Source organism: Camellia sinensis, chromosome 5 (assembly GCF_055761805.1).
Source record: "Camellia sinensis isolate YWXY chromosome 5, ASM5576180v1, whole genome shotgun sequence".
Classification (NCBI taxonomy): domain Eukaryota; kingdom Viridiplantae; phylum Streptophyta; class Magnoliopsida; order Ericales; family Theaceae; genus Camellia; species Camellia sinensis.
The window spans coordinates 178,736,233-178,808,321 of record NC_138965.1 but is presented as its reverse complement, the minus strand read 5'-3'; the positions used below and the strand labels follow the sequence as shown (position 1 = coordinate 178,808,321).

Genomic DNA, 72,089 nt, shown 5'->3' with positions numbered 1-72,089 from the left:
TTCACCTTCATCTAATGGCGTAGCTAAAAGAAAAAATAGAACATTAATTGACTTGACGAATGCTATTCTTATTGATTCAGGTGCTCCCTCAAATCATTAAGGCGAGGCTATTTTGACAACTTGCCATGTGATAAATAGAGTGCCACACAAAAAGACTAAAATTGTACCTTATGAGTGGTGGCGGGAGCATAAACCAAATCTAGGTTATTTGAGGATTTGGAGTTGTTTAGCTTTTGTGAGGCTTGCAGATCCTAAATGACCTAAATTGGGTGAACGAGTTACCACCTGTGCTTTTCTTGGGTATGCGTTGCATAGTACAGCTTATAGATTTTGTGATATGGAAAATAATATTATTTTTGAATCAGGTGATGCTATTTTTCATGAAAAAAATTTCCTTTCAAATCTAAAAATAGTTGGAGTCAAATAATTTCTGAAAATAATTTATCTATGCCTAGCTCTTCTGCTCCTTCTCAAGTTTTTCAAGAACAAGAAAATTCTCAAAACCAATAAAGGAGGAGTAAACGAGCTACAGTTGAAAAAGATTTTGGCCCTGACTATTATCTTTACAATGTAGAAGAAATTCCTCTTACGGTGCAAGAAACTTTATCATCACCTGATGCTATTTTCTGGAGAAAGGCTGTAAATGATGAGATAGATTCACTACTTTCAAATAAAACATGGAAGCTAGTGGATTTACCTCCAGGTTATAAAACTATTGGGTGTAAATGGGTCCTTTGTAAAAAACTTAAACTGGATGGAACTATAGATAAATATAAAGCGAGGCTTGTCGCTAAAGGTTTTAAGCAACAAGTTGATCTTGATTTCTTTGATACTTTTTCTCCACGTACTAGAGTTACATCCATTAGACTGTTGATTGCAGTGGCTGCAATTCATGATTTAAAAATACATCAAATGGATGTAAAAACAGCATTTTTAAATGGAGATCTAAATGAGGAGATTTACATGGAAAAACCAGAAGGCTTTGTGAAGCCTGGTCAAGAAAGCAAGGTGCGTAAGCTAACTAAATCCCTTTATGGTTTAAAACAAACTCCTACATAGTGGCATGAGAAATTTGATTCCTGCATGCTTAAGAATGGCTATAAGACAAATGAATGTGATAAGTCCATATATTACAAAACTTGTGAGAATACACATGTAATTATTAGCCTATATGTGGATGATCTACTTATCTTTGACTCTAATTTGCATATCATAAATGAGACTAAAAATATGCTTAATAGCCAATTTGATATGAAAGATCATGGTGAAGCCAATTTTATTTTGGGAATTCAAATTACCAAGAATAAGGATGTCATTTTTCTTGATCAGTCGCATTATGTTAAGAAAGTTTTAACGAAAAATATAACTTTCTAGACTGTAAACATGTTGCTACTCGTTTTGATGCAAGCATACATTTATCTTTGTAACAAATGAAAAAGAAGTGATTAATTAAAAGAATATGCTAGCATGATGGGTAGTTTGAGATATGCTACTGACTGTACTAAACCTAACATTGCATAGGCTATTGGATTACTTAGCAGGTTTACTAGTAAACCAAGTCAAGATCATTGGCTAGCCATGGGAAGAATTATGAGATATTTATCTGGGACCCAAAACTATGGTTTGTTTTATAACAAGTATTATGCAGTACTTAAGGGATATAGTGATGCCGATTGGAACACTTTGTCTGGTGATTCTCTCTCTACCTCGAGTCTTATTTTTACCTTGGGTGGCGGTGCTATATGTTAGAAGTCTAAAAAACTGACTATAATTGCTAATTCTACAATGGAAGCTGAGCTTATGGCGTTAGCTTTAGCATGCGAGGAAGCGAATTGGTTGAGAGATTTGTTACAAGAAATTCCTTTTTGGGAAAAACCAATTCCTCCTGTGTTAATTTGTTGTGATAGCACTACTGCTATTGGTAGAGTGAACAATCATTTTTATAATGGTAAATCCAGATCTATTCGAAGTAAACACAGTAATGTGAGATCCTATTTGAGTAATGGCATCATAACTATGAATTATGTAAAATCTTGTGATAATCTTGCGGATTCGTTAACCAAGGCCTTGGCGAGAGATAGGGTCTGGAATACATCGAGGGGGATGGGTTTGAAGCCTATAAAATCATAAACCATGTATGAGGATACCGAACCTAGGGACCAAAGATCCTGTAACTAGGTTCAATGGGAAGAACGAATCATATAGTGGTTGTACAAATGCACTCTTTAATATTTTGTTATCGATCCCTATGATGTAAGTGCATTTGTCCTGTAATGTTGGAGAGTTGAGTTTTTATACTCTTAATGAAATTTTGTAGCTCTTGTTGAGTGGGGTGTGTCAATTGTTGGAATGGTTATAAAATTCTGGATAAAATCAGAATTTTTTCCTAAGTTCGGTCTATTTTTTAGGTGGGCCCCGAGTGTCGATTTACTCGGGTCAAAGTGGTAACACGTTCTATGCCGCGTTGTGATTCACGTGGTATATTTGGTTGCTCAAAACCATTACCGAGTGAATGGGAAATTGAAGCCAAAGTGTGCTCCATGGAAATGGAGTTTTGGTGGAAATTTCTTAAGGTTGTAAATTGGCTTGTCCCACATTGATTTGGTGGGAGGTTTTGAAAAGGTTTATAAGGCTTAGGGTGAGATACTTGGGGTGTGCCCCAAAGGGTACCCAAGTGTTTTAAAGGGAGAGGTTATGGGCAAAATGGGCTAGACCCATTGGACCCAAAAATCACCACACACGCGCGCGCCGCCGCCGCCGTCCGTCCGGTCGGGCGGGTTGGGCTTCTAATCTTTTTGGGCCAAAAACATTTGAATTTAATTTTATTTTTTATTAAAATAAAATCCAGAATTCAAATTAAATTGGTTTGGATTTTTTGTACATCCAAACAGGGCCCTTCCCGTTTTCAAACAGAAATAAACTGTTTTGGAATTAGTGTACATCCAAACAGAGCCCTTCCCGTTTTCAAACAGAAATAAACTGTTTTGGAATTAATGCACACCCAAACAGGGCCCTTCCCGTTTTACTATCTGTTTGAATTGATTCAAATCTGTTTGAATTCAAAACCCAACAGGTATGATACCTGTTCAATTCAAAACAAAGAGTCGCCTTCACATCTATAAATAGGACCACCCTCATTTGGATTTTGGAACTCTAATTTTCGTTCTTCATAATTCTGCAAACTTCCTCTTCATTTTGCTGCATTATTTTCTTGTCAGAGAGAGTATAAACACTTAGTGTGTTCGTAAGGCAAACAATTTGTAGTGCTGCTATTGTTTGTAGTAGATCATTTTATCCTGGGAGATAGACGTCCAAATTCTGAAAGCACCGTGGAGAGGACGAATCTGTCTTAAGGACACAGTGTCAAACACTAGACTTGATCAGAATATAATTCGAAGAAATTAAATCAAGTAAGTTATTTAATTTATTTTCAGTGTTGTTTTTATTTATTTAAATCAGATTTTAATTTTGTTTTTGTAACAAAATAAAATCTGTTTTTATTTATTTATTTTTATTTCGAGTTTGATTTTTGTAATCAAACAATTTCTCTCCTTTTCTTTATTTCTTTAAATTCTATTTGTTGTTGTGTACACAATAGAATTAAATCTTTTTAAATACAGTGAAGATTGTCCAACATCAATTACAGGAACATCCTTGACAGATTTCACCTATGTGAGCATTAAAGTGGGGCCGCTTTCTCTGAGAACAAGGTTTATTCTCAAATATACTCATGAAAACTGGGATTAGCACAAGGCCGTAATGTGCTGGCTAATAAAGCTCATGTCAACACCTAGACTATTATTTGTGAGCAGTAATACTTTATTTCCCCTAAGCAGTCATAGTTCAAGTCTGAAACCACTACTGACTCTGGAGTAGAGGTTGCTATTTCACTAATAAAGGTTCAATGTAGAGCATACCTTCATGATTCATACTAGTCTATCTTTGTTTGATAATCTCTCTTGTCCTTGTTGATATTAAAATGAGTGGGGATTGTTGGTCCATTTTAATATCTTTTATTTATTTATTGATATATCTTGTTCATGAATGGAGTTTCATTATTTTGGTAAGCTCTTATCTTGTTCATGAATGGAGTTTCATTACTTTGGTAACCTCTTATCTTGTTCATGAATGGAGAGTAATTAGAATTCATGAACTTGGTGGTGAGTTAGTTTTTGGAGTTACTTCATTTTCTCTAGTTTAATGATCATCTTTATTTTTGGTATAACTTGTAAGGTCCTAGTGGCCTATAAATAGTCCCTCTCATCTACTCTTTTCTACACCAACACGCACCAACTATTTTCAATACAAGAGAGATTACTAGCAAAGAATGGCGTTTTTCTTGGTGGAGCTTTGGGTTCACAATCTTATGCAGAGTTGGCCTGAACCATATGACAAGTGGTCAAGCTGTTGTATCCTGGAGGGGACAAGTCATAATTTTGTGACTGCTGCATCGGTATTTGGGTTCTTCCTACTGCAGTGGGCTTGATCTCCTTAAAGAAAACGAGATATCCACGCCTTTGCCTGATCTATTTGTATCTTATTTTCTTTGCATCATTTATCAATAAAATATAATTTTTTCTGGTATTTTCACCAACAATTTTAATATCTTTATAAATTAATCATAAGGTACAATTTTAGTCTTTTTGTATGGCACTCTATTTATCACATGGCAAGTTGTCAAAATATCCTTGCTCCAAAGATTTGAGAGAGCACCTGAATCAATAAGCATAGCACTCGTCAAATCAATTAATGTTCTATTTTTTCTTTCAGCTACGCCATTAGTTGAAGGTGAATATGGTGGAGTAGTCTCATGAATAATTCCCAATGATTGAACAAAAGAGTTGAATCCCAGAGATTCATACTCCCGGCTTCTATCACTTCTAATTCTTTTAATCATTTTACCGAATTGATTTTCCACTTCAAGAAGGAATTCTTTAAATTTCTCAAAAGTATCACTTTTATTGATGATTTTTCAAAATACATAAACGTATATTTATTAAAAAATAAAAGTGATGCTTTTGAAAAATTTAAATAATTCTTTCTTGAAGTGAAAAATCAATTCGGTAAAAGAATTAGAAGTGATAGAGGTCGGGAGTATGAATCTCTAGGATTCAACTCTTTTGTTCAGTCATTGGGAATTATTCATGAGACTACTCCACCATATTCACCTTTATCTAATGGCGTAGCTGAAAGAAAAAAATAGAACGTTAATTGACTTGATGAATGCTATGCTTATTGATTCAGGTGCTCCCTTAAATCTTTGGCGTGAGGCTATTTGGACAGCTTGTCGTGTGATAAATAAAGTGCCACACAAAAAGACTAAAATTGTACCTTATGAGTTGTGGCGGGGGCATAAACCAAATCTAGGTTATTTGAGGGTTTGGGATTGTTTAGCTTTTGTGAGGCTTGCAGATCCTAAACGACCTAAATTGGGTGAACGAGCTACCACATGTGTTTTTCTTGGTTATGCGTTGCATAGTACAACTTATAGATTTTGTGATATGGAAAATAATATTATTTTTGAATCAGGTGATGCTATTTTTCATGTAAAAAAATTTCCTTTGAAATCTATAAATAATGGGGGTCAAATAATTTCTGAAAATATTTTATTTATGCCTACCTCTTGTACTCCTTCTTAAGTTTTTGAAGAACAAGAAAATTCTCAAATCCTACCAAGGAGGAGTAAACTAGCTAGAGTTGAAAAAGATTTTGGCCCTGACTATCATCTTTACAATGTAGAAGAAATTCCTATTATGGTACAAGAAGCTTTATCATCACCTGATGTTATTTTCTGGAGAGAGGCTGTAAATGATGAGATAGATTCCCTACTTTCAAATAAAACATGGAAGCTAGTGGATTTACCTCTAGGTTGTAAAACTATTGGGTGTAAATAGGTCCTTCGTAAAAAACTTACACCGGATGGAACTATAGATAAATATAAAGCGAGGCTTGTCGCTGAAGGTTTTAAGCAACAAGTTGATCTTGATTTCTTTGATACTTTTTCTCCGGTTACTAGAGTTACATCCATTAGATTGTTGATTGCAGTGGCTGCAATTCATGATTTAAAAATTATTCAAATGGATGTGAAAATAACATTTTCAAATGGAGATCTAGATGAGGAGATTTACATGGACCAACCCGAAAGCTTTGTGGAGCCTGGCCAAGAAAGCAAGGTGTGTAAGCTAACGAAATCCATTTATGGTTTAAAACAAGCTCCTAAACAATGGCATTGGAAATTTGATTCATGCATGCTTGAGAATGACTATAAGACGAGTGAATGTTATAAGTGCATATATTATAAAACTTGTGAGAATGCACATGTGATTATTAGCCTATATGTGGATGATCTACTTATCTTTGGCTCTAATTTGCATATCATAAATGAGACTGAAAATATGCTTAATAGCCAATTTGATATGAAAGATCTTGGTGAAGCCAATTTTATTTTGGGAATTAAAATTACCAAGACTAAGGATAGCATTTTTCTTGATTAGTTGCATTATGTTGAGAAAGTTTTAAAGAAATATAAATTTTTAGACTGTAAACATGTTGCTACTCCTTTTGATGCAAGCTTACATTTATCTATTGTAACAAATGAAAAAGAAGTGATTAATCAAAAGAATATGCTAGCATGATTGGTAGTTTGAGATATGCTATTGACTGTACTAGACTTGACATTGCATATGCTGTTAGAGTACTTAGTAGGTTTACTAGCAAACCAAGTCAAGATCATTGGCTAGCCATGGGAAAAATTATGAGATATTTATCTGGTACCAAAAATTATGGTTTGTTTTATAACAAGTATCCTGCAGTACTTGAGGGATATAGTGATGCCGATTGGAACATTTTCTCAAGTGATTCTCTCTCTACCTCGGGTTTTATTTTTACCTTGGATGGTGGTGCTATATGTTGGAAGTCTAAAAAACAGACTATAATTACTAATTCTACAATAGAAGCTGAGCTTATAGCGTTAGCTTCAGCATGTGAGGAAGCGAATTGGTTGAGAGATTTGTTACATGAAATTCCTTTTTGGGAAAAACCAATTCCTCGTGTGTTAATTCGTTGTGATAGCACTGCTGCTATTGGTAGAGTGAAAAACCATTTTTATAATGGTAAATCCAGACCTATTCGAAGGAAACACAGTAATGTGAGATCCTATTTGAGTAATTCCATCATAACTATAAATTATGTAAAATCTTGTAATAATCTTGTGGATCTGTTAACCAAGGCCTTGGCGAGAGATAGGGTCTGGAAAACATCGAGGGAGATGGGTTTAAAGCCTATAAAATCATAAACCATGTATGAGGATATCCAACCTAGGGACCAGAGATCCTGTAACTAGGTTCAATGGGAAGAACGAATCATATGGTGGTTGTAAAAATGCACTCTTTAATATTTTGTTATCCATCCCTATAATGTAAGTGCATTTGCCCTGTAATGTTGGAGGGTTGAGTTTTTATACTCTTAATGAAATTCTGTAGCTCTTGTTGAGTGGGGTGTGTCAATTACAGGAACATCCTTGACAAATTTCACCTATGTGAGCATGAAAGTGGGGCCGCTTTCTATGAGAACAAGACTTATTCTCAAATATGCTCATGAAAACAAGGATTAGCACAAGGCCGTAATGTGCTGGCTATTAAAGCTCATGTCAACACCTAGACTATTATGTGTGAGCAATAATACTTTATTTTCCCTAAGCAGTCATAGTTCAAGTCTGAGACCACTACTGACTCTGGAGTAGAGGTTGTTGTTTCACTAATGAAGGTTCAATGCAGAGCATACCTTCATGATGCATACTACTCTATCTTTGTTTGACTAGAGTCACCAAGCATAATTGTTTTCTCATCATCAAAAGGAGTACACACCTTGAACCAAGCTTGAAGAAATTTATTGATATATCTTATCACTTTTATTGATGATTTTTCAAAATACACAAATGTATATTTATTAAAAAAATAAAAGTGATGCTTTTGAGAAATTTAAAGAATTCTTTCTTGAAGTGGAAAATCAATTTGGTAAAAAGATTAAGAGAATTAGAAGTGATAGAGGCCGGAAGTATGAATCTCTTGGATTCAACTCTTTTGTTCAGTCTTTAGGAATTATTCATGAGACTACTCCACCATATTCACCTTCATCTAATGGCGTAGCTGAAAGAAAAAATTAGAACGTTAATTTACTTGACGAATGTTATGCTTATTGATTAAGGTGCTCTCTTAAATCTTTGGGGCAATGCTATTTTGACAGCTTGCCATGTGATAAATAGAGCGCCACACAAACAGACTAAAATTGTACCTTATGAGTTGTGGCGGGGGCATAAACCAAATCTAGGTTATTTAAGGGTTTGGGGTTGTTTAGCTTAGATCCTAAACGGCCTAAATTGGGTGAACGAGCTACCACCTATGCTTTTCTTGGGTATGCGTTGCATAGTACAGCTTATAGATTTTGTGATATGGAAAATAATATTATTTTTAAATCAGATGATGCTATTTTTCATGAAAAAAATTTCCTTTCAAATATAAAAATAGTGGGGGTCAAATAATTTCTGAAAATATTTTATTCGTGCCTAGCTCTTCTACTCCTTCTCAAGTTTTCAAGAACAAAAAAATTTTCAAATCCAACCAAGAAGAAGCAAACGAGCTAGAGTTGAAAAAGAATTTGGCCCGGACTATTATCTTTACAATGTAGAAGAAATTCTTCTTACGGTGCAAGAATCTTTATCATCACCTGACACTATTTTCTGGAGAGAGGCTGTAAATAATGAGATAGATTCACTACTTTCAAATAAAACATGGAAGCTAATGGATTTACCTCCAGGTTGTAAAACTATTGGGTGTAAACGGCTCATTCGTAAAAAACTTAAACCGAATGGAACTATAGATAAATATAAAGCGAGGCTTATTGCTAAAGGTTTTAAGCAACAAGTTGATCTTGATTTTTTTTATACTTTTTCTCCAGTTACTAGAGTTACATCCATTAGATTGTTGATTGCAGTTGCTGCAATTCATGTTTTAAAAAGTCAACAAATGGATGTACAAACAGCATTTTTAAATGGAGATCCAGATGAGGAGATTTACATAGACCAACCCAAAGGCTTTGTGGAGCCTGGCCAAGAAAGCAAGGTGTGTAAGCTAACTAAATCCCTTTATGGTTTAAAACAAGCTCTTAAATAGTGGCATGAGAAATTTGATTCCTACATGCTTGAGAATGGCTATAAGACGAATGAATGTGATAAGTGCATATATTATAAAACTTGTGAGAATGCACATGTGATTATTAGCCTATATGTGGATGATCTACTTATCTTTGGCTCTAATTTGCATATTATAAATGAGACTAAAAATATGCTCAATAGCCAATTTGAAATGAAAGATCTTGGTGAAGCCAATTTTATTTTGGGAATTAAAATTACCAAGACTAACGATGGCATTTTTCTTAATCAGTCGCATTATGCTGAGAAAAGTTTAAAGAAATATAATTTTCTAGACTGTAAAATTGTTGCTACTCCTTATGATGCAAACATACATTTATTTGTGGTAACGAATGAAAAAGAAGTGATTAATCAAAAGGAATATGCTAGCATGATTGGTAGTTGGAGATATGCTATTAACTGTACTACACATGACATTACATATGCTATTGGAGTACTTAGCAGGTTTACTAGCAAGCCAAGTAGAGATCATTGGCTAGCCATGGGAAGAATTATGAGATATTTATCTTGTACAAAAAATTATGTTTGTTTTATAAAAAGTCTCATGCGGTACTTGAGGGATATAGTGATGCCAATTGGAATACTTTGTCAGGTGATTCTCTCTCTACCTCGGGTTTCATTTTTACCTTGGGTGGTGGTACCATATGTTGGAAATCTAAAAAATAGACTATAATTGCTAATTCTATAATGGAATCTGAGCTTATAGCGCTAGTTTCAGCATGTGAGGAAGTGAATTGGTTGAGAGATTTGTTACATGAAATCCTTTTTTGGGAAAAACCAATTCCTCCGGTGTTAATTCGTTGTGATAGCAATGCTGCTATTGGTAGAGTGAAAAACCATTTTTATAATGGTAAATCCAGACCTATTCAAAGGAAACACAGTAATGTGAGATCCTATTTGAGTAATGGCAACATAACTGTGAATTACGTAAAATCTTGGGGATCCATTAACCACGGCCTTGGCGAGAGATAGGGTCTGGAATACATCAACGGGGATGGGTTTGAAGCCTATAAATCATAAACCATGTATGAGGATACCCAACCTAGGGACCAGAGATCCTGTAACTAGGTTCAATGGGAAGAACGAATCATATGGTGGTTGTAAAAATGCACTCTTTAATATTTGGTTATCCATCCCTATGATGTAAGTGCATTTGTCCTGTAATGTTGGAGGGTTGAGTTTTATACTTTTAATGAAATTCTGTAGCTCTAGTTGAGTGGGGTGCGTAAAATACAGGAACATCCTTGACAGATTTTACCTATGTGAGCATGAAAGTGGGGCCGTTTTCTATGAGAACAAGGTTTATTCTCAAATATGCTCATGAAAACTGGGATAAGCACAAGGCCGTAATGTGCTGGCTATTAAAGCTTATGTCAACACCTAGATTATTATGTGTGAGTAGTAATACTTTATTTCCCCTAAACAGTCATAGTTCAAGTCTGAGACCACTACTGACTCTGGAATGGAGGTTGCTGTTTCACTAATGAAGGTTCAATGCAAAGCACACCTTCATGATGTATACTAGTCTCTATTTGTTTGGTAATCTCTCTTGTCCTTGTTGATATTAAAATGAGTGGGAAATTGTTGGTCCATTTTAATATCTTTTATTTATTTATTGATATATCTTGTTCATGAATGGAGTTTCATTACTTTGGTAACATCCTATCTTGTTCATGAATTAAGTTTCATTACTTTGGTAACCTCTTATCTTGTTCATGAATGGAGAGTAATTAGAATTCATGAACTTGGTGGTGAGTTAGTTTTTGAAGTTAGTCTATTTTCTCTAGTTTAATGATCATCTTTATTTTGGTGTAACGTGTAAGGTCCTAGTGGCCTATAAATAGTTCCTCTCTTCTACTCTTTTCTACACCAACACACCAACTATTTTCTATACAAAAGAGATTACTAGCAAAGAAGACTATTTTTCTTTGTGGAGCTTTGGGTTCACCATCTTGTGCAGAGTTGGCCTGAACCATACGATAAGTGGTCGGGCTGTTGTATTCTCGAGGGGACAAGTCATAGTTTTGTGACTGCTGCATCAGTATTTGGGTTCTTCCTACCATAGTAGACTTGATCTCCTTAAAGAAAACGAGATATTCGTGCCTCAGTTTGATCTATTTGTATCTCATTTTCTTTCTATTATTTATATATAAAATATAATTTTTTCTGGTATTTTCACCAACAATTTTAAGGATATCAAACATGGAACAAGTGCCAGAAAAAACCAGTGAGGGAATTGGAGTTTCATTCCTTTGGTGACCTCTTATCTTGTTCATGAATGGAGTTTCATTACTTTGGTAACCTCTTATCTTGTTCATGAATGGAGAGTAATTAAAATTCATGAACTTGGTGGTGAGTTAGTTTTTGGAGTTACTCCATTTTCTCTAGTTTAATTATCATCTTTATTTTTTGTGTAACTTGTAAGGTCCTAGTGGCCTATAAATAGTCCCTCTCATCTTTACTTTGGTAACCTCTTATCTTGTTCATGAACATGATATATCAATAAATAAATAAAAGATATTAAAATGGACCAACAATCCCCTACTCATTTTAATATCAACAAGGACAATAGAGATTACCAAACAAAGATAGACTAGTATGCATCATGAAGGTATGCTCTGCATTAAACCTTTATTAGTGAAACAGCAACCTCTACTCCATAGTCAGTAGTGGTCTCAGACTTAAACTATGACTGCTTAAGGGAAATAAAATATTACTGCTCACACATAATAGTACAGGTGTTGACGTGAGCTTTACTAGCCAGCCCATTATGGCCTTGTGTTAATCCCAGTTTTCATGAACATATTTGAGAATAAGCCTTGTTCTCATAGAAAGCGGCCCCACTTTCATGCTTACAATGGCGAAATCTGTCAAGAATGTTCCCGTAATTGACACACCCCACTCAATAAGAGCTACAGAATTTCATTAAGAGTATAAAAACTCAACCTTGCATTGAACCTTCATTAGTGAAACAGCAACCTCTACTCCAGAGTCAGTAGTGGTCTAAGACTTGAACTATGACTGCCTAAGGAAAATAAAGTATTACTACTCACACATAATAATCTAGGTGTTGACATGAGCTTTAATAGCCAACACATTACAACCTTGTGCTTATCCCAGTTTTCATGAGCATATTTGAGAATAAACCTTGTTCTCATAGAAAGCGGTCCCAATTTCATGCTCACATAGGTGAAATCCATCAAGGATGTTCATGTAATTTACACACCCCGCTCAACAAGAGCTACAGAATTTCATTAAGAGTATAAAAACTAAACCCTCCAACATTACAGGACAAATGCACTTACATCATAGGGATGGATAACAAAATATTAAAGAGTGCATTTTTACAACCACCATATGATTCGTTCTTCCCATTGAACCTAGTTATAGGATCTCTGGTCCCTAGGTTGGGTATCCTCATACATAGTTTATGATTTTATTGGCTACAAACCCATCCCCCTCGATATATTCCAGACCCTATCTCTCGCCAAGGCCTTGGTTAACGGATCCGCAAGATTATCACAAGATCTTACATAATTCACAGTTATGATGCCATTACTTAAATAAGATCTCACATTACTGTGTTTCCTTCGAATAGGTCTGGATTTACCATTATAAAAATGGATGTTCACTCTACCAATAGCAGCAGTGCTATCACAACGAATTAACACAAGGGGAATTGGTTTTTCCCAAAAAGGATTTTCACGTAACAAATCTCTCAACCAATTCGCTTCATAACATGCTGAACCTAACGCTATAAGCTCAGCTTCCATTGTAGAATTAGCAATTATAGTATGCTTTCAAGGCAAAATAAAACCCGAGATAGAGAGAAAATCACCTGACAAAGTGTTCAAATCGACATCACTATATCTCTCAAGTACCGCAGGATACTTGTTATAAGACAAACCATAATTTTTGGTACCAGATAAATATCTTATAATTCTTCCCACGGCTAAGCAATGATCTCGACTTGGTTTGCTAGTAAACCTGCTAAGTACTCCAACAGCATATGCAATGTCAGGTCTAGTACAGTCAGTAGCATATCTCAAACTACCAATCATGTTAACATATTCCTTTTGATTAATCACTTCCTTTTCATTTGCTACAACAGATAAATGTATGTTTGCATCAAAAAGAGTAGCAACATGTTTACAAGCTAGAAAATTATATTTCTTTAAAATTTTCTCAACATAATGCGACTGATCAAGAAAAATACCATCATTAGTCTTCGTAATTTTAATTCCCAAAATAAAATTGGCTTCACCAAGATCTTTCATATCAAAGTGGCTATTAAGCATATTTTTAGTCTCATTTATAATATGCAAATTGGAGCAAAAAATAAGTAGATCATCCACATATAGGTTAATAATCATATGTGCATTCTCACAAATTTTATAATATATGCACTTTTCACATTCATTAGTCTTATAGCCATTCTCAAGCATGCAGGAATCAAATTTCTCATGCCACTGTTTAGGAGCTTGTTTTAAACCATAAAGGGATTTAGTTAGCTTACACACCTTGCTTTCTTGGCCAGGCTCTACAAAGCCTTCGGGTTGGTCTATATAAATCTCTTCATCTAGATCTCCATTTAAAAATGCTGTTTTCACATCCATTTGATAAAGTTTTAAATCATGAATTGCAGCCACTGCTATCAACAATCTAATGGATGTAACTCTAGTAACCGTTGAAAAAGTATCAAAAAAATCAAGATCAACTTGTTTCTTAAAACCTTTAGCGACAAGCCTTGCTTTATATTTATCTATAGTTCCATCCGGTTTAAGTTTTTTACGAAGGACCCATTTACACCCAATAGTTTTACAACCTAGAGGTAAATCCACTAGCTTCCATGTTTTATTTGAAAGTAGTAAATCTATCTTATCAGTTATAGCCTCTTTCCAGAAAATAGCATCAGGTGATGATAAAGCTTCTTGCAGCGTAAGAGGAATTTCTTCCATATTGTAAAGCTAATAGTTAGGGCCAAAATCTTTTTCAACTCTAGCTCGTTTACTTCTTCTTGGTTGGATTTGAAAATTTTCTTGTTCTTGAAAAACTTGAGAAGGCGTAGAAGAGCTAGGCATGGATAAAATATTTTCAGAAATTATTTGACCCCCACTATTTCTAGATTTGAAAGGAAATTTTTTTCATAAAAAATAGCATCACTTGATTCAAAAATAATATTATTTTTCATATCAAAAAGTCTATAAGTTGTACTATGCAACGCATACCCAAGAAAAGCACAGCTGGTAGCTCGCTTACCCAATTTAGGTCGTTTTGGATCTGCAAGCCTCACAAAAGCTAAATAACCCCAAACCCTCAAATAACCTAGATTTGGTTTATGCCCCGCCACAACTCATATGGTACAATTTTAGTCTTTTTGTGTGGCACTCTATTTATCACATGACAAGTTGTCAAAATAGCCTCGCCCCAAAGATTTGAGGGAACACCTGGATCAATAAGCATACATTCGTCAAGTCAATTAACGTTCTATTTTTTCTTTCAGCTACGCCATTAGATGAAGGTGAATATGGTGGAGTAGTCTCATAAATGATTCCCAAAGACTGAACAAAAGAGTTGAATCCAAGAGATTCATACTCCCTGCTTCTATCCCTTCTAATTCTTTTAATCTTTTTACCGAATTGATTTTCCACTTCAAGAAGGAATTCTTTAAATTTCTCAAAAGCATCACTTTTATTTTTTAATAAATATATGTTTGTTTATTTTTGAAAAATCATCAATAAATGTGATAAAATATCGGTTACCACCCTGAGTTAAAATTCCTTCAAACCCACACAAATCAGTATGAAATAATTCTAGTAATTCGGTATTTTTTTCAACACTTTTATGAGGCCTCTTGGTAATTTTTGCTTTCCTGCAAACTTCACATTTCTCAAAAAATTTTGTCACTTTAGGAATTAATCCTAAACTACTCATGATTCCCACGTATTTACTGTTAATATGACACAAACGAGCATGCGGAAAATTAATAGAAGACAAAGTGTAAGTGATGTCATAGTAATAATCATAAAATTAATCAGTAAGGAAATTTAAGAGATAAAAATGACATTTATAATCTTTTGTATTGTAAGAAACCACTTTTGCTTCATGTGCCTCGTAGTCTTCATCATTCATCTCCATGGCTGGGATTTTGTTTGGCTTCTTCTCAGTAAGAACATATGTAACTTTCAAAAGGCTGAGCTAAAAAAGAATTTTTCCTTTCCACCTCTTAAAATGAATTCCCTTGAACTTGAAAGGCTTGTTGAGATATCCAATTCCATCATTGATTTTTTCTGGTACTTGTTCCATGTTTGATCTCCTTTAAATTGTTGGTGAAAATACTAAAAAAAATTACTTGGTAGTGAGTTAGTTTTTGGAGTTACTCCATTTTCTCTGGTTTAATGATCATCGTTATTTTGGGTTTAACTTGTAAGGTCCTAGTGGCCTATAAATAGTCCCTCCCGTCTACTCTTTTCTACAACAACACACACCAACTAGCCAGCACATTACGGCCTTGTGCTAATCCCAGTTTTCATGAGCATATTTGAGAATAAGCCTTGTTCTCACAGAAAGCGGCCCCACTTTCATGCTCACATAGGTGAAAGCTATCAAGGGTGTTCCCGTAATTGGCACACCCCACTCAACAAGAGTTACAGAACTTCATTAAAAGTATAAGAACTCAACCCTCCAACATTACAGCACAAATGCACTTACATCATAGGGATGGATAACAAAATATTAAAGAATGCATTTTTACAACCACCATATGATTCGTTCTTCCTATTGAACCTAGTTACAGGATCTCTGGTCCCTAGGTTGGGTATCCTCATACATAGATTACGATTTTACAGGCTTTAAACCCATCCCCCTCGATGTATTCCAAACACTATCTCCCACCAAGGCCTTGGTTAACGGATCTGCAACATTATCACAAGATTTTACATAATTCACAATTTTGATGCCATTACTCAAATAGGATCTCACATTACTGTGTTTCCTTTGAATAGGTTTGGATTTACCATTATAAAAATGGTTATTCACTCTACCAATAGCAGCAGTGCTATCACAACGAATTAACACAGGGAGAATTGGTTTTTCCCAAAAAGGAATTTCACGTAACAAATCTCTCAACCAATTCGCTTCATAACATGCCGAAGCTAACGCTATAAGCTCAGCTTCCATTGTAAAATTAGCAATTATAGTCTGTTTTTTATACTTCCAACATATACCACCACCCAAGGGAAAAATAAAACCCGAGGTAGAGAGAAATCACCTGACAAAGTGTTCCAATCGGAATCACTATATCCCTCAAGTACCATAGGATACTTGTTATAAAACAAACCATAATTTTTGGTCCCAGATAAATATTTCATAATTCTTCCTATGGCTAGCCAATGATCTTGACTTGGTTTGCTAGTAAACTTGCTAAGTACTCCAACAGCATATGCAATGTCAGGTCTAGTACAGTCAGTAGCATATCTCAAACTACCAATCATGCTAGTATATTCCTTTTGATTAATCACTTCTTTTTCATTTGTTACAACAGATAAATGTATGCTTGCATCAAAAGATGTAGCAACATGTTTACAGTCTAGAAAGTTATATTTCTTTAAAACTTTCTCAACATAATCCTACTGATCAAGAAAAATGCCATTGTTAGTCTTGGTAATTTTAATTCCCAAAATAAAATTGGCTTCACCAAGATCTTTCATATCAAATTGGCAATTAAGAATATTTTTAGTTTCATTTATGAGATGCAAATTAGAGCCAAAGATACGTAGATCATCCACATATAGGCTAATAATAACATGTGCATTCTCACAAGTTTTGTAATATATGCACTTATCACATTCATTCGTCTTATAGCCATTCTCAAGCATGCAGGAATCAAATTTCTCATGCCACTGTTTAGGTGCTTGTTTTAAACCATAAAAGGATTTAGTTAGCTCACACACCTTGCTTTCTTGGCCAGGCTCCACAAAGCCTTCGGGCTGGTCCATGTAAATCTCCTCATCTAGATCTCCATTTAAAAATACTGTTTTCACATCCATTTGATAAATTTTTAAATCATGAATTGTAGCCACTACTATCAACAATCTAATGGATGTAACTCTAGTAACCGGTGAAAAAGTATCAAAGAAATCAAGATCAACTTGTTGGTTAAAACCTTTAGCGACAAGCCTCGCTTTATATTTATCTATAGTTCTATTCGGTTTAAGTTTTTTACGAAGGACCCATTTACACCCAATAGTTTTACAACTTGGAGGTAAATCCACTAGCTTCCATGTTTTATTTGAAAGTAGTGAATCTATCTCATCATTTACAGCCTCTCTCCAGAAAATAGCATTAGGTAATGATAAAGTTTCTTGCATCGTAAGAGGAATTTCTTCTACATTGTAAAGATAATAGTCAGGGCCAAAATCTTTTTCAGCTCTAGCTCGTTTACTCCTCCTTGGTTGGATTTGAAAATTTTCTTGTTCTTGAAAAACTTAAGAAGGAGTAGAAGAGCTAGGCATGAATAAAATATTTTCAGAAATTATTTGACCCCCACTATTTTTGAATTTGAAAGGAAATTTTTTTCATGAAAAATAGCATCACTTGATTCAAAAATAATATTATTTTCCATATCACAAAATCTATAAGCTATACTATGCAACGCATACCCAAGAAAAGCACAGGTGGTAGCTCGTTCACCCAATTTAGGTCGTTTAGGATCTGCAAGCCTCACAAAAGCTAAACAACCCCAAACCCTCAAATAACCTAGATTTGGTTTATGCCCCCGCCACAACTCATAAGGTACAATTTTAGTCTTTTTCTGTGGCACTCTATTTATCACAAGGCAAGTTGTCTAAATAGCCTCGCTTCAAAGATTTGAGGGAGCACCTGAATCAATAAGCATAGCATTCGTCAAGTCAATTTACATTCTATTTTTTCTTTCAGCTACGCCATTAGATGAAGGTGAATATGGTGAAGTAGTCTCATGAATAAGTCCCAATGACTGAACAAAAGAGTTGAATCCAAGAGATTCATACTCTTGCCCTCTATCACTTCTAATTCTTTTAATCTTTTTATGGAATTGATTTTCCATTTCAAGAAGGAATTCTTTAAATTTCTCAAAAGCATTACTTTTATTTTTTAATAAATATACTTTTGTGTATTTTGAAAAATCATCAATAAAAGTGATAAAATATCAATTACCACCTTGAGTTAAAATTCCTTCAAATTCACAGAAATCAGTATGAAATAATTCTAGCAATTCGGTATTTTTGCAACACTTTTATAAGACCTTTTGGTAATTTTTGCTTTACTGGAAACTTCACATTTCTCAAAAAATTTTGTCACTTTTGGAATTAGTCCTAAACTACTCATTATTCCCACATATTTGCTGTTAATATGACACAAGCGAGCATGCCAAAAATTCATAGAAGACAAAGTGTAAGTAGTATCGTAGTAATAATCATAAAATTAATTAGCAAGGAATTTTAAGAGATAAAAATGACATTTATACTTATCTATATTACAGGAAGCCACTTTTGCTTCATGTGCCTCATAGTTTTCATCATTCATCTCCTCGGTTGGGATTTTGTTTGGGTTCTTCTCAGTAAGAACATATGCAACTTTCAAAAGGCGGAGCTAAAAAAGAACTTTTCCGTTCCACCTCTTAAAATGAACTCTGTAGACACCCCATTTTTGACCGACCTTAAGACTCAGACGTCACCGATTGAGTGCTTGGTGATGTTGCATAATGTGCTCGTTCAGAAGTTTCAGAGTCGCGGCCGTGAGCCCTGCCTCCAGACTTCCGAACCTTCTTCTGTGCCTTGTCTCAGTTTGCGAACCAGACTCGGTTTTCTCTGTTTCTTTTCCTGAGGGGAGGGAGAGGTCCCGTAGACCATCTCTCAATGTCCGTAGGCTACATTTGGTGGCCGTAGGCCATTTTGCCCATTTCGGAGTCCGGTTCCCGGTTTTCAGGACCGTTGGCCGCGTGCCTCGGTTCGGGACCGCTTAACCATCTCCTATTGCTCCGGTTTTTGGCATACATCTTATTTAGTCCCTTGGGGTCTGAGAAACCCACTTCGTGGTCGAATACCACTTTCGGTGCTTAACAGCCCATTTTCGGGACCCCGAACTGCGTGTTTTGGTCTCCGAGCTTTCGTTTTGCAACGGTTTTCGTTCATTTTTGGCAGGTACCTCTGTTTTATCACTGGAGAGGTCACTGAAGGGTGGGAGGCCAGTAATTGTTGCAGCAACCAGTTATCTCTCCTCCGGAGCCCTCCGACACCCGTTTTTCCAACTTCCGGGCCAATGTTGAACACCTTGGAGTTAGTGTTGCCAACTTTCAACCACATATTTGTGATCTACACACTTGGGAGGATCCTAAAAGTTTATGGCCGGCCATTAATTTTTCTTTCCATTTTTGCCCCTCCTCTTCCGGGCCAATGTTGAACACCTTGGGCCCACTTTCTTGAACTTTGAACCACATATTTGTGATCTACACACTTGGGAGGATCCTAAAAGTGTATGGCCGGCCATTAATTTTTCTTTCCATTTTTGCCCCTCCTCTTCCGGGCCAATGTTGAACACTTTGGGCCCACTTTCTTGAACTTTGAACCACATATTTGTGATGTACACACATGGGAGGACACCAAAAGTTGGTGGGAGGCCAGCAATTTTGCCGAAAAGCCAACTTCTTTTTGGTCAAAAGTGGTTCAGCATGAATCCGGGAAGGAGAAAAAGCTGCGCGGCTTCACCGAAACGGGCGTAACTCTTTTCGCAAGAGGAATTAAGATATGAGGCCACCACCATTGGAGAGCTTACTTCCGGGGCTTCATTTTGCACTCAAGAATCTCCCAAGTCCAAGTCCGGGGGGGGGAGATGTGGTTGGTTGAAGTCCGCCTGGACTGAATCTGCGCGGCTTCACGGAAAAGGGCATAACTTTTTCTACAGGAGGAATTTTAATGTAAGGTTTGCGCCATTGGAAAGCTAACTTCTGGGGCTTCATTCTAGGGGGTGGCCGACCACTTTTTTCTTTGACCTAGCCGGCCGGCTAGAGGAAGTGGCCGGCCGGCCACCTGCAGCAAAATACCTGGCCGGCCTGCTTTTTCAGGTTGAGTGCATTCCAGCTGTGCCTTGGTTTTCCCCCAAAAAATGTCTACATCCGGGGACCCTTTTGAAAGAAGAAAAAGGCTCATTTTTCTCTCCACTTTGGGGGAGGCTCTTCTCTCTCTCTCTTAAATTTTGCTGGCCTCCCAACTCAAGAAAAGGGGTTACAAGGCTTGCTTGGAGGAGATACATACATAGCACCCCATTTCCTTCAAGTTTTGGGTTCCATTTCTTCATCACCTCCAAGCTCTACCATCACCACTTCATTTCCAGCAACAAGGAGGGCTTCTCAAAGGCTGAAGGAGCTGCAAATTGGTCCAAGAAGCAACAAAAGACTTGTCTCCAAAGGTGAGTTGCCATTTTTTCTTTTTTGAGCTTTTCTTTGCAATATTTCTTAGCCTCTCCTTCTTATACATTTGAGCTCCGACCAAAACTGAAAGTACCCTTTTTTTGAGCTCATTTTCATGTCTCATTAAGGGCTCAACCCTGTTTGAGCTCTCCATATGCCACTTTCTTCAATACCCTTCGTAAATACCGTTTTCTTGCATGATTTTTTTAGCTCGTGTGTAATCTGTTTTGGAGCATGACATAAACTGTAAATAGGCTTATTTTGAGCCCCTCTTCAACATTGAAGAAGGGCTCAACACCATTTGGGACCTCCATGTTATACTTGCCTTTATACTCCCCTTTTGGTCCCATTTTTGCATGCTATGGAAGCCTATCATGATTTGGTTTTTGGCCATTTTACAGTTCTGAAAATAGTCTCATTTTGGTCCATTATTCATGTTTTGTTTAGGGTCTTTCATGGTTTGGGACCTCCATATGCCACTTCATGTTATATCTCACTTTCGGCCCCCATTTTTGCATGTTTTGTTAGCCTATCATGCTTTGGTTTTTGGCCATTTTACAGTTCTGAAAATAGTCTTATTTTAGCCCATTCTACATGTCTCATTAAGGGTCTTTGGCCGTTTGTGGAATATTTTGCATACCTCATGTTATAGCCTCTTTTGAGCCTTATTTTGCATTGCATTTCTAGCATGTTTGTATACTGTTTCTGGGTTTTTACAGTTCTGTAAACATGCTTATTTTTGGTCCATCTTCAATGTTGTAGAAGATAATTTTTCAATTTGGGCTGTGCATATACCACTTGCCTCTTTGGCCACCTTTTGGTCCGTTTTCTTGCATAAAAATTTAGCCTTATCTATGTTTGTTTTTGAGGCTTTTACAGTTCTGTGAAAGTGCTTATTTTTGGTCCCTCTTCAATGTTGTTGAAGGGTCCTAACCTGTTTGAGGACAGCAGCTATGAGTTGCTTCTTAATCCCATGTTTAGGGCCATTTTCGCATGCTAATTTTGCCCTATCTTTGCTTGCTGTTTGGCCTTGTTTTGTACTAGTAAAATGCTTATTTTGGGACTGTCTTGATTCTGTATTTACATTCCATGTGCCAATTATGCATGTTTGGCATAGCTGTAGGCCATTTCGGGTGCCATAATCCATCTTCCGGGACTTTTTCATGCATCGGGTGTGTTTTCGCCTCATTTCGGGGCTGTTTTCCCCCACATTTCAGTGCTGAAATTTCATTAGCATGTTTGCATGTCATTTCCATGACATTTGCATTGCGTATGCATCGCCTCGATTTGCGTGCCCGTGTGCACGCATTTCGAGGCACCTCATTTTCTGCCATCGGCATCTTATGTGAGTGCGGCTGAGGCTCTCTCATGTTAGTATAAGTCCATATTGCATTCTGTATGTCATTTGCATCACATTCCGCTATCGCCTCGGTTTGCGTGCCCATGTGCACGCATTTCGAGGCACCTCATTTTTATCCGCCGGCATCCTATGTGAGTGTGGCTGAGGCTCACTCATGTTGGTATAAGCCCATATCATGTTTTCATGTCATTTCATCATATTTCGCCATTGCCTCGGTTTGCGTGCCCGCGTGCACGCATTTCGAGGCACCTCATTTTTATCCACTAGCATCCTGTGTGAGTGTGGCTGAGGCTCTCTCATGTTGGTATAAGCCCATATCACATTTCCATGTCATTTGCATTGCGTATACCATTGCCTCGGTTTGCGTGCCCGTGTGCACGCATTTCGAGGCACCTCATTTTCATTGCATATACCATTGCCTCGGTTTGCGTGCCCGTGTGCACGCACTTCGAGGTATTTCATTTTCATAGCATTGTGCATAGTAGGTTGTATCTTAGATTGCATTATGTCTTTTTTCTCAGTTTGCGTGCCCGTGTGCACGCATTTCAAGGCGTCTCATTTTCATTGTATTTATGCATTTTCTCGGTTTGCGTGCCCGTGTGCACGTATTTCGAGACATCTCACTTCCATAACATTGTGTATGTTAGGATTGTATATTAGTTGCAGTTCACGCATATCATGCATATTGCATCGTGTCCGAAATAGGAGTTAGCCCGAGCACGGGAAACGAGGTACATTTCGTACTCCGAGTGACGGAATGTGTCTCAATTCCCCAGTCGCCAACACTCCGGATTATCCATGATGGAGTTTGGTTTTAGCTGTAGTTTCATGTGCATTCATCCTATATTGAGTTGTGCATTTCGATTCCTCGACCATCATGCCTCGGTATGCGTGATTGGTGGCACGAGGATCGAGACATGCATATATCTGTGCAAATACATTGCTATGCCCCTTTCCTGCTCTCTATTGCAGCAAAACGCAGAGGCAGCAACTTTTTGGGACTTGGCACGCATTTCAAGAACAGGTGTAAACAGAGGCTAATTGGGGCATTCCGGTGGATTTCCACGCAAGACAATCCGGACATGCATCATCCATCAGAAGCAAGGCAGTCCCTGGCTTGCACGCCAGTTTTATTTACTTTCTTAGTTAATTTGTTAATTAATTAGGATTCTGTAATATTTTGGACTGTAACATTCTTTTATTCGGGACTGTAATATTCTTTTATTCGGGACTGTATTCTTTATTCGGACCCTCTGCGCGAGGGCACAACTGTAATAAAGTGTGCGTGAGTGTGATATATGTCTTCCAACCCCACGTCTTTCTCCCTTTTATTTATCCGCTTATGATGGTTAGATTAGGGCATATTTCAATTAGCATACAGTATGATCGCATGTTTGCATTCATTCATCTGTTTTGCATGCACCGGGCTCGACGCATCATACTAACTGCATTGTACTTTCAATTCCAAATTGAATACATGTTAGTTGTAGCATTTCATATGACATGTTTAGAATAGCCGAGCCTGCTATAGTTTGCATTTTTGCATGTGTTGCATTAGGCATTACTGTATACTTAGGATCATACATGATTTCTAATGTAGTTTCTGTTTTGGCTTGGAGTACTCGGTAAGTTTTATGCTTTAGCATCTTCACATGTGTGTGAATGATTGCCATGATAGCATGCTTGCCATGAGGCTAATTGCTTATGTGAAATATCTGCCTGAATGCCTGTGGGTGAAGGTTGGGTTATTTGAATTGGGACAATTCATCAAATGTTTGTTTTAAGCCCACTAGATAGTGGCAAAACCATCCTTTCTAAAAGCCCACCTGAGGGTGGCAAATCCGCGTCTTAGCCTACCTGCGGGTAACACCATCAAACCATTTTCAAATAAATAAGCATGAAATGTTTTGTTCCAATTCGGACGACCCAGTCTATACTTATATGCTGTGAGCATCACATAGTAACCTAGGCTAATAACCGGAATAAGAACTCACAATATTTTCAAAAATTGATATCGTGGTTAGTAGAGGCCGGTCTATGACCGGGCGAGCGGGGGTGCTCACGAAGTGACCTTCCCCAATCGTACCCAAGTTCCCGAGCCGAGGCAACTTTGGTGATGACGGACATGTGGCCTTTTGGCACTGAGTCAGGGTTTCCTAAATTTCCCAAAATAAAATATTTAGGTGGCGACTCTGTATCTGGCAAAGCAGTCCATGTTTGGCACTACTTTTTCAAAAATCAGTTTCTCAAAATGATTTGCCGGATTTGGACTCTTTGGTTCAGATTAGGAACCGTGACATTCAAGAGTCCGAGCTGTAGTGACCCTAAATGAACAGAACGGGAGCTAACCCTCCCGGGGCGTTCGGGGGACGTCCACAGTTTCTGGCGACTCTGCTGGGGATTTAGAGAACTTGACTCGAACTCATGATATCTGTTTTTGACTACACTTGTGTGTTTCTTTGCATTGCATTTGCATTGGTGCGCCTAGGACACCGTGTTTGCCATCTGCTATTCCTGAACGGTTTGCCGGAGGCTTGTCTTGTCAAGGCATGACCATAAGGCTGACCGGTTGTGGGCTCTGCCAGTATGGGAACATGAACCCCGGTTTTACCGGGGCACCCTCTTTGACCATTCGACCTAGTGCATATTCAGATCCATAGTGACCATTCCAAACTAGGACAGGTTGCTTACCCGTTTATAGGTTGTTTGAAGCCGCTGCGTGCGTAGTGAAACCCTAACTCCTGACAAAATAGGACAGGGAAACCCTACCCCTTTATAGGGGTGTTTTTGGCTCTCACTTATCTGTTATGTGCTTTAGAGTGCGTCTCTACAGGAATGCATGTATCAGTGTATGAGTTTGGGCATCAGGCCTGCGGGCACCAGTTTGCGAATTTTGGCATCAGGCCTGCGGGCATCACTATCAGTATTTGGGAGTCAGCTTTACCTGTGGGTATCAGACTCAGATTTTGAGGCCGAATTTTGGGCAGAATTCAGTAGAGGGCACACTCATTCAACTATGCTCGTATCTGTTCAGGTGAAATCAGGCTGAGGTGCTGTTTGTTTTCTCTTTTGCTAGGTAGTCTTGGAACTATCGCTTCAGAAGGCTCCGATATCCCCCGAGGTTCATCGAACTTGTGCTGATAGACTTTGTCAGGTCAGAGATTCAATTCAAGGGTAATCAGTGTTCTGTCGCTGAGGCAAGGTAAAGAAAAGCCGGTCAGGGCTCATATGTTCATCTAATCCGTCAGTCACCAGTCACATCATCAGCAGACCCGCGATGGCACAGGGTTCAGAAGAATTTGTGGCCATGATAGCAATATTAAAACAGGGAACTGCCATGCAGGCTAAGACCAGTATTGAAACGCAACGCCCATCTGGGGCATCTGTTTCGTATCCAGCTTTGGGACCCCAGCCGAACTTCGACCCACTTCTACTAGCTGAAGATTTGCAGGGTCCAGATCCCCGAGAAAGGTTGACTCAAGCTCGAGTTTCCACAACCCTGGTGCAGCCTACTGAGAGGCTTCGTCTCTCCGATGTTAATGAGCTCGATCCGACTGCAGTGAAAATTGTGAACCTTGAGAAGCAATTCAAAAGGGCACAGGACCTTAACTCCATTCACGACATTGAGGATTGGTCCACCGAGGTTGCCGTAAGGCTCCCAGTCGAGAGTACCAATGCTGGCGGTAGCACTATTTCCAAACCTGCTAAAATCAATACAGTCGCCATAGCTGACCCTTTTGCCAAGGCCAGCCTACAAATAACCAGCCCAGCCCGAGCTCAGGGTAGATTTTTCACCCTCCTCCATATGAGCCTAACCAGCGCATTCAAAGTTCTGATGGAAAGGAGGCATCTCAAACCCCTTAGTCCTCAACCTTTGCAAAATCCACTCCCTGCCAGGCATAACCCCGCCAAGTACTGTATGTACCATCAGCAGCGCGGTCATGGCACCGACCGTTGCTACCGCCTTCGTCATGAGGTCCAAAATCTCATCGACAACCGGACGATAGCTCCACCTTCAGACCCCAATGACCAAACATCTCCTGCCTGCCTCAATCTCATCCGTATACTGCCATCCACCTATGACCCCAGCATATACATCACCCCGGCCCATCTACCCAAACCTGAGGTGTTTATCCCAGAAAGTATGGACTTATGCATGATGGGTGCACCTGAACCTCAATCATCTCAAGCCCGTGAACCCACTACTTCTGAGCTGAAGAGAATGATTGAAGATCTTCAGAGAACTGTGACAGATCTGGCCTTCGGGACATTGGCTCCATCATCAACCACACCACATACCGGGAACTTCATGTCAAAAGGCTCCCTGATGTTGGGACGGGCTACATTTGAGGAAGGCCAATCCCTTGGCAAAGTGGATGTGAGTGGAAGGAACAAGATAGGGGCGGACATGGATCCCAATGAACATCTTCTGTTGGCTGTTGAGGCTTTGAAAGTCAAAGGACTGAACAAAGAGCAAGTCCTCGCAGTTGTTGCAAAAGCTGTGGATGACACTTTCGCTACTCAAGTTGGGGGCAGTCTGAATCAAAGGGAACATCGGGAGAAGGGCTGTCATACCAGAGACGATCCTGTTACCTCTAATCCTCCACTCGGAAGAGATCGGCCAACCAGGCTAGCACCTGCCAATCCCTTTGCTGGTGCGCCCAGTAAAAATCCACAAGCCTTGAAGTACCAACCCCGAGGTCGGAGGGTCTTCTATGCCCTCTATATGCCTTTGTCCAAGGCTTTCCAAATCCTTGTTGGACAAGGCCATCTCAAACCCCTTGAGCCTCGGCCTCTCCCGAACCCTCTTCCGGCTACACATGATGTTACCCAGTACTGCGCGTACCATCAACAAACTGGCCATACTACTGACGACTGTTTCCGTCTTCGCCATGAAGTACAGGATCTATTTGACAATGGGGTCATCCCCGCACCAGGTCCTGCAAAGTCTATCGGCACTTGATCAGTGAACTTGTAGGAGATAATGTGATGTGATCGAGGGATGAACTACCTGCGGGCGGCGTTCAGTTTATTTCAGATATGGTGTATAGCACGCACTGTTTTGAGCATTTGCAAATACCAGTTTTTGTACATTCTGACTTAGGTATTGGGTCAGTCTTGTTGTTTTGTTTTGAGTCTGTCTCTTTGTTTTGAGTCGGTCTTTTTGATTAAGTGTCTGTCTTGTTGTATCGAGTCAGTCATGTTTTGTTAGAGTCGGGTGATTCCGGGGGTTTTACTTCGGATATCACTATTTTGTTTTGTGTTTGTCCTTTTGTTTTCTTTTGAGTCTGTTTCTGCCGGGGAGCCAGTTGTGCCAACAGATTTGAATAAAACAGCAGTGATTTTCACACTCTTGTGGTTGCCTCGGCCATGCGCCAATTGTACCAGAAAGTTTGAATGAAACGGCAGTACTTTTCGCCTACTCTTCTGCACCCTAAAATCATTGCATTGACCTAAGTTTTTCAAAACTTTTTGAACACTGTGGTGAAAACGAAGAGGAATGAATTCCTCGGGTTTTGCAAAATTTGATCATTTGAGAGAAAGAAAGGCGTGCTAAGCCCTTAATGAATGAAATCATGCTTGTTAGCGTGAGTACTGAGAAGGACCCTGGCTTGATCCAGACTGGTTTCACACTATCTTCAGCGCGAGCGATTTGTCGCTTTCTTAAAAACTTTCAAAAACAAAATGTTTTGCGCGGTCCCGCGAAGACCTGTGTGGAATCGCTCCCGAGATTGTGCAGCCTAGGATCGCTCTCAGCCTCGAGACTCAACCCCTTCGCTTCCAAACCTTGAACTTGAATTCAGAAGGTTCAACGGTCAACTACGATGTGAGGCCTGTGTGGCCAGATTTGAAGCAGCCCTCGAACAAGAGGCCAGGAAAGTCAGATCAAGAAGATCAGACCTTATCAGGAGAAGCTTGCGAAGCTAGAACAGAAACACCCCTCGAACTAGGGGCGAAAATGTCCGATGTGCTCGAAGAGCCGAAGATGGATCCTTCTGCAAATCAATACAGCAGCCACTCTCTTGGATAATGGATGGCTTCGAGATCCTAAAACCATTTGGCATGGACTTGTTACACTTTTACCCTTTGAGAGGCTCGCTGGGCCGAAAACCCGGAAGGGCGACCCAGGCAAAAGTTAGAGCAAGAGAAAAATACAAAAAAAGAAGAAAAGAAGCAAAAAATGCAAAAGGAAAAAAAGAAAACAAAAAAAAGAAAGAAAAGTGAAGAAAAATGCAAAGAAAATAACAAAAAAAGAAAATCAAAAGAAAAGAAATGAAAAGAATCGAAAAGAAAAGAAAAACGAAGCTCGCAAGGTCGAAAACCTGCAACAGGCGCCTTGGCAAAAGTTAGAGCATAAAAAGGAGAGGTTAATATCCGAGTGTACCTTAACCCCGAACTACGTAAGGCTTGATTCCCATCTATGGGATACGTAGGCAACTTCATTCTGAAGTCCAGCCGTAAAACACTTCAAATTCGACTGCGTTCATGTAATGGTTTTGATCATCTTCGCTTTCTCTGTATCCGAGAATTTGGTTGTGTTCGTCACTCTGAGGACTGACTACAATGTGCTGCGGGGCCATTCAGACAAGGGGCAACTTTCCGTTGCCATTCAATGCGCTGCGGGGCCATTCAAACAAGGGGCAACTTTTCGTTGCCATTCAACGTGCCGCGGTGCCGTTTGAGCAAGAGGCAATTTTCCTTCGAATCCGAGGTTGTGCATCTCGAGAGTAGGTTCCGTGCTCGTTGAGCAATGGTCGTTTGCAAAAATAATTTTTGGGATTTTTTTTACTGAGGTTAACTAATCTTCTCGAAAAGAACTCCATTTTTCAAAACTGGACCATTTCTCGGACCCAAAGGAGGAAAATTTTCAGTGCTCATGGCCTGACTTGCATGATTCTAAATCAGAAAATTGAACAAGCATGTTAATCTAACTCTCATTTTGGTCAAAATTTTTTAGGAGAAAACTAAGACAAAAAATGGTCAAAATGGTGAACTAGGGGCACAGTTGAGTCAGGTGTTCTGTCTTTTCCTCTTTGTCAAAATACTTGCCGGAAAGGGCAATCTACTTGCCAAGAAGGGCACTCTACCCGCCAGAATAGGGCACCACTGAAGTTAACAACAAAGGGCAGGAAGCTCTCACATCCTCCAACCAACGAGGTATCAAGCCAAGTGCGAAGCACGAACTAGAATGGGGCAAGATATTCCACTCCATCATCTGGACAGATCTTATCACGTCCAAACTCCCCAGCAAAGCATCATCATCTGATGTTAGCTGCAGATTTGCTACACACCCAGTTGTAGCGCAACCTTTCCGTGGGAGGAATTCACTAGCTGTGAGTGGAAGAAAGAGAATCTAGCAGAATGCTAGGGGCACGAGCCCACAATTTGCTGTTAATCCATCAACCACCCAGGGGAGGGATGTAAAATGAGAGATTAAAGAATAGAGGGATGTACGGTGAGAGAAAAGTGAGAAAAGGGTTTTGTGAGAAGAATCAAGCTTCATAGCCGAGTGATGTGAGGACCACAAATGAGAAAGGGTGGGAAACACTACCCGGTGAAACAGGTTCCCTGTGCATGTCTGAGTGTCGTGTCTTTTTGTTTTATCTCGATTCTTGCTTTGAGTCGTTCCGAGCCTGTCCCGGTGTGTTTAGGTTGTTTTACCTTGTTTTTCCTTTGTTGAGTGGTGTTTAGGTCGTGTGCCTTTTATTTCTGTGTTGAGTTGTCTTGTTGTGTTCAGTCGTAGGCTCAATACCTGGTCGAAAACTCATCTCTCATTTTCAAAAGTAAAATAGTTTTGTGCTCAAAGTGCTGTGTCATTCTTCACGTTTATGCAAAACAAGATTCGTTCTTTCATAAAACTGCAGGGTTCAACCCAAGTCATGTCAGAACAGTTAAAACCAGGACCCATTTGAAGCTATATGAGTTCCAGACTACAAAACAAAGCAAAAGAGGAAAATATTGGGTATCTGAGTGTGTTTCAACTTCGAAAAACTCCGTGATTGTGCTCTGGATGTACCTCTTCAGGCCTTGTCAGTGCTTCGAAGAATGAGTGTGCCTCTACTCCGAGCTTAAGCCTGCTTCAAGATTAGAATGGCAATTAAAGTAGCAGCAGGTGTTATACCTATTCATTGCATTGATTATGTGCATCTATCTAGCATTGTTATGCTCATCCATTGCATTGTTATGCACCAATTCACTTGCAATTATCATTCTTTCTCCTCGCGCGTGCGACTACTCACACCATTTCCGGTTAAAAGTGTTCGGATTACGTTCCAATGCTCACACCATTTTCGGTTAAAAGTGTTCGGATTACGTTCCAATGCTCACACCATTTCCGGTTAAAAGTGTTCGGATTACGTTCCAATGCTCACACCATTTCCGGTTAAAAGTGTTCGGATTACGTTCCAATGCTCACACCATTTCCGGTTAAAAGTGTTCGGATTACGTTCCAATGCTCACACCATTTCCGGTTAAAAGTGTTCGGATTACGTTCCAATGCTCACACCATTTCCGGTTAAAAGTGTTCGGAATACGTTCCAATGCTCACACCATTCCGAAACACTAGGATAAGTCCCTATGTTTCTCTCTTTGTCCCATTCCTCACACGATTTCAGCGTGTCTGGAATTTATCTTTACGAGTCCAACGTGGTTGAAGTGTGTCACCATTTCGCATCTATTGTACTCTCTATTGCATCACATCTATTACATCCATTGCACCATATCTGTTTTATCGCCCGGTCTAAGAAGACCTTAAATCCTTGGTCTAAGGAGACCTTAAATCCTGCATCATCATTCGCGCTGTTTTGCGCATCGCACTTGCATTTATTCGCGCCGCCTCGTGCACTTTCCGGTCTAGGAGACCTTAAATCCTCTAAAGGTGCAATTCCTTTGGTGTTTGTCGTGCCCAAACGACTTCCGGCGGTCTGGTATAGCTACCTGCCTGTGTTTGCGGTGAGTTCCTAGGAGACCAACTGAGACGGTGGAAACTAGAGTTCGAATGGCTTATGCCTAGAACGCAAAGGTTCGGGATTTCCGAAACTAAAGTCTGGTTTAAATACCCAGGGGTATATCCTCGGCTTGAAATCTGTATGGCAGCCCCATAGATTGAGATAGCATCTGTATGCACCTTAATTCTGGATACTGATCCAACCTAGTCTGTCACCCTGTTGGAGAATAGGGAAAGCTGCGACCATAGTCAGGGAGAAAAGTAGTACCTGCGGTTCAACCAAGAAGAAGCGAGAGATCCCCAGCAGCATGAGGTAAGTCATTACCAATTGCCCCTGTGAGGTACCTTCATTTCCTAGCTATTACATTGCATTTCAGTTATTACATTACAGTGCATTGCATGAATCCTCAACTTTCAAACTGGCTTCACGTAGCGTATAAGTCCACTCTTTCAAATCGGCTTCGCGTAGCGTATAAGTCCAACTTTCAAACCGGCTTCGCGTAGCGTATAAGTCCAACTTTCAAATCGGCTTCGCGTAGCGTATAAGTCCACTCTTCAAACCGGTTTCGCTTAGCGTATAAGTCCAACTTTCAAATCGGCTTCGCGTAGCGTATAAGTCCAATTATCAAACCGGCTTCGCGTAGCGTATAAGTCCAATTATCAAAATCTCCCTGCATATCATTTTGTATCTTGCCCTCTACCTGCGGGCATACCTGCGGGCACATCTCTGTTTATCCTGTATGTTTGTCTAAGTCTTCGGCCTTGTCAAAAATGGGTCGTCTCTGGGCTTTGACATTCACTCCCGTCACTTGTGACTTCCGAGTTCTGTCAAAGAGGGGCAACTGTAGACACCCCATTTTTGACCGACCTTAAGACTCAGACGTCACCGATTGAGTGCTTGGTGATGTTGCATAATGTGCTCGTTCAGAAGTTTCAGAGTCGCGGCCGTGAGCCCTGCCTCCGAACTTCCGAACCTTCTTCTGTGCCTTGTCTCGGTTTGCGAACCATACTCGATTTTCTTTGTTTCTTTTCTTGAGGGGAGGGAGAGGTCCCGTAGACCATCTCTCAATGTCCGTAGGCTACATTTGGTGGCCGTAGGCCATTTTGCCCATTTCGGAGTCCGGTTCCCGGTTTTCGGGACCGTTGGCCATGTGCCTCGGTTCGGGACCGCTTAACCATCTCCTATTGCTCCGGTTTTTGGCATACATCTTATTTAGTACCTTTTGAGGGACACTGGGGTCTGAGAAACCCACTTCGTGGTCGAATACCACTTTCGGTGCTTAACAGCCCATTTTCGGGACCCCGAACTGCGTGTTTTGGTCTCCGAGCTTTCGTTTTGCAACGGTTTTCGTTCATTTTTGGCAGGTACCTCTGTTTTATCACTGGAGAGGTCACTGAAGGGTGGGAGGCCAGTAATTGTTGCAGCAACCAGTTATCTCTCCTCCGGAGCCCTCCGACACCCGTTTTTCCAACTTCCGGGCCAATGTTGAACACCTTGGAGTTAGTGTTGCCAACTTTCAACCACATATTTGTGATCTACACACTTGGGAGGATCCTAAAAGTTTATGGCCGGCCATTAATTTTTCTTTCCATTTTTGCCCCTCCTCTTCCGGGCCAATGTTGAACACCTTGGGCCCACTTTCTTGAACTTTGAACCACATATTTGTGATCTACACACTTGGGAGGATCCTAAAAGTTTATGGCCGGCCATTAATTTTTCTTTCCATTTTTGCCCCTCCTCTTCCGGGCCAATGTTGAACACTTTGGGCCCACTTTCTTGAACTTTGAACCACATATTTGTGATGTACACACATGGGAGGACACCAAAAGTTGGTGGGAGGCCAGCAATTTTGCCGAAAAGCCAACTTCTTTTTGGTCAAAAGTGGTTCAGCATGAATCCGGGAAGGAGAAAAAGCTGCGCGGCTTCACCGAAACGGGCGTAACTCTTTTCACAAGAGGAATTAAGATATGAGGCCACCACCATTGGAGAGCTTACTTCCGAGGCTTCATTTTGCACTCAAGAATCTCCCAAGTCCAAGTCCGGGGGGGAGAGATGTGGTTGGTTGAAGTCCGCCTGGACTGAATCTGCGCGGCTTCACGGAAAAGGGCATAACATTTTCTACAGGAGGAATTTTAATGCAAGGTTTGCGCCATTGGAAAGCTAACTTCTGGGGCATCATTCTAGCGGGTGGACGACCACTTTTTTCTTTGACCTAGCCGGCCGGCTAGAGGAAGTGGCCGGCCGGCCACCTGCAGCAAAATACCTGGCCGGCCTGCTTTTTCAGGTTGAGTGCATTCCAGCTGTGCCTTGGTTTTCTCCCAAAAAATGTCTACATCCGGGGACCCTTTTGAAAGAAGAAAAAGGCTCATTTTTCTCTCCACTTTGGGGGAGGCTCTTCTCCCTCTCTCTTAAATTTTGCTGGCCTCCCAACTCAAGAAAAGGGGTTACAAGGCTTGCTTGGAGGAGATACATACATAGCACCCCATTTCCTTCAAGTTTTGGGTTCCATTTCTTCATCACCTCCAAGCTCTACCATCACCACTTCATTTCCAGCAACAAAGAGGGCTTCTCAAAGGCTAAAGGAGCTGCAAATTGGTCCAAGAAGCAACAAAAGACTTGTCTCCAAAGGTGAGTTGCCATTTTCTCTTTTTTGAGCTTTTCTTTGCAATATTTCTTAGCCTCTCCTTCTTATACATTTGAGCTCCGACCAAAACTGAAAGTACCCTTTTTTTGAGCTCATTTTCATGTCTCATTAAGGGCTCAACCCTGTTTGAGCTCTCCATATGCCACTTGCTTCAATACCCTTCGTAAATACCGTTTTCTTGCATGATTTTTTTAGCTCGTGTGTAATCTGTTTTGGAGCATGACATAAACTGTAAATAGGCTTATTTTGAGCCCCTCTTCAACATTGAAGAAGGGATCAACACCATTTGGGACCTCCATGTTATACTTGCCTTTATACTCCCCTTTTGGTCCCATTTTTGCATGCTATGGAAGCCTATCATGATTTGGTTTTTGGCCATTTTACAGTTCTGAAAATAGTCTCATTTTGGTCCATTATTCATGTTTTGTTTAGGGTCTTTCATGGTTTGGGACCTCCATATGCCACTTCATGTTATATCTCACTTTCGGCCCCCATTTTTGCATGTTTTGTTAGCCTATCATGCTTTGGTTTTTGGCCATTTTACAGTTCTGAAAATAGTCTTATTTTGGCCCATTCTACATGTCTCATTAAGGGTCTTTGGCCGTTTGTGGAATATTTTGCATACCTCATGTTATAGCCTCTTTTGAGCCTTATTTTGCATTGCATTTCTAGCATGTTTGTATACTGTTTCTGGGTTTTTACAGTTCTGTAAACATGCTTATTTTTGGTCCATCTTCAATGTTGTAGAAGAGAATTTTTCAATTTGGGCTGTTCATATACCACTTGCCTCTTTGGCCACCTTTTGGTCCGTTTTCTTGCATAAAAATTTAGCCTTATCTATGTTTGTTTTTGAGGTTTTTACAGTTCTGTGAAAGTGCTTATTTTTGGTTCCTCTTCAATGTTGTTGAAGGATCCTAACCTGTTTGAGGACAGCAGCTATGAGTTGCTTCTTAATCCCATGTTTAGGGCTATTTTCGCATGCTAATTTTGCCCTATCTTTGCTTGCTGTTTGGCCTTGTTTTGTACTAGTAAAATGCTTATTTTGGGACTTCCTTGATTCTGTATTTACATTCCATGTGCCAATTATGCATGTTTGGCATAGCTGTAGGCCATTTCGGGTGCCATAATCCATCTTCCGGGACTTTTTCATGCATCGGGTGTGTTTTCGCCTCATTTCGGAGCTGTTTTCCCCCACATTTCAGTGCTGAAATTTCATTAGCATGTTTGCATGTCATTTCCATGACATTTGCATTGCGTATGCATCGCCTCGGTTTGCGTGCCCGTGTGCACGCATTTCGAGGCACCTCATTTTCTGCCATCGGCATCTTATGTGAGTGCGGCTGAGGCTCTCTCATGTTAGTATAAGTCCATATTGCATTCTGTATGTCATTTGCATCACATTCCGCTATTGCCTCGATTTGCGTGCCCATGTGCACGCATTTCGAGGCACCTCATTTTTATCCGCCGGCATCCTATGTGAGTGTGGCTGAGGCTCACTCATGTTGGTATAAGCCCATATCATGTTTTCATGTCATTTCATCATATTCCGCCATCGCCTCGGTTTGCGTGCCCGCGTGTACGCATTTCGAGGCACCTCATTTTTATCCACTGGCATCCTGTGTGAGTGTGGCTGAGGCTCTCTCATGTTGGTATAAGCCCATATCACATTTCCATGTCATTTGCATTGCGTATACCATTGCCTCGGTTTGCGTGCCCGTGTGCACGCATTTTCAGGCACCTCATTTTCATAGCATTTTACCATTGCCTCGGTTTGCGTGCCCGTGTGCACGCATTTCGAGGCACCTCATTTTCATTGCATATACCATTGCCTCGGTTTGCGTGCCCGTGTGCACGCACTTCGAGGTATTTCATTTTCATAGCATTGTGCATAGTAGGTTGTATCTTAGATTGCATTCTGTCTTTTTTCTCAGTTTGCGTGCCCGTGTGCACGCATTTCAAGGCGTCTCATTTTCATTGTATTTATGCATTTTCTCGGTTTGCGTGCCCGTGTGCACGCATTTCGAGGCATCTCACTTCCATAACATTGTGTATGTTAGGATTGTATATTAGTTGCAGTTCACGCATATCATGCATATTGCATCGTGTCCGAAATAGGAGTTAGCCCGAGCACGGGAAACGAGGTACATTTCGTACTCCGAGTGACGGAATGTGTCTCAATTCCCCAGTCGCCGACACTCCGGATTATCCATGATGGAGTTAGGTTTTAGCCGTAGTTTCATGTGCATTCATCCTATATTGAGTTGTGCATTTCGATTCCTCGGCCATCATGCCTCGGTATGCGTGATTGGTGGCACGAGGATCTCTGTTGCAGCAAAACGCAGAGTCAGCAACTTTTTGGGACTTGGCACGCATTTCAAGAACAGGTGTAAACAGAGGCTAATTGGGGCATTCCGGTGGATTTCCGCGCAAGACAATCCGGACATGCATCATCCATCAGAAGCAAGGCAGTCCCTGGCTTGCACGCCAGTTTTATTTGCTTTCTTAGTTAATTTGTTAATTAATTAGGATTCTGTAATATTTTGGACTGTAACATTCTTTTATTCGGGACTGTAATATTCTTTTATTCGGGACTGTATTATTTATTCGGACCCTCTGCGCGAGGGCACAACTGTAATAAAGTGTGCGTGAGTGTGATGTATGTCTTCCAACCCCACGTCTTTCTCCCTTTTATTTATCCGCTTATGATGGTTAGATTAGGGCATATTTCAATTAGCATACAGTATGATCGCATGTTTGCATTCATTCATCTGTTTTGCATGCACCGGGCTCGGCGCATCATACTAACTGCATTGTACTTTCAATTCCAAATTGAATACATGTTAGTTGTAGCATTTCATATGACATGTTTAGAATAGCCGAGCCTGCTATAGTTTGCATTTTTGCATGTGTTGCATTAGGCATTACTGTATACTTAGGATCATACATGATTTCTAATGTAGTTTCTGTTTTGGCTTGGAGTACTCGGTAAGTTTTATGCTTTAGCATCTTCACATGTGTGTGAATGATTGCCATGATAGCATGCTTGCCATGAGGCTAATTGCTTATGTGAAATATCTGCCTGAATGCCTGTGGGTGAAGGTTGGGTTATTTGAATTGGGACAATTCATCAAATGTTTGTTTTAAGCCCACTAGATAGTGGCAAAACCATCCTTTCTAAAAGCCCACCTGAGGGTGGCAAATCCGCGTCTTAGCCTACCTGCGGGTAACACCATCAAACCATTTTCAAATAAACAAGCATGAAATGTTTTGTTCCAATTCGGACGACCCAGTCTATACTTATATGCTGTGAGCATCACATAGTAACCTAGGCTAATAACCGGAATAAGAACTCACAATATTTTCAAAAATTGATATCATGGTTAGTAGAGGCCGGTCTATGACCGGGCGAGCGGGGGTGCTCACGAAGTGACCTTCCCCAATCGTACCCAAGTTCCCGAGCCGAGCTGTAGTGACCCCAAATGAACAGAACGGGAGCTAACCCTCCCGGGGCGTTCGGGGGACGTCTACAAACTCCCTTGAACTTGAAAGGCTTGTTGAGATCTCCAAATCCATCATTGGTTTTCTTTGGCACTTGTTCCATGTTTGATCTCCTTAAAATTGTTAGTGAAAATACCAAAAAAAATGATATTTTATTGATAAATAATGCAAAGAAAATGAGATACAAACATATCAGGCTGAGGCATGGATATATCGTTTTCTTTAAGGAGATCAAGCCTACTGCGGTAGGAAGAACCCAAATACCGATGCAGCAGTCACAAAACTATGACTTGTCCCCTCCAGGATACAACAGCCCGACCACTTGTTGTATGGTTCAAGCCAACTCTGCACAAGATGGTGAACCCAAAGCTCCACCAATAAAAACACCTTTCTGTGCTAGTAATCTCTCTTGTATAGAAAATAGTTGGTGCGTTGGTGTAGAAAAGAGTAGATGAGAGGAACTATTTATACACCACTATGACCTTACAAATTACACCAAAAAATAATGACCATTAAACAAGAAAAAATGGAGAGACTCCAAATAATAAAGAGAAAATGGAGAGACTCCAACTAATAACTCACTACCAAGTTCATGAATTCTAATTAATCTCCATTCACGAACAAGATAAAATTCATGAATCAAACAAAAGAAGATTCATGAAAAAAAAAATATAAATAAATAAATAAAAGATATTAAAATGGTTCAACAATCCCCCACTCATTTTAATATCAACAAGGATAAGAGAGATTACCAAACAAAGGTAGACTGGTATGCATCATGAAGGTGTGCTCTGTATTGAACCTTCCTTAGTGAAACAGCAACCTTTACTCCAGAGTCAGTAGTGGTCTCAGACTTGAACTATGACTGCTTAGGGAAAATAAAGTATTACTGCTCACACATAACAATCTAGGTGTTGACATGAGCTTTAATAGCTAGCAGATTACGGCATTGTGCTAATCCCAATTTTCATGAGCATATTTGACAATAAGCCTTATTCTCATAGAAAGTGGCCCCACTTTCATGCTCACATAGGTGAAATCCATGTCAAAGATGTTCCTATAATTGACACACCCCATTCAACAAGAGTTACAGAATTTCATTAAGAGTATAAAAACTCAACCCTCCAACATTACAGGACAAATGCACTTAAATCATAGGGATGGATAACAAAATATTAAAGAGTGCATTTTTACAACCACCATATGATTTGTTCTTCCCATTGAACCTAGTTATAGGATCTCTGGTCCCTAGGTTGGGTATCCTCCTACATGGTTTATGATTTTATAGGCTTTAAACACATCCCCCTCGATGTATTCCAGACCCTATCTCTCGCCAAGGCCATGATTAACGGATTCGCAAAATTATCACAAGATCTATAGCGATCCCGGGTTTACCCTTGTTGAACAGTGATCCGGACATGTGTCCGTGGATGTTGGTAGTGGTTTATTATCTTGTTTGCATCCTTTTTACTTTGTATATTGTGTATGGGATGTGTTGGGCAGGTTTGTTACAGGTTGGTTGTGTTTGGGAGCCTAGTGTTGCTGCCCAGATTTTTGGACCTTCGCTCGAGCGAGGAGTTTGTCGCTCGAGCGAGAGTGAGGTTCGTGTCTGGTGGGTCGAGCCAGGGTGGCTTCGCTCGAGCGAGTGTTGCGTCTGGTTCTGGACCTGAGAGTTGCCTTTCTTGGCTCGAGCGAGCTTTTCTTGGCTCGAGCGGTCTGGGTTTTTCTTCGCTCGATCGAGAACTTCTTGGCTCGAGCGAGAGTTTCTGTGTCTGGTCGCTCGAGCGACAAAGGCTTCGCTCGAGCGAGCGTGTTTTATATCAGCGGACAGTAGCGATTTTGAACTTCACTTTTTCACTTCTTTTTTTGATCAAACCCTAAATCCGAGACCCTCTCTCTCTAAACTTACACTCTCTCTAAGATTTGATCTCCCTATAGTGTGAATCTAGCCTAGGGTCTTTGTTAAAAAGATAGAGGGCACTGAGAGCTTTGTTTTAATCTGAAAAAGTTTGGATTTGGAGCAAGTTGATCTTCGAGTCTTCATCTCCTTTTTGGCATAAACTTCGAGGTAGGGATATCCTACTCCTCTCTATGGATTTTGTCTTTAAATTTTGGTATTTTGAGATGTTGGGCTTGGCTTGGTAATTTTGTGAAGGTTTGGGGCTTTTGTGTAATTTTACAAAAGTTGGGATTTTATTCATAATAAACCTAGATGCATGTTTGGCATGGAGAAATGGAATTGATGTTAAATCATTGATGAAAATAGGACCTAAGGGTTGAAATGGTAATTATGGAAAATGGCCTAATTACATTGTTTGATTAATTGGGATAATTAATGGTGAGAATTGAGGAAATGAAATGTTGATTGAATATCCATTTGTGCATTTATTTTCTGTTTAGAAATAACTGCTTTGGGCTATCGGTGGAGGATAGTCGTAATTGTTGTAGACAATGCATGATGATTAGGAAAACTAAAACTAATCAATGAAATGTGTCATGGAACTTGACGGTTGATAGAATACATTAACTGTATGTATTGAGTGATTGTATATAGAACCATTGTGTTTGTATACGTTATGTAGAGAGGAGGAGATGGGGGATGTACTCCGTGGTTTAGGGGAAGATAGGGGATGTACCTCTAAACTGGATAGTGTTGGGAGAAGATAGGGGATGAACTCCGTAGATACAGCTCATATGCTTGTCTAGAGAAGTGAAGATAGTGCTTATATGCTTGTCTTGGTAAAGTGTGGATACAGCTTATATGCTTATCTGTGAATGTGGGATATTGTTGTTATACATATCTGTTGAGAATGTGGATATAGCTTATATGCTTATCTGAATGTGGGATATAGTTTTTATACTTATCTGTGGAAATGATGATAGAGCTAGCATGCTTATCTGTTGAAAAAGGGAAAATGAAAAGTAACTTAGACTCATAAGTTGTATGACATAAATGTGTAATTTATGTGAATGTATCTGTGTTAGCCATCTATCAATTGCTAATCTTTTAGTCATTGTTCATGGTTGGTTTAGTGTATTTCTACTGGGCTGTGGCTCACCCTATATGGGAATATCATTTTCAGGTACAGGTAACATGCCACCTCCAAGGATATAGCTGGGAGGCTAGAGGCGGACATACTTTTGTCGCTTAACTTTTGATGTATTACATGTAACTTCAAGCCAAGGGCTTAATGTGTAAACGAGTTAGTACTCTTTTGTTGTAACCAAGTGTTAACTTGGAAAGCTGTAAGCCCGTAGGGCATTTTGTTTTGATGTTAACATGTAATACTTATGTAATGGAACTTTGATGAATAAAAGAATGTGGTTAGTTTATATGTAAATGCATGTCTTATCTGATGGGTTTAATGTTGTTATTTTGAGGGCGTTACATCTTACATAATTCACAGTTATGATACCATTATTTAAATAAGATCTCACATTACTGTGTTTCTTTCGAATAGGTCTGGATTTACCATTATAAAAATGGTTGTTCACTCTACCAATAGCAGTAGTGCTATCACAACGAATTAACACAGGAGAAATTGGTTTTTTCCAAAAAGGGATTTCATGTAACAAATCTCTCAACCAATTCACCTACTCACATGCTGAAACTAACGCTATAAGTTCAGCTTCCAAAGTACAATTAGCAATTATAGTCTGTTTTTAAGACTTCCAACATATAGCACCGCCACCCAAGGTAAAAATAAAACCCGAGGTAGAGAGAGAATCACCTGACAAAGTCTTCTAATCAGCCTCACTATATCCCTCAAGTACCGTAGGATACTTGTTATAATCTCATAATTCTTCCCATGGCTAGCCAATGATTTTGACTTGGTTTGCTAGTAAACCTGCTAAGTACTCCAACAGCATATGCAATGTCAGGTCTAGTACAGTCAGTAGCATATCTCAAACTACCAATCATGTTAGCATATTCCTTTTGATTAATCACTTCTTTTTCATTTGTTACAACAGATAAATGTATGCTTGCATCAAAAGGAGTAGCAACATGTTTACAGTCTAGAAAGTTATATTTTTTTAAAATTTTCTCAACATAATGCGACTGATCAAGAAAAATACCATCATTAGTCTTGGTAATTTTAATTCCCAAAATAAAATTAGCTTTACCAAGATCTTTCATATCAAACTGGCTATTAAGCACATTTTTAGTCTCATTTATAATATGCAACTCAGAGCCAAAGATAAGTTGATCATCCACATATAGGCTAATAATCACATATGCATTCTCACAAGTTTTGTAATATATGCACTTATCACATTCATTTGTCTTATAGCCATTCTCAAGCATGTAGGAATCAAATTTCTCATGCACTGTTTAGGAGCTTGTTTTAAACCATAAAGGGATTTAGTTAGCTTACACACCTTGCTTTCTTGGCCAGGCTCCACAAAGCCTTCGGGTTGGTCCATGTAAATCTCATCATCTAGATCTCCATTTAAAAATATTGTTTTCACATCTATTTGATGAATTTTTAAATCATGAATTGTAGCCACTGCTATCAACAATCTAATGGATGTAACTCTAGTAACCGGTGAAAAAGTATCAAAGAAATCAAGATCAACTTATTGGTTAAAACCTTTAGCGACAAGCCTCGCTTTATATTTATCTATAGTTCCATCCGGTTTAAGTTTTTTACGAAGGACCCATTTACACCCAATAGTTTTACAACCTGGCGGTAAATCCACTAGCTTCCATGTTTTATTTGAAAGTAGTGAATCTATCTCATCATTTACAGCCTTTCTTCAGAAAATAGCATCAGGTGATGATAAAGCTTCTTGCAGCATAAGAGGAATTTCTTCCACATTGTAAGGATAATAGTCAGGGCCAAAATCTTTTTCAACTCTAGCTCATTTACTCCTCCTTGGTTGGATTTGAGAATATTCTAGTTCTTGAAAAACTTGAGATGGAGTAGAAGAGCTAGGCATGGATAAAATATTTTTAGAAATTATCTGGCCCCCACTATTTCTAGATTTGAAAGGAAATTTATTTTCATGAAAAATAGCGTCACCTGATCAAAAATAATATTATTTTTTATGTCAAAAAATCTATAAGTTGTACTATGCAACGCATACCCAAGAAAAGCACAGCTAGTAGCTCGTTCACCCAATTTAGGTCGTTTAGGATCTGCAGGCCTCACAAAAGCTAAATAACCCCAAACCCTCAAATAACCTAGATTTGGTTTATGCCCCGCCACAACTCATAAGGTACAATTTTAGTCTTTTTGTATGGCACTCTATTTATCACATGGCAAGTTGTCAAAATAGCCTCGCTCCAAAGATTTGAGGGAGCACCTGGATCAATAAGCATACATTCGTCAAGTCAATTAACGTTGTATTTTTTCTTTCAGCTACGCCATTAGATGAAGGTGAATAAGGTAGAGTAGTCTCATGAATAATTTCCAAAGACTGAACAAAAGAGTTGAATCCAAGAGATTCATACTCTCTGCTTCTATCACTTCTAATTCTTTTAATCTTTTTACCGAATTGATTTTCAACTTCAAGAAGGAATTCTTTAAATTTCTCAAAAGCATCACTTTTATTTTTTAATAAATATACGTTTGTATATTTTTGAAAAATCATCAATAAAAGTGAGAAAATATCGGTTACCACCCTGAGTTAAAATTCCTTCAAACTCACACAAATCAGTATGAAATAATTCTAGTAATTCGGTATTTTTTTTTAACACTTTTATGAGGCCTCTTGGTAATTTTTGCTTTACTGCAAACTTCACATTTCTCAAAATTTTTTGTCACTTTAGGAATTAATCCTAAACTACACATGATTCCCACATATTTGTTGTTAGTATGATACAAGCGAGAATGCCAAAAACTAATAGAAGACAGTGTAAGTGGTGTCATAGTAATCATAAAATTGATCAGCAAGGCAATTTAAGAGATAAAAGTGACATTTATACTCATCTGTATTATAGGAAGCCACTTTTGCTTCATGTGCCTCGTAGTCTTCATCATTCATCTCCTCGGTCGGGATTTTGTTTAGATTCTTCTCGGTAAGAACATATGCAGCTTTCAAAAGGCTAAGATAAAAAAGAACTTTACCTTTCCACCTCTTAAAATGAATTCCCTTGAACTTGAAAGGCTTGTTGAGATCTCCAATTCCATCATTGATTTTTTCTGGTACTTGATCTATGGTTGATCTCCTTAAAATTGCTGGTGAAAATACCAGAAAAATATATTTTATTGATAAATAATGCAAAGAAAATGAGATACAAATAGATCAGTTGATTCTCTCTCTACCTTGGGTTTTATTTTTACCTTGGGTGGTGGTGCTATATGTTGGAAGTCTCAAAAACAGATTATAATTGCTAATTCTACAATGGAAGCTAAGCTTATAGCGTTAGTTTCAGCATGTGAAGAAGCGAATTGGTTGAGAGATTTGTTACAAGAAATTCCTTTTTGGGAAAAACCAATTCCTCCTGTGTTAATTCGTTGTGATAGCACTGCTGCTATTGGTAGAGTGAACAGCCATTTTTATAATGGTAAATCCAGACCTATTCGACGGAAACACAGTAATGTGAGACCCGATTTGAGTAATGGTATCATAACTGTGAATTATGTAAAATCTTGTGATAATCTTGTGGATCCATTAACCAAGGCTTTGGCGAGAGATAGAGTCTGGAATACGTCAAGGGGGATGGGTTTAAAGCCTATAAAATCATAAATCATGTATGACGATACCCAACGTAGGGACCAGAGATTCTGTAACTAGGTTCAATGGGAAGAACGAATCATATGGTGGTTGTAAAAATGCACTCTTTAATATTTTGTTATCCATCCCCATGATGTAAGTGCATTTGTGCTGTAATGTTGGAGGGTTGAGTTTTTATACTCTTAATGAAATTATGTAGCTCTTGTTGAGTGGGGTGTGTCAATTATAGGAACATCCTTGAAAGATTTCACCGATGTGAGTATGAAAGTGGGGCCCCTTTCTATGAGAATAAGGCTTATTCTCAAATATGCTCATGAAAACTGAGATTAGCATAAGGCCGTAATGTACTGGCTATTAAAGCTCATGTCAACACCTGGATTATTATGTGTAAGCAGTAATTTTTTATTTCCCCTAAGCAGTCATAGTTCAAGTCTGAGACCACTACTGACTCTGGAGTAGAGGTTGTTATTTCACTAATGAAAGTTCAATGCAGAGCATACCTTCATGATGCATACTAGTCTATCTTTATTTGGTAATCTCTTTTATCCTTGTTGATATTAAAATGAGTGGGAGATTGTTGGTCCATTTTAATATCTTTTATTTATTTATTGATATATCTTGTTCATGAATGGAGTTTCATTACTTTTGTAACCTCTTATCTTGTTCATGAATGGAGAGTAATTAGAATTCATGAACTTGGTGGTGAGTTAGTTTTTGGAGTTACTCCATTTTCTCTAGTTTAATGATCATCTTTATTTTCGGTGTAACTTGTAAGGTCCTAGTGGCCTATAAATAGTCCCTTTCATCTACTCTTTTCTACAAGAACACACACCAACTATTTTCTATACAAGAGAGATTATTAGAAAAGAAGGGTGTTTTTCTTGGTGGAGCTTTGGGTTCACCATCTTGTGCAGGGTTGGCTTGAACCATATGACAAGTGGTCGGGTTGTTGTATCCTGGAGGGGACAAGTCATAGTTTTGTGACTGCTGCATCGGTATTTGGGTTCTTCCTACCGCAGTGGGCTTGATCTCCTTAAAAAAAACGAGATATCCGTGCGTCAGCCTAATCTATTTGTATCTCATTTTCTTTGCATCATTTATCAATAAAATATAATTTTTTCTGGTATTGTCACCAACATAATGTAAGGATTCTACACAAATTAAACATAAATTCCATACCTTCAGTTTTCTAATTCTTCTTCTTCCTCAAAAACTTGAGCTCCTCTTTCAATTTCTCTTCTTTTCTAGCTTTTCTTTTCTTAGTTTTTTTTTTCTTCTTCTTGAGTTGAAAATTCCTTCTTTTCCAACAGCAAGAATGAAGTGGGCTCTCCCTCTCTCTCCCTCTCTCTCACTCTCTCTCTCTCTCGGTTTCCCTCTCTTTTCTTTCCTTTTTCTCCCATTTTTCTTCCATCAAAAAAGTTGAGGCCAACCTTCAAAATATTACACACATGTACATACCTTCATTTCTTCATCCACACAAGGACACGTGCACACACACTTGTCAATACACCCACAAAATTACTCAGTACACCCACAGAATTCTCAGCACACCCATACCCACAATTCTAGTTTGTTCCATAATTTAATTTATGTCTAGGATTACTTTAATTAAGCATCACTTAATCTTAATAAATCTTGATTAACACAAAATTAATTAATTATAACTAATCTCAAATCCCACATAATTTAATTCGTCTAATTTGACTTCCCTTAGAGCCCAATTAATTGTATTAAAATTTATCATTCTGAATCAAATTTTTAATCAAACTTCCAAAAGGCTCTAAATATCAAATTAAATTTATTTTCATCATCGATTTTGATTTCTTAAATCATTAAGGTCTTCAATTTCAGATTAAACTTCAAATCTTTGCCAATAAATTACATACTCAATTGAATACCTCAAAAATAAATTTAATTCATAATAACCTTAATTCCCAATTCTCATAATTTAATTAACTCCAATTCAGGCTCAATTAATCAAATCTCAATTTTATAAATCTGAATTGAATATTCAACTAAACTTCCATATGGTCCGATACTTGAAATTAAAATAATTTAATTCACCAATTATACTCTCTTGAGCCATTTAGGTTTTCAATTCCTAGGCCCAAAATAAATCCTCAATAAAATCATATACGAATCAGTCTCTATAATTTTCATACATCCTAGATTAAATTAGAATAATCGGCAATTAAAATTCAATCTCCTTAATTAATTAAGTGCTAATCATTATACATGGTGGGGTCGTCACACTTACCGCCGCTCGTACCTTACTGCCGATCATCCTCCCTCACCGTCGCTGCTGTTTAGAGTTTCGTCTCTCTCTCTCTCTCTCTCTCTCTCTCTCTCTCTCTCTCTCACACACACCGGTTACTGCTCCCTCACTGTCGCTCCTCCCTCACCGTCAATCCTCTCTAACCACCGATTTCGATCTAGGGCTTACATATATATACATATATATATATATATATATATATATATATCTGAGTGCATATATAGTATCTCTGTAGGGATTTCGACCTCTATTTTTTGTTTTTTTGGTTTTTTTTTCTCTAAATTAATTTATTTTAAATTTCCAAATTCCAACAAATGATCTGTTATATATATAACAACGATATGTTATTATTTTAAATATATATGATTTATTTTAAATACATATATATATATATATATATATGATCTGTTTTCACCTCTATTTATTTTATTGATCTTTTTTTTAAGTATTGATATGTTTATTTTATTAATCTGTTTATTGATATGTTTGTGACCTGAGGCCGGTTGTTATTGATCTATTTTTTCAATACCTACCACCTACTACTGTAATTCGGGGATTTATCAGGGTCAGGGATACCCGATCCCCGATCGAGGGCAGGGGCAGGGGCAGGGGCAGGGGCAGGGGCGGGGGCGGGGACGGGGGGGACGACGGGCTCCCCGCCGGGGATCGAGGTTGGGGACTGGAAATTTATCACTTTCAGGGATCAAGGACAAGGAGTGTAGTCCCCGGCCTCGCCCCGTTGCCATTCCTATAGATAATATGAGAGTTTTCTTTCTTATAATTTTTTACTTAAATTATAAATCAAATATAATACAAGATTTTTCATTCTCATCTTTTATTAACATTTCTCACCAAATCAGTTCATCCAAACGAAGTGTTAGACCATGTTCAATGGTTACTCAAACCTATCATCAAATTTGAATTTGATGAAAAATGACTCATTTTTGTACTTCAACTGTTTCATCAAATAGGTATCAAATCCAGGATTTCACTTTTTTTTTATCAAACTGAGAACAAATGTACCTTTCATCAAATCACTGTTCATAACCATTTGATTTTTACCACTAGATGTTCCTCCGATGACCAACTCAAGGCAAAAATTTGTAAAAAAATTACACTGACCAGTCAACCCCTCAGTTGTTCGCCCAATCGACCCCCTGGATGACCATCTCAAGGCAAAAATTTGTGAAAAATTTACATTGGCCGGTCAATCCGGTCGACTGGTATTATGATAAAACTTCAAAAACCTTCGTTGGAGCACTTAATATCAAATGGAACTTTTCCTCAAATTTTTACTTAAATTTGATGAAAATTTTGATACACTATTGGAGATGCTCTTAGTGAATAGAATTTGGTGTCGTCCCTAACATCGTTGATGTAGCAAAAAACCTGAAAAATCTTAGAGAAATTACTTAGGCCATTTCCAACCATGTACCAAATCCATTACTAAATTCAAATTTGGTAAAAAGTATCCTTTTTTTCTACTCCAATTGTTTCATCAAACAGATATCAAATTGAGAGTAACAAAAATGTTTCACCAAACTGAGGATGTTTTGTGCCTTTTATCAAATCACTATCCATTACCGTTATATTTTTACTATCGGATGTCCCCCCAGATGTCCTCTCGGATGACCACCTCAAGGAAAAATTTTGTGAAAATTTTACACTAGCCAGTTGACCCCTCAATTGGAGTCATAACAACAGTTGCAGCGGTTAGGCAAATAAGTCCTGATGCCAAAACTTATAGGTTATTTGTAAATGTCTAATTAGAAGCACTCTACTACTTGAACAGGTTCATAAATGGCATTAGACAATCAATAAATTGGAGATAATGCGAAATATACCGAAGCAAAATGGTTTTAGAAATTAATTTTGTATATAGCTTAATTTTGTAATTGATCTGAAATTTCCTCATTTTCATTTTCTCTCTACATATACATAATATTTGGAATCATGAGGTTCAGATTCCAATTTGCCATCAAGATCTAGAATTTTCTCAATCAATTAATGTTGTAGTGTGGTTGTGGATCTAGGGCATTTTGTGTCACAATCTCAAATTCTCAACTTACTATGATGGAGGTCTAGGGTTTTGGTGCCCCTTTTCGCTCAAAACTGTTGCAATGTTTAAGTAATTTCTCAGTAAACGTCCTCGAAAGTCATTGAAATCCAACTCCATTGGTACGCCGAGGAGTAGTTCTCACAATAGCTTGCCATCCAATGGCGGTAGTTTACAACGCACAAGAAGTGATAGTGGGGTTTCTTCTACCCGGGCCAACGCTGCGAAACGGACATCATCATCAGTGTTTCCATCAAGTGTTGTGGTTAGAACTGAGCATTTGTTAGCCTTCAAAGATGTTCCCAATTCAAAGAAATTGAATATTTTTATCAGTAAGTTGAGTCTCTGTTGTGTGGTTCTTGACTTCACTAACCCAAAATGGTTTCACTGATGATGTTCCTTGTCCCATTGTGAAAATTTTACATTAGCCGGTTGACCGGCCGGTCGTCCTCTTGGTCAGCCAGTGGTTTGATGAAAAATCAAATCCCTTCGTTGGAGTAGGCGATATCAAAGAGAGTTTTTACTCAAATTTGGTAAAAAAAAAAGTAGTGCACTGTTGTAGATGCCCTTAGACAAGGTGAGATGCAACTTTTTTATAATTTTTTTACAAAAAAAAAAAAATTATATAAATGAAGTTTTTGTAATTATTTTTCATTTTTTACCCTTGTAAAAATCTTTGTTGACCTGCTTTGGTTTTTTCCTCAAATTTTCAAATATCACTGCTTGCTCCTGTTTTGATTCATGATTAGGGGTAAGAATTTGTGACACAACACGAAAACACAATTCGAATTGTATACGAAATTAGTGGGTTAAGATTAACTATTTTTTGATACAAACACATATATGACACGATCCAATAACACAAATATTAAACAAATCAAATTAGTGTCAAATCTATATAACACGAAATTGATATAAATAACCCGTATAATGAAGAATTAGTTACATATTTTAATATTATTTTTATTAAAGAGTATCGTGATATTTTTTAATCTTGTACGTAATTACATTCAATTTATTAAAAAGTATGTAAAATGCAATTTTAAGTTTAATTTAATATAAGTTTTCTTTTTTACTTTTAATTGAACTTAACATATTTTTTTTATCTATTATTTGAATTAATCTAATCTAGTTAAAAATATAATAATAAAATATAATTTTCATAAATTAAAATAATAAAATTAAATATTTTATAAATAATTTCATTTAATAGAGATATTTTTTTTTAGATTGTTTCATTTAATAGAGATTAATTTCATTAAATCTAACTTGTGAATAAATTTTAATTTTTTTTATATATTTAATATTTTTAATTAATAATAAATTTTTTTGACATGACACGAATCAGACAATAATTAAAAATGACACGATACAATAATACAAAATAATAAACAAATCAAATTAATCTTAAAATAACTTTGACACAAATTTGAAATACCAGCCAAGACCACCCACCCCCATCTCCACCCTTATCTATTCAGGATAGATAAAGGCTATGTTGGGGAAGCAACTTTGGGCTAAAATAGTCATATAAAATAAAATAAATTATTTTAGTCAAATAGAACAAAATGTCACATCTAATTCATAGTCATTTCATTTTTTTATTACAAAAGTCAAAAAGTCTATCCCAAACAAATTTTTTTAGCCCCAGAATAAGGCCTCATTTGGAAAGTAATAGTGTAATTTGAAAGCCAAAAAGTTACTAAAAAAATCAAAAAGTCTATAACCTATACCAGAAAGTCAAAATTCTTTTTTCTTTTTACTTTTTGCACATATTTTCATAAAAAAATCCAAAAATTATTTTAAATATACAATTTTTTTTATCTCATATTCTAATTAAAAAAATTAAAAAACTACTGAATAACATATTCTTGAATGAATCTCAAAATAACTAAAAAATCAAAAAAATTAAAAAGCCAACCAACAGCGATTTGTAGCTTGAAATATTGTGGCTCGAGAGTGGCCCGAATGTTGTTTTTTATCCTCTGTGGGCGTGTGCTCGAATTGAATGAAGTCTCACAGCCAAGCATCATATTTGGCGGTAAAGCAATAAAAAAAGAACGAAAAAGAAAGACAAGAACAGTGATTAAAGAGAGAGAAGCATGTATCGTTCGTAACCTAGCGGCATAGTGAGAGGAGCAATCTGGGTTGTTATTACTGCCGTGGGTGCCAGAAGCTACTGCCGTTGTGTCGTCCATAGTTGAAGAAGAGGAGTCTGGACTGGTATTTTTGTTTCCCTTGTGTGATTTGCTCGTCATTTGCTCTTCAACCTATTGTATTTTTGTTTTCCCTGTGTGCAAATCCACTCTATTTCTCTGCTAATCCATGTCTGCAAATCCACTCTGTTTCTCTCCATTCTTAGCCAAGAAAAAACAGTAATTGATAATCACAACTTCTTCTCAATTGATATGTATTTATGTCCTCACCCATCTTTCTTCTATGCTCTTCCTTCAATGGTGGCCTGAGAGGTCTCTCTTACAAAATCTAGCTTTGTCTGCAACTGGGGTCTTGTTTTCATGGCTAAATCAAGAGTACCCATTAATTGTTGATTTCCTTTTCTTTCCTAGCCTTCAATTCTTCTGTGTCTTTCTTTATTCGTTTGTGTTCTTGGTCATTGGGGAATTATCTTTTCTTGCCTAAATGTAGAGTTGTCATGAATTTTCTTGAATTCTGTTTTCTTTGTTTGTTTTAATTTAACTTGTTCACAGAGATGTTGTCTGTAATTGCAATATGCCAGCTTCACATGTCTCCTTATTTGATTCCATAGCATTAGAATTTTGGGATTTTCGAATTATAGTAGGATTCCTGTGATACCCCTGTTTCGTAATATGCTAAATTGGTCCTTAATTTGAATATGATTATGTGTTTAGCATGAATTTACGTGCCATTATGTGATTTTGCAATTCTATCTGTTCACTGTAGGAATATCTGTTTGAGTAAACTACTTTGGGAATTAAATTGAGGGCCCTATCGGCCACAAAACCCGAAATTGATCGCGCCATTGTGATTGGCGTAATTTTTAGAGCCTACAGTGGAGTTTAATTGAAAATTGATTTGGGTCAGATTAAATCGATTAAATTGATGAATTAAGTGCCCAAATATTTTATAATGAAATAATGTGTTGAGTGGGGCTAAATAGGGGCCTTATTATGATCAATTCCTCACCCTTATATCATTTTGGCTGAAGTTTAACTCTCTAGAAAAGAGAGAGTCGACTTTGAGAGAGAGGGGAGGCACCTTTGGGCATTTTGATTCAAAATTGTGAATTGGGAAGGCTAGGTGCAAGACTTGGCCATAATTGTGAAGATTGAGCCTCTAGGTAAGCATTGATTCTTGAATTCATGAGTTTAATGTGTAATCTTGTGTGTTCAAGGGTTGTTTGTGATCAAGAGCATGATTTGAGATCATTTTGTTGAAATTAAGGCTTGATATGTGCATGTATGTAATGAACTCCCATGGAATCACAAATCTAGCATGTAATTTGTGAAATTATGAAAGATTGGTAGTGTAATCCCACATGCAAGCAGGTCTTTGTTAAATTTTATGGGAATGAGCACTAATTACATTATTTGAAGTGAATATGAAGTCAAGAGGGCATGCATGTACAAATCATGGGAGTATAAGTCTTGAATGTTTGAATTTGAACATGTTGGTGATGAGGTTGTGATATTTTGGGACATGCATGCAAATAAATTATGAAATTGAGCTTCAATATGTTGTAAATTATGCTTGTACCATGTTAGTACATGTCTATGAGTAATTTGAGCCATAACATGCATAAATTGTTGGTTGATAGTCGAAGTGAAGCTCAAGAACACAATTCTGGGTTTTCTAGAATTTTGAGGTCCGCTCGAGCGGGGAACCTGCCGCTCGAGCGAGAAATGCGTGCTCCCAGTACTTTTTGCAGACTTGATGTCCGCTCGAGCGGGGTAATTCACGCTCGAGCGGGGGAGCTATTTTGACAGGCCTTCTGCTCGAGCGCCCTATTTAACGCTCGAGCGTATTTTTGATGCAACCAGCACTTTTGCAGGCCTTAAGGGTCAGCTCGAGCGGGGACCTTGTTTGCTGAAACTCTGAAAATGCATTATGTGTTATATTTTTCCGTTCTCTTTCACTTGTAAGCACTCTTAGGCATGCATTGAGCATTGTAAATGAGTTAACGAGTTAAGAATAAAGGCAAAAGAGGAATATGTGAATTAGAGAACGGATTGAACTATTAGTGACCCTTTTGTGTTCATAAAATATGTAGAGTCAAGCTCCAGGTCAAATCCACAAGCCGATCACTGTGAGTAATATCGATATATGAATGATTGTGAATGTCCAATTATTATTCCCTTATAAGCTTTATAAGTTGCTAATTGGGATTGTGGACAAAAGTCTGACAAGAATAAACATAAATGGACCAAAGGTCGTTTTGATAAACATAAATGGACCAAAGGTCATTTTGATAAACATAAATGGACCGAAGGTCGTTTTGACATATATGAACGGACCGATGGTCGTTTTGATAGGAATGAGTGGACCGAAGGTCGTTTTGACATATATGAATGGACCTAAGGTCGTTTTGACATAAATGAGCGGGCCGAAGGCCGTTTTGACATGAATGTATGGGCCGGAGGCCGTTTTGACGTAAACGAATGAACCGAAGGTCATTTCGATATGAGTAAGTGGATCGAAGTTCGTTTTGATCGAAATAAATGGACCTAAGGTCGTTTTGACATGAATGAGTGGGCCGAAGGCTGTTTTGACACGAATGTATGGGCCGAAGGCTGTTTTGACGTAAACGAATAGGCCGAAGGCCATTTTGACAGAAATGAATGGGCCGAAGGCCGTTTTAACATAAATGAATGGGCCGAAGGCCGTTTTGACATGAATGGAAATCTGAATGGGCCAAAGGCCAGAATGTTTTGAACTACAGTCACTTGATTTGAATTTCGTATAGTTATATATCTGTTAAATGGAAATATGAATTGGGCCTAAGGCCGTTTGGAACACGTTGTTCTACATTGTTATGTAACTTCTGTATTTGATTTGATATTATTCACTGGGCTTTTGCTCACGCTCATTCATGTGTTTGTAGATGAGCCAAGAGAAGTCCAGACCCAGCCTCAGTGAAGTCTGTATGGAACAACTAAGGTTTTGAGAGAGTCAGCCCTTGTGTCTCACGCACGAGACCCGTCTTCGCCCCTTTTGTTATGTATTTACATTTTGTCAGGTTGGCGAAGTTTTGAATCCGTTTGTATATAGTTTTCATGGGTTGACTTAGTTTGGATGATCCTGTCTGTATAGAATCTTATGTCATTACAGTTTCTGTTGTGAGTTATTAACATATGTATGTCTGGAATGTTATGATGTGCATATAAGCACGGCTCTATGGACAAAGTTTTAAAATTGCTTCCGTTTGGCCCCTTTTACTCTAATGAGTTTTGTCTTATTTGGTTTGAGGCCGTAGGTAATCTCGTGATTACTGGCCGGTTATGGCCTTAACCCAGAGGGGCGGGTTCGGGTCGTGACAATTCCAATTACTGAGCATAAAGTTTAAGATTGGTTAGTTCACATGTAAAGGTTTGGCATGCTGCTTTTCTTGCCTAAATGTAGAGTTGTCTTGAATTTTCTTGAATTCTTTTTTCTTTGTTTGTTTTAATTCAACTTTTTCACAGAGATGTTGTCTGTAATTGCAATATGTCAGCTTCACATATCTCGTTATTGGATTCCATAGCATTAGATAAAGATAATTGTTTGTACTCTAAAATTTTGTATTCTATTTAACTTTGAAGGTAGAATAGCTATTGATTCAAACAATAATTTTTGCAATAGGAGTGACGAAGTTAAAGAAGAAGATAACACTCTTTCATTTAGTGAGTGTGGTGAAGTTGAAGAACCTAAGAAGGGAATGTATTTTAGCTCAAAGGAAGAGGTGTACGCATTTTATGCAAAATATGCGAAACACTCGGGATTTGCTATAGCTTATAGAACACAAAATTTAACATGTGGTGGGGAAGTTAAGAACTTTGGAATTGAATGTACTAGGGCACGGAACAGAACAAAAATATCAGAAATAAATCCCTTGGAACCATCTTTGTCATAAAAAATTGAGTGTAAAGCAAGGGTAAGAGCCAGTCTACAAAAAGATGGAACATATAAGTTAACCACAGTTGTGCTTGAGCACACTCATGATTTGGTTGCTACTGACTCACGGCATTTTGCAATGAATAAGAGGATTGTTACTCCGGTGAAGAGGAGATTAGAAGTTAACGATGTAGCAGGAATTGGGGTGGCTAAGAATTTTCATTCCATAGTTGTTGAAGCGGGGGGATATGAGGCATTAACGTTTGATGAACGAGATACAAGGAATTATATCAACAATGCTAAAAGGTTAAGACTTGGGGTAGGAGACGCCGCATCAGTTACACATTATTTTCATAAAATGCAACAACAAAATTCAAACTTCTATTCGGCAATTGACCTTGATGAAGATGGTCACATGCGCAACTTGTTTTGGGCGGATGCAAGGAGTAGGGCGGCTTACAAAGCATTTGGGGATGTTGTCTCTTTTGACACAACCTATTTGACAAACAAATATGATCTGCCATTTGCTCCGTTTGTAGGAGTTAATCACCATGGACAATCAACTTTGTTTGGTTGTGGGTTGTTAAGTAATGAGAACACGGAGACTTTTGTTTGGCTATTCAAAGAATGGTTAAGTTGCATGTCAGATACTCCCCCAAAAGCAATAATAACTGACCAATGCAAAGCTATGCAAAATGCCATAGAAATTGTCTTCCCACAGGCTCGGCATCGTTGGTGTTTATGACATATTATGAAGAAAATTCCCGAGAAATTGAGAGGATATTCGCAATATGAGTCCATTAAGGTTGCTTTCAGTAATGCAGTTTATGATTCATTCACAATAGATGAATTTGAGGAATACTGGGAAGCAATGATTGAAAGTTTCAATTTGAATGATAACGAGTGGTTGGGGGTATTATATCATGAGCGACATAGGTGGATTCCTGCCTATGTTAAAGACATATTTTGGGTTGGCATGTCAACTACACAACGAAGTGAGAGTATGAATGCATTCTTTGATGGATATGTGAACTCCAAGACAACCTTGAAGCAATTTGTTGAGCAGTATGACAATGCTTTGAGAAGTAAGGTAGAGAAGGAGACAAAAGTAGATTTTAAGTCTCATAACAAATTGTATGATTGCTTAACGGTGTATCATTTTGAGAAGCAATTTTGTGCAGCTTACACTAATTCCAAATTTAAAGAAGTTCAACTAGAAATGAAGCATCTAGTGTATTGTCGTGCAAATCTTATCAAACAGGGGGGAGCAATTTGTACCTATCATGTGAGGGAGGCTATTGTTGTGGGTGAGGGGATGAAGAAAGTGGAATTTGTTGTGTACTTTAATTCAACTGAATGTGAGCTCCAATGTATGTGTCGGTTGTTTGAGTTTAGAGGTATTATGTGTGCACATTCACTTTCTGTGCCCATTGAGAGATCCATATATGAGGTGCCAACTAAATACATTGTTTTGAGATGGAGAAAAGACTTGGAAAGAGGCTACACATGTATTTCAACCACATATACTAACTTTGGCTCTTCTCTACATCCAAAGTTGCATGATAACTATCACAATACGTTGGATGAGATCCTAGATCTTGTTACCAATGATGATGCTAAACACAAGGTGATTCAACTTGGGTTGATGAAAATCAAGGATGAAGTGAGAACAGTTCAATCAAGTAGTGCGAGTAATGTGCCATGTACTAGTACTTTACCACCTTCAAGTAGTACTTTACCACCTTCCCATACTTCACCAAAAAGTCCACCTCATATCAATACTACAAAAGAAAGCATGACTCGCAAGGTACGAAGTCCTTTGGTTGCTTGCCGAAGAGGCCGTCCATGTACGAAACGGAAGGTTAGCAAGGTTGATACAATAGTCAATTGGTTGAAGGGAAAGAATAAGAAGGCTAATCCGATATAGGTACATTTTTCATTCCGCAATACATATGTATATTGCAGAATTTGTTAAACTTCAAATATTCATCAATGTTTAGTAGTATAGGGTCAGAAGGTGCGTCAAGGTGAACCTTGCAAGTTAAGCTTTCCTTGTATGGGAGGCGTGCAACACACTATGTATGAACCGGTACATGTTAAATATGAAGGTTGTTTCGTGTTTTTTATTTTGGCTTTTAATTTTAGTGCTTGAAATTAGTAATTAACTTGTGTTACTATTTCATCATTAGGTGCCGCCAAGTCAACCTTACTATTTTCCTTCTATGGATGCCATAGCGGACCCTTTCTTTGTTTTTTGTCACTTGATATTGGTGAATATGTTTGTGAAATTTTTTTTATTATTATTTACTTTATTTTTACAAGCACCAGTTACCGCAAGTGGGGACGACATTGGGAGCACATCTCATACTAAAGCTGGAATGGTCAACAATATTAGCAGTCAAAGATCGATAGTACCGTCATATTTTGTTGACTTGAACATCGACGGGGATCCGAGCGTCCCATATTTTTGAGTTGAATGAATTGAAGGTCCCATATTTTTGAGTTGAATGAATTGGATATTTTTTTTATTCTTAGAAATGGTTCTGTAGTGCTTGTTGATTCTGTTAGAAATGTTGATTCTGTAGTGGTTGTTTATTCTTAGAAATTTCATTTGTTGATTATGTTTATTCTTAGAAATGGTTCTGTTAACCAATAGACATTGTTAATGCTTGTTTATGCTTTGGGACCTTGTTGATGCTTTGCTTGATGTATTGAGCAACCACAGAGATAAAGTAGCTTCATAATGTCATTCACTATGATCGTGATGAAGATCAAATGTTGGTGATTGATTCTGGAGCTTCATAAGTCTGATGCAGTGAATGAAATCTATTCAATACGTCTGTTGAATGTGATCTGCAATTTGTCTTTGGCAGCCAATAAGTCTGTTCAATAAGTCTTCTGCTGGCATCAGGTTTTTGTCTATTCAATAAGTCTTATGCTGCAACTTCATTGATTTAAATGATGAAGTATTTTCAGTCAATATTTTTTATTAGTAATAGTATGATTAGTTTGAAAAAGAATAACTGCTTTGATTCATGTTTTCACTTATACCGATTCATTTTAAGTTTTTAGCAGTTAGAAGTTGATGAGTTGAATGTTACAGGTGAACTCTGCAAATCCTGGAAGAATGGATTCATTTCCTGTAGCTCACAGCATTTCAAAATATGGGAAGTTCATTGAAATGACCCTAGAATAAAAATATGGGAAGTTCTGCAAATCCAGGTGAACTAGGACTTGTGAAGTTCACCTGTGAGCTACAAGAAATGAAATGACCCTGCATTTCCTGTAGCTCACAGATTTCACAGCATTTCATTTAACAGATTTCATTCAACAGATTTCATGAGAAATTACCCTGTTCATTCAACAGATTTCACACATTGTTCATAATCAATACACACTGTTCATTCAACAGATTTCACTCAACAGATTTCATGAGAAATGACCATTTTCATTCAATAGATTTCATGTCAAGTTCAACTTGTTATACACCTTCAACCTGTTCAACTTGTTCATTCAATACATTGTTAATCAATACACCTGAGTCATTTCCAAACCATCACATACAATACACACTGTTAAGCAACCAACTGTTCATTCAACAAATTTCACACATTGTTCATAATCAATACACACTGTTCATTTAACAGATTTCATGTCAAGTTCAACCTGTCATACACCTTCAACCTGTTCAACCTGTTCAACCATTGTCCAAAAAAATACATTGTTAAGCACCTGTTCATTCAAGACCCTGTTAATCAATACACCTATTTTTCCAAACCATCAGATTTTTAAGTAGAAAAGTACAAAACCTAACAACTACAAAAGTAGATTACATTCATAGCATGTTCCAAAACCTAACAACTGAGTCATTTACATTATAAAGTACAAAAATACACAAAATACAATGACATAAGTCATTGCCTTGAAAATCTTCTCCATCCTTTGAAGCCTTCTATCATGCTCATGAATTGCATTCTCCATGTCACCAAGCCTAATCCTTAGATCATTAATTTTTTCTGTTCTTGAATCCGTCCGAGGTCCAGCATTCGCACGGATTGTAGAGGTAACGTCGTCGTCATCATCATCTGCAAACCTGAAGTAATTGCAGTGCTCGTTCACACTCTACAATGCACAAGAATCAATTAATCAATAAATGACAAATGAAATTTGTAAAAAATAAAGGATTAATTTATATAACAGATATTTATATATTTTGTTGGGCAAACAAAAAACACACGTCCTTCATTTCCATTCTCATTGGTTCGTACAATATGCATGGAAACTATTCTTTCACAATTACACAATCTTGGCTTTAATCTTATGGTCCTATTATTAGTAGAAGATGAAGTTATTTTTTTATCTGCATAACAAAAACCAACAGATTCAACTACCTATTAGTAGAAGATGATGTTCTTCCTATTTTTTTATCTTTCAAGCTATTCTACTTATTAGTAGAAGATGATGATTCAACTACCTATTAGTAGAAGAGGATGATTCAAGTACCTACCAACAGATTCAACTACCTACCAACAGATTCAACTACCTATTAGTAGAAGATGATGATTCAACTACCTATCTGTTTCAAACACAGACAGATGTCTTATTAGGTTAATATGGAATTAATTTTGATAACAGAGTTCAATTTTGATATGTTGAATTAACCAGGTTAATCTTGATAACAGAGTTCAATAATGAATTAATTTGATTAACAGGTTAATCTTGAATCAATTTTTCACAGAACTCTATTTAATCGGTTAAATTAAGATAACAGAGTTCAATATGTTTTTCACACACAAAACATTGCATTGTTCATTGCATTAATTTTGAAATTATTTAACATAGGAACATTTCATGAAATTCAGGAACATTTCATCAATTTTTCACATAACATTTTATGAAGATTAAAAATTAATTCAAGATTAACCAAGAATCCTGTTCATTCAACAGATTTCAAGAACGTTTCATCTATTTTTCACATAATATTTCATGAAGATTAAAAATTAATTCAAGATTAACCTGTAATTATACAAGACTAACATTGCAATGCATTCATACTCTACAAGATTAATTCATGACAAAATTAACATTACATGAATTAATTATACAAAATTAATTCAACAAATTCATTATACAAAATTAATTCAACAAATTCATCCAAGACAACCTTGAAGCAATGTATGAATGCATTCAAGATTAACATTGCATGACCAAACTCATGACAGATGTGTATTTCAAGCAAAACCCTAACCCTAACCCTAACCCTAACCCTAACACAAATTGCAAGCAAAATCCCAAACCCTAACACATCACAAATTAAAGCCAAATCCCAAACTGTAACACAAATTGCAAGCAAAATCCAACCCCAAACACTACCAATCGACTAATTTTTCGATTTCAGGTTTACCCTAACTTAAACCCTAACTTTGCGATTTCAGGTTTGCCTCAGATTCGCTGTCGTTCGTCCTCCGTCATGGTTCGTCGTCCTCTGTCGTCGTTCGTCCACTGTCTCGCCGTCCTTCGTTCCCGTTTCGTTGTCTCCTTCAAGAGACAAGTGAGATAGTCAAAAGTGAAGAGATAGAGAGGAGAGAGAGGCGAGAGTGAATGAGAGGGATGAGGCAAGAGAGGTGAGAAGGATGAGGCGAGAGTGAGAGAGAGGTGGTATCAATTTTGAGGTGGTATAGTCGAGTTGAGAGGGACGAGATCGAGAGGAGAGAGAAATTTGTTCTTTCGAGCCATTCGAGCCTGAAATATTCGAGCTACGTCTCATTTGACAAAGTCAACCCCACGTCCAAATGAAGACAAAGAACCACTTTTGCTTTGCCTCTCTAGCTTGTTGAGATCCACACTCTTCTATAACACGCCAAGAAACCAACATCCATCCGGAGACCAGAGGCCGCTGCCACTCATTACCAATCCATAACAGGTTCCCCTTTCTGTTTTTACTTGCAAACAATTATTTATTTATTTCTGATTCAAGAAGTCTATGTGGCTTTCGATTCGAGTATTTTTTTCTATTTATTTGACTTAATCCTCAATTTGTTCAGATCAGATGTCAAAAAAATAAGAGATCAAATAGAGATGGAGATGGAGGATTAGTTACATGGGTTAGTTAGTTAAGTTTACGGGTCAATAGCTGAAGAAGAAGAAGAAGAAGAAGAAGTTCCATGGGTCAATAGCTGAAGAAGAAGAAGAAGTTCCATGGGTCAATAGTTGAAGAAGAGGATTAGTTCCATGGGTCAATAGCCGAAGAAGAAGAAGAAGTTGTGGTGTGCTGACTTGGATCGTTTCTATAATTTTTTTAACATTTAACAGCTCCTCCTGAGAAAACTAAAGATCCACATTGATGTTGAGATTGAGATTGTGAGAGAGAGATGGGTGATGCTGCAATCGATTCTCTCTTGGAGAACCTGAAGTGGATAAAGGCCAATTATGATCTTTGACCTGAGATTGATCTACTCTACAAGGTTACAGAGGTCATAAAAGGGCTGGAATTAGTCTGGGAAGGTGAGGGCAATTTTTACTTGCATCACGACATTAGTCTATATAAACGTCTTGAAGACGTGGCTCTCAGAATGAAGGTGGTGGGTTCAAGACTCTCTCTTTGGTGTCATCGTTGTTGTGACAGAGATTTATGGCAACCTGTGTAAACGTAATCAAATGAGGAAAATGGAAGGTCCAAGTATTCTGAGAAGAATCGACAAATTCAATGTCTCTAACAACTTGCGTCACTTAATTGTAATATGCGAGGCCTGTTTAATTTATGGTGAGATGGATCAACTAGGCACTTTTTGCAAGCACCTACAAATCATGAGATCACTTCTCAAGGGAATGCTGATGAAACACTATCAGCATGACCAAGTCCAATATCTAATGAAACGTATTGGAGTCATGGCTTCCGAATTGGAATCGGTGGTTTCAAATCAGTCTCACTTGGAGAACTCCAGTTGTTTCCACATGCGTGTTTTCTTCTCAAAGATCAATGGTGTTATGGAAGAAATTAAGGCTGTCATGGAGGGGCTGATTGAGATTTATGACAAGATGCATGATATTGAGGTCTTACAAGGTGGAAAGTCTTCTGATACTAGTGGTTCATCAAGAACAAAAACCACCATGGTAGAGGATGAATTTGTGGTGGGCTTTGATGATGAGGCAATGAATATAAAAGAGTGACTTACGGGAGGAATGAAGCAGCTAGAGGTTTTCTCAATCATTGGGATGCCTGGACTCGGTAAGACAACTTTAGCCAGAAAAGTGTACAATGATCCTTATATTGCACATTACTTCCATTTGCGTGCATGGACCTATGTTTCTCAATCACACACAAAAAAGGAAATGTTGCTTGACATTTTACATTCTCTTATCAACCTTACGAATGAAAAAGAAATGAGCGATGAATATTTAGGGGAAAGACTGTACAAAAGGTTAAAACGTAGGAGATATTTCATTGTCATGGATGATATCTGGAATATTGGGGCTTGGGATGATATTAGAGTATATTTACCAAATGATAGTAATGGAAGTAAAGTTTTGTTCACCAGTCGTCTAATGGCGGTGGCTTTGCGTGCTAAACCCGATGGCCGTCCTCACTATCTACGATTTCTAACTGAAGAAGAAAGTTGGGAGCTATTACATGAGAAGGTGTTTCAGAATGAAAACTTCCCTCCATAACTAATGGAAATTGGTGAGCAAATCATCAAAAAATGTGAAGGACTACCACTTGCAATTGTTGTAATAGCAGGACTTCTCGCAAAGAGTGAGAAGACAAAAGACTGGTGGAAACATGTTGCTGCAAGTTTGACTTCATGCATTAGCAGTGATCCAAACCAATACATGAATGCATTAGCACTGAGTTACGACAACCTGCCTCAACACCTAAAACCATGCTTTCTCTACCTTGGAGCATTTCGGGATGATCGTGAAATTCTTGTTTGGAAGTTGATTTTGTTATGGATTGCTGGGGGATTATACATCCAATTGGGTAAAGAAGGTTAGAGGACATAGGAGAGGGTTACTTAATGGATCTAATTGACAGAAGTCTGGTAATAGTTTCAAGAAAAAAGTCTAATGGAGGAATTAAAGCATGTCATATTCATGATCTTTTGCGTGATTTGTGCTTGAAAAGATCTGAGGAGTTCAATTTCCTAAAGCGGAGTCATGGGTATGAACTTGTTTCTTCGTCATCTTCAAGTAATGGGGCAAATAACCAATGTCGCTTGTGCATTCATTCTGACTGCTTAAATTTTGATGGTGTTTCAAAAATAGGCCCTAATGGTCCAGTCACTGAATCATTTAATCCCGATGACTTAAATTTTGATTGTATTTCTATGGACCCTTCTTTGCCATTTACTCGGTCATTCTTGTGCTTTGGCAGTTTAGACCGCACTCCTTTACATTTTGTTCCTACTTTTGTGGAACCTTATGCCTCAGTCTTCGTAAGATGTGAACCAAGTCAAAGAAAGCGCTACCTTTCTGAAGTCTTTCATGACAGAGATGCATTGAAAGAAGGTGAAAAACTTTTGTTTCGAAGTAAGTGTCGTCTCTTTGTTGACGGATATTATTTCCTGAAAGGTAGGGATCCATCTCTATGGCACTCAATCTTTGTAGATAATTTTTTTGATCTCGATCCAACATATGAGTCACTTACTCAAACTTTTGTACTTCTTCGAGTGTTGGATTTATGGTGCCCCAACGTATTCTTTTTCTGTGAAATACTACATCTAGTTTATTTAAGGTACTTGGCAATTCAGACTGATGATTTTTATGTATTACCACCATCAATATCCAACCTCTCAAACCTAGAAACCCTTATTCTTGGTACACGGTCGTCCCATGTTATTGTGCCAAATGTTGTTTCAAAGATGGCAAAGTTAAGGCATCTTTATTGTAAAGGAGGGGTGTATCATATTGACTTTGATTGTCCTAAATTAGTACCATTGGTCGATGATTACTATCCCTTTATGTTGAAAAACCTGGAAACCATCTCTTACATGTGTCCTTGTGGAGCTGTTCAGGATTTATTGTCAAGGACTCCTAATCTTAGAAAGCTGGGATTTTGTGGACATTTGATATCAATGTCGGGGGATTTGGAGCTTCCGGATCTATGCTGTTTAATCCACCTTGAGACCTTGAAGTTGGACAATAGGGCCCCTGTTCAATCATCTGCTCTCCAACTGGATGGTGTGTGTTTGTCAAACGCTCAACTTGTGTGGCCCACAAATCTTAAGAGTCTAACCTTAAGAGGCACAAGGATAAAGTGGGAGCAGATGTGGATGATTGGCTTGCTACACAACCTTGAAGTTCTCAAATTAGAAATAAATGCTTGTCAGGGACCGGAATGGAAAACAATTGATGGGGGCTTTCATCAACTCAAATTCTTGAAATTCAAACTCTTTTCTGTTGAACGATGGATTACCTCTAGTACTCACTTTCCACGCCTTCAACATTTGGTGTTTGAAAATTGTGTACTTCTTGAGGAGATACCATCTGAAGTAGGTGACATCCTCACCTTGCAGATAATTGAGGTAAAATTTTGTTCCCTGTTTGCTGATCATTCTGCCAGGAAAATTAAGAAAGAGCAAGAGAGCTTGGGAAATAATCAGCTGAAGATCCTGATTGACAACCAAGAATGCTTGGTGAGAACCTGTAAGTCAGTGCATCATTATTATTCTTAAACTTATGTCCTTAATTTAATTATAGAATTCATTACATCAATCCAAGGATCTAATGCATGTTTGCTGGCACAATAACCCACACTGTATATGACCTATTGAAATAGAGTTCTATGCATTGTGGAAAATTATGTTTTTAAGGTTGCAATTAAGTAGCCCCCTTTTTTCTTTTTTCTTCCAAATGTCTGTGCTTGAAAGAAGAAAGCAGAGACCTTTCTTTTAGGTCTGCTCTGCTTGATGCCTACCACTATAGGCTATGACAATTATTGACTAATTTTGGCACAAAAACGACTGATGCTGGACGAGTGGTGTAGGATAGCCTCAATAGGAAGTTGAGGCGACTTCAACAAAAGCAATGCCCTCTTTCACATTTTACATTTGTAGATAAAATTCTGTTTATTAGTTGTACATCATCCTTTTCATTGTTCTAATTAGACTCATTTTAGTTTATTGTTTTATTTAATTGGTTGGTCATCTATGTTTACCATAACTTCTATGTTGCATCAGATGAAACAGAAAGCTCAGAAAATGGGCTAGAAGAAGAATGAGGATGCAATTTCCAGGTGATTTTGTCGAATTTCATTGCTTTGGCTCTACTTGTGTTGGTTTACATTATTTTCATTGTTTTGGCTCTACTTGTGTTGGTTTACATTATATTAAGTGTTAATACAATTAGACAAATAGAAAAGTATACTGAATAATATTATGTGTATTACATACAATATAATGAAGGCCCATATATATAGGCAAGAAAAAGAAAGAGAATCCTAATCCTACTATATAATGTAATCCTAATCCTATTATATAATGTAAATCCTAATCCAATATATATTACTGACAACCCCCCTCAAACTCAAGATGGTTTCAAAGAGACCAACTAGAGTTTGGAAAGTAACTCATGAAAGTGACCAGGAAGATGAGTTTTAGTAAACAAATCAGCAACTTGAGTAGCGGAAGAAATAGATTGAAGTTGCCACTATTGACATGCTGACGAATAAAATGATAGTCAATCTCAATGTGTTTGGTGTGATCATGAAAAATATCATTGTGAGTAATCTGAATGGCACTACGATTGTCACAATGAAGAGTAGTAGCAGTGGGATGAAGTACACCCATGTCCTTAAGTAACCAACGAAGCCATGAAAGTTCTTGAGTGGTGTCAGCAAGAGCACGATATTCCGCCTCAGTACTGGACCTGGAGACAGTAGTTTGCTTTTTACTCGCCAAGAAATCAATGAACTTCCAAGAAAGAAACAATATATGCACATAACTCAAGGGGAGTGTGAGGAGAGTAATGAAGTCCATGAAACAAAGTGCCCTTCACATAGCGGAGAATACGAAGAACGGCAGCATAATGAGTAGATCGTGGAGCAGACAAAAACTGACTGGCAATGTGAACTGCATGAGAGCTATTAGACCGAGTAACAGATAGATAGACCAGACTACCCACTAATTGTCGATATGGAGTGGCATCAAAAAGGAGAGTGCCCTCTAAAGAGGTAAGATGAGCATTGTATTTAAGTGGGTTAGGAGTAGTCTTACTTTCCGTGAGACCAGCACGAGATAAGAGATCAGATGCATATTTGGCTTGAGTGAGATACAAGCCACTTGGAGCAGAAGAAATCTCAAGACCAAGAAAATAACTAAGAGAACCCAGATCTTTCATCTCAAAATGAGAGCTGAGAAAATGTTTCAGCTCATGAATGCCATCAAGATCATCACCAGTAATAATCATATCATCAACATAAAGTAATAGAAGAGTAATGCCACGGGATGTCTTGCGAATAAAAAGAGTAGAATCATAGGAACTTGAAGAGAACCCAAACTGAGTAATGGTAGTATTGAACTTGGAAAACCAAGCATGAGGAGTCTGCTTAAGGCCATAGAGAGCACGACAAAGGCGACGAACAGTATCTAGGGGATGCTCATAGCCTGGAGGAGGTTGCATGTAAACTTCTTCAGTCAGGTCACCATTGAAAAATACATTCTTGACATCCATCTGAGATAAACCCCACTGATGTGAGGCAGCAACAGCAAGTAAACTACGAACAGATGTAAGACGAGCAACAAGAGCAAAGGTCTCTTCATAATCAATACCATACTTCTGAGTGAAGCCTTTAGCAATTAGACGGGCTTTCTAATGTTCAATTGTACCATCAGAATGAGTTTTGATTTTATAAACCCATTTACAACCAATAGGAGTTTTGCCAGAAGGAAGAGCAACCATATCCCATGTATGTGTCTTATGTAAAGCCTGTAACTCATCTACCATTGCTTGCTGCCAAAGAGGATTAGTGCAAGCTTTATGATAGGTATGAGGTTCATGGTTGACTTACAATGGTAGAAAAACAATGATGATCTTGTAAATAACCTGGCTGTTTAGAGACCCGTTTTGAAAAAGGGACAACAGAAGGAGCTTTAGGAGAGTCACTGCAAGAAGAGGGAGGAGACTCTGAAGAACGAGTAACATCAGTACTCTCAGAAGATGGTAACAGAACAGGATCAGCAGGCAGAACAAGAGCATCAAGAATAGTCGAAGAACCACTAGATGGAGAGGCATTTGTAGGAGCATCATCAGGAAAAAGATTAATGACTCGTTTTGAAAGAGGGACAACAGAAGGAGCTTTAGGAAAGTCACTGCTAGAAGAGGGAGGAGACTCTAAAGAACGCGTAATATCAGTACTCTCAGAAGATGGTAACAGAACAGGATCAGCAGGCAGAACAAGAGCATCAAGAATAGTCGAAGAACCATTAGATGGAGAAGCATTTGTAGGAGCACCATCAAGAAAAAGATTAATGGAAGGATCAGTGAAATATAAGATGGTGGAAGTTGAAGGAAGAGAGAATTTGGAGAGGGAGAAGAACATTTGGTGTTCCCAAAAAATGACATAACGAAAGATACGAAGACGGTGAGAGACAGGATCCCAACATCGAAACCCTTTATGTTCTATGCCATAGCCTAAGAAGAAATACGATCGCGACCGTGGTTGGAACTTGTTGCATTCATGGGGAGGAAGGAGAACAAAACAAGCACACCCAAAGACTCAGAGTTCTGTGTAGGAAAGAGATGTACCATGGAGACGTTCATAAGGGGTTTGATTGTTAATGATAGAAGAGGAGATACGGTTAATAGTGTAAATAGCCGTAAGGGCAACTTCACCCCAAAAACACTCAGGACAACAAGAAGGGATGAGAAGAGCTCTGACTGTATCAAGAATGTGCCTATGCTTGTGTTCAGCACGACCATTTTGCTGGGAGTTATAAGGATAAGAGCGATGGGGAAGTGTACCATGCTCACGAAAAAGTTTTAAAAAACTAGTCTCTTTATATTTTTGAGCATTGTCAGATCAGAAAACTTTGATAGAATAGCCAAATTGAGTTTTAATCATTTTAACAAAATCACAATAAGTTTGAGGTAACTTCGAACGTTGTTTTAAAATATAAATCCAAGTGAATCGGGAATAATCATCCATAAAAATGACAAAGTATTTAGAGCCCCCAATTGTGGTATTGGGAGAAGGTCCCCAAACATCAGAATGAACTAAATCAAATGGAGAGTTTGAAACTGAATCACTTGTATTAAAAGACAAAGTTGGCTGTTTAGCAAATTGACAAGATTGATAATCATTATGATAATTAGAAGAAATAGAGCCTAAATTGCCACTAGATACTAAAGTATGTAGCTGACCAAAAGAAACATGCCCTAATCTAGAATGCCAAAGATCAAGAGAGAGAGAGTGGATGCGACAAGCTGAGGAGTAGATGTAGAAAATGGTAGATAAAGATTGACGAGCTCAAATAGATGTCCAATTTTACGCCCTATCCCAATAGTCTATCCTATCCACAGATCCTGAACCTGACAACCAAATGAGGAGAAGAGAACAGTTAAACCAAGTTGACAAAGTTGACCAACAGAGATAAGAATAGTGAGGGCAAGAATTTTATAAGCATCAGAGAGAGACACAGTGGAGGTATATGAATATGACTAACATACATGTGAGTGCCATTAGCAGTATGAATAACAGGTAAGGTACTAGAAGAAGTAAAAGAGGAAAAAGTAGTGGAATCTAATGTCATATGATTACAACATGCAGAATCAAAGAACCAAGAAAAGCTACCTGTAGTGACGGATAAGGCAGTGTTATGAGAGGTACCAGAATGTGCCTGTTGAAGCATGGCTCCATATCATTCTAAGAATAATATGGAGCAGATGGATCTTTAGGAGGAGTGGAATCCTCAGTAGTAATAGTAGCAGTAGATCAAGAGGCAGGCTTATACCGAGACCCTTGTTTATAGTGACCCCCTCTTGAGTTCCTAGAAGAGTGGTTATTCTGAGATTGTTTCTAAGGATAGTGATGCTTAAAGTGACCAGGCCCTTGTTTGTGACAAGTACAACAATCCTGAACTGGACAATAAAGAAGAGAATGACTAAAATTGAGACCTCGATTTTGACAATACTGACAAATCTGGGTGAAGGAACCAGAAGGAGTCTGTGTGTGAGGAACAGCAAGAACAGTGCCAGTAGTGGGCTTGAGAATACCAAGACGAGTCTCCTTAGACAAGAGTTCAGTTACAGCTTGTTCCAGGGTGGGTAAAGGATCCCGGTGTAATAGAGAAGCTCGGACAGGCTCAAAAACAAGAGTAAGAGCATAAGAAACTCAACCAAGCGGTCCTCTCACGATAATCAACAAAAGACCGGGCATCGTTGTCATCAACCCAAACAGGCTCACAAATAGAAAGCTGATCCTATAAACTATACATGGATGATAAGAAATCATTAATGGACAGACCTGGTGCCTAACCATGAAGACTAGTGCGAATCTAATATCAATGGGAAAGTCCCGTTGTGCGATATCGGTCTTTGAGAAAGTCCCATATAGATTTAGCAGGAGCAAGGTTGGTATCAGTTTGAAATCGCCCAAATTGGAGATGAATTGAAGTAGTAGAGGTGTTCCGAAACCAAGTAATAATATGATAATTTTTTCCATCCCATGTATCTAAGCGGTTAAGAAATTTGGTTTCAGTTTCATCTGCATCTTGGACTGGTTTCGTCAGTTCACCAGTAATAACTCGCCATAATTGTTGACCTTTGAGAAAGGCAGACATAGCTTGAGACCAGAGAAGATAATTGGTGCCATCAAAAACAACAAAAATTGGTTGAGCAGAGTCGGAGCAATCCATTTATTGAGAAAATACAAAGAACAGTGTAGAAAAAGGCCGAATCCAAAAAAACGGAGGGCACTATTGAATTCAGAAGGCAAAAAACCTTAGGAACGGGTCTAAATACATCGAAAACGGGGCTAAAACGGAGTGAACCAGATAAAAAATAAACAAGATGACGTCAGCAGGCAGAGGAGGCACTAGGGCTGACGTTAGCTGAGTGGCGCGCCGCTGATGTCAGTGAAGGGCGTGTGAGTGACGTCAGCGAAGGCGGAGAGGCGTACGCGTGGACCTTCAACAGAGGGCACGTATAGGCGCATGGTGCGACTGGTGGCGTGTCGTCAAATGCACCAAGGGAAAGGTGGCGCGTGGAGGCGCATGCGGAGGTTTTTCTGAGTGAGGATGGCAGCAACGAAATCGTCTTGAGGAGAGGAATGGTCTGATTACTGTATTTTGTGATTACGGCCACTGATGAGAGAGCCTTGAGGAATCAATAGATCAGGTACCAAGAATTGTTACCAGTGGCTAAGAGTGCCGGTGAGGGAGCCAAGGAACAAGGTTCATGTCATGACTTGAACCTGTCCCTAAAAGTTTGGATCATAACTAGCCAGTAATGACTGGATTACCTTCAGCCTCAAACAAACATACAGAGTAATTAAAGTAATAGGGCCAAAAGCGGAAGTATAAAACAAAAGGAGTTCATTGAGCTATACCAATATGCAAAATGTAACACATCCACATCATTTACATGCCCATACAAATGAATATAAGTATTAAAGGGAATTGTGCATAATATTTACAACCCAAGATCGCATTAGCAAAACAAAGTAAAATTGAAGTATGATGTCAGTCAAAGACAAAGCTCCATCTTAGAGGCATGACTCGACTGGGTCTCAAAAAGAGTGGCTCCTGAAGCTGACTCTAGGGTTGTACTCCATGCTGCGGGTTACCTACACGTGCATACATAAAATTGGGTGAACGAAGCTCAATGAGTAACAATACGGTAAAACAGTGTAAATAGATAATTATAAACAATACCCAAAATCCTATAAACAAACGGCCTTAGGCCCAAACGTGCTTCAAAATGGCCTCGGGCCCAACGTATAACAAAACGGCCTCGGGCCTAACATATAACAAAACGGCCTTAGGCCGAACATATAACAAAATAGCCTCGCGCCCAGCATATATCAAAACGACCTTGCGCCTAACATATAATAAAACGGCCTCGGGCCCAACATATATCAAAACAGCCTCGGGGCCAACATGTATCAAAACGACCTCGGGCCCAACATATAACAAAATGGCCTCGGGCCCAACATATATCAAAACGGCCTCGGACCCAATATATAACAAAACAACCTCGGACCCAACATTGCACATGTAACATAATATTAATGAGGTTTCTCATTTCAAACAAATCGCAATATCAACACCAGTCACTGTTTTGGTTCGAGGTGCACAACAACAAACGTATAAATATGTTATTATTACTCACGGTGGGATCGATTTTGTGGCGTTTCCTCCGACACGACCTACACCAAACATATCACACACACATATTTAATAAGTAATTCAATTCAATTGTACTCATTTTCTTTCATTATTCACAACCTTCTTTAATGAGTTTCTATTCATCATTTCACTCCCAAAAGGGCTAAATAAGGTTTGGAACGCATTCCGGAGGTCGGGGGTAGCAAGACAAAACAACACAATTTTCTTCCTATTGGGCCACACGTACGGCCTTTCCAGCCACTCGAGCGGTCTGGTTCCACACGTGCAGAAATGGCCGCCGCTCGAGTGCATAGAGAGAAGTGGTTTTAGGCTTAAGTTTTGGGCGCTCGTGCGGAGCCCAAGGCCGCATGAGCGGTCTGGACTCACACAGGCAGTCCGAAAATGGCCAAAAATGCCAAACCTTCCAAACTCATTTCCAAGCTCAAATTCATGCAAAAACAACTCAAAAACATGATATCTAAGTATGATACAAGTGTAATTCCATATTAAACATATCAATCTTGCATCAACAATAATTTCATGGACTCGTCTCTTTCCCATATTCATACATTACATAAACAAATTCAAAGTATATAAACCATGAATAATCTTACAACAAAACTTGTTTCCATAGATCATCTAAGGTTTGTTTCATGGGTCAATCACAAGATTGAACTTAAATCAACAAAGATGGAGAGATTAGGGTTCAATCTCATCTTTTAGCTCAAACCACCATACAACTCAAAACCCTAGCTCAAACCCCTAATTTCTTCTTGATTTCTTGACAAAGATGAGTTAGAATCAAAGTTTGTGAGTAATTTTTCATACCTTAGTTCAAATTTATTGTTTGCCCCTTGATTTCCTTCAAATCCCTAGCTTTCTCCTCTTCTTCTCTCTTTAACTCACACTCTAGGGTTCTCAAGCAACAATGAAGAACAATAGGCAAAACACACATATATGACCCAACTCACAAAACATTATTTAATCATTACGAATCATAATTTTTCAAAATCTCACTATAGGCTCTAAAAATCATGCTAATCATAGATACGAAGTCGGTTTTTGTTTATTGCGCCTCTACGGCTCTCAATTTCAGTTTAAAGTTCCAATTGCAATAGATATTCTTACTTTCAATAGATATTTTTTCAAATTCACATATTTTCCATACTTAAACTTGCAAATTCATGTCAAACACATAATCACATACATAGTACGGGTTGGGTTATCACAGTCTTCCTCCCTTTAGGAAGTTTGGTCCTCCAAACTTGTTTACCTCAAGTTGAAGACAATTTTGGATATCGTTGCCTCATTTCTTCTTCTCCAAGTGGCTTCGCTTCCTTGATGTTCTCTCCATTCCACCTTTACCATTGGAATAGTCTTGTTCCTTAGTTGTTTAACTTGCCAATCAAGGATTCGAAGGGGTTGCTCCTCATAAGCCATATCATCATCTAGCACAATTTGATGATAGTCAATAACATGGGAAGGGTCCCAAAGGTAGCCTCGCAACATCGATACGTGGAACACATTGTGCACTTGCTCCATGCTAGGTGGTAATGCAACCCGATAGGTGACCGGCCCCAATCTT

The 72,089-nt window shown here is 38.3% G+C and overlaps 4 protein-coding genes across 4 annotated transcripts; all 4 read left to right on the top strand.

Annotated features, from left to right (window-relative positions):
- Positions 1–53,778: 53,778 nt before the first annotated feature.
- LOC145791895 (protein FAR1-RELATED SEQUENCE 5-like) lies at positions 53,779–54,930 on the top strand. Its single transcript, XM_082872354.1, has 3 exons — positions 53,779–53,800; positions 53,894–54,139; positions 54,221–54,930. Exons 1-3 carry the CDS (start codon positions 53,779–53,781, stop codon positions 54,928–54,930), a joined length of 978 nt encoding a protein of 325 aa, XP_082728480.1.
- A 6-nt stretch (positions 54,931–54,936) lies between these two features.
- Positions 54,937–56,112, top strand: LOC145791894 (protein FAR1-RELATED SEQUENCE 6-like). The gene has a single exon (XM_082872353.1). The coding sequence runs from the start codon at positions 54,937–54,939 to the stop codon at positions 56,110–56,112; it is 1,176 nt and encodes a 391-aa protein (XP_082728479.1).
- A 4,316-nt stretch (positions 56,113–60,428) lies between these two features.
- LOC114316095 (putative late blight resistance protein homolog R1A-10) lies at positions 60,429–64,513 on the top strand. The gene is made up of 2 exons (XM_082870537.1): positions 60,429–63,827; positions 64,361–64,513. Exons 1-2 carry the CDS (start codon positions 62,201–62,203, stop codon positions 64,399–64,401), a joined length of 1,668 nt encoding a protein of 555 aa, XP_082726663.1. The 5' UTR covers positions 60,429–62,200; the 3' UTR covers positions 64,402–64,513.
- LOC145791893 (disease resistance protein RPP13-like) lies at positions 61,368–61,853 on the top strand. Its single transcript, XM_082872352.1, has one exon. It carries the CDS (start codon positions 61,368–61,370, stop codon positions 61,851–61,853), a length of 486 nt encoding a protein of 161 aa, XP_082728478.1.
- Positions 64,514–72,089: the final 7,576 nt, after the last annotated feature.

Coding starts and splice junctions, on each gene's coding strand:
- LOC145791893 (XM_082872352.1), top strand. CDS start 61,368: ATGAAGCAGCTAGAGGTTTTCTCAATCATTGGGATGCCTGGACTCGGT.
- LOC145791894 (XM_082872353.1), top strand. CDS start 54,937: ATGAAGAAAATTCCCGAGAAATTGAGAGGATATTCGCAATATGAGTCC.
- LOC145791895 (XM_082872354.1), top strand. CDS start 53,779: ATGTTGTCTGTAATTGCAATAT. Junction 53,801..53,893: donor GTTGTCTGTAATTGCAATAT/GTCAGCTTCACA, acceptor TTAACTTTGAAG/GTAGAATAGCTATTGATTCA. Junction 54,140..54,220: donor TAAGAACTTTGGAATTGAAT/GTACTAGGGCAC, acceptor TTGAGTGTAAAG/CAAGGGTAAGAGCCAGTCTA.
- LOC114316095 (XM_082870537.1), top strand. CDS start 62,201: ATGGATCTAATTGACAGAAGTCTGGTAATAGTTTCAAGAAAAAAGTCT. Junction 63,828..64,360: donor AGAATGCTTGGTGAGAACCT/GTAAGTCAGTGC, acceptor ATGTTGCATCAG/ATGAAACAGAAAGCTCAGAA.